This window comes from Sycon ciliatum, chromosome 12, assembly GCF_964019385.1.
Source record: "Sycon ciliatum chromosome 12, ocSycCili1.1, whole genome shotgun sequence".
NCBI classification, from domain to species: Eukaryota; Metazoa; Porifera; class Calcarea; order Leucosolenida; family Sycettidae; genus Sycon; species Sycon ciliatum.
The window spans coordinates 23,172,081-23,243,167 of record NC_088654.1 but is presented as its reverse complement, the minus strand read 5'-3'; the positions used below and the strand labels follow the sequence as shown (position 1 = coordinate 23,243,167).

Here is a 71,087-nt window from a genome sequence, read left to right as displayed (position 1 = left end):
ACGTACGTCGTATGAAACAACTTGTTTTGTAGTCAACTAGTCCATCACAATGTCATGCATGAGGAGTACTGTAGGAGTTTGGCTTTCGGCTTGTACAATTCGTTTTCGCAAAGCTTCCCCTTTCTTAACTTATCTTTGATATTTATGACCCACCCAAGTTGGGTGGTGTGCTGCTTTGCTGCTTCGAATTGTAGTTAGACCGCTTTGTCAAATTTCGTACTGGTCTCGTCATCGTCCAGTAACAATCGACATTCTTTGTTCCGTTGGGACTGTAGCTTTTGCTCGTTTTCGTTGCGCTTGCCTTCCCCTCTTTGATCTTTCCATAACCTTGAACCTTCCAAGTTGGAAGGCTGTCGGTTAGCGCTACGGAGATGTGTTGAAGCTAGGTGTCAGGACGCGAATGTCTCAGTACTCTTGTCAGTTATGTGCCTAGTTATTGCACTTTCTGACTGTATATAGTATCCAGTTACAGTGATGGAGAGTTACTCTTAACTCGTATCCTTATGTCCTTTTCCTTTCTACAATAATAATAATAATAATTCTTGTCCCTTTGGTTTTTGGCTTTTTTGTTTTTTCACTTTCTTTTTGCTGTCCTACCCATGGAAATATTTCCCGGTGGGTCTGGCTTATCGCCTTCGAAAGAAGTGAATAAAGGAGACTTAATAATAGGCTCTGGCCATAGCATCTCTAGCGATACTGAAGTAAACATTGATCCATCGATAAAATTGGACCTGGATGAAGGAGCGGCTGTAAAAAGAAAGACCTTGTTCCAAATAACTGCCTTTGCTGAGTCCAGCTCATCAGGCTCGAAAAGAACTAGAGTTTCAATTCTCATGGACGCAGTACCAAGACGATTTGAGTGCTCAGCAGCGCGTGTCTTACTTTCCTGGTGAAGCACGTACAGTTCGTCGTGGACGATTGTAATGCAAGGCCTACAGTCAAGTGCTATCAGAAAAGAAGAGTATTGTGGCCAACCATTTGTCTCCACGCAACCTCAGGAGAAGAAGACAGCGCAAGCAGAGGATGTAGAGCTGCAAAATAACTTCTGACCACGTGTTTTCAGGATTTCCGCAGATGGGAGAGATCTCGATCTGCGATCGATAGTCTCTCAGGAACTGGCCTCACGTGAGCTGTTTCAGATGAAGACCTTTTTCACAGAGTGGAAGCAGTGACAGCTTGTCTGCAGGCAGGAACATCACTTCCCATGATATGCTTCCAGCATCCAAATGATCACCAGCAATAATGGTTTCACCTCTCACTACATGGATATGCAAGGGGAAAGACTTGATACACCCGCTATTCAGCCACAACCCTGCATCAAAGTTGCAATGGAGAACAGCCAATAGAGACGCGATCATGTCTTGTAGTGCTAAGAAGTGGTGGAGCTCGTGAGAGATATTGTAGCAGCTTCAGAGGCGGATTGACTAAATGCATCCTTTCCTGGAAGCTTGACAATGTGCAGCCTTCCTTCCATTTTTGTTCCAAACCAAGAGCATTATAGCTAGCCTTGTTGAAGCAATATACAGATCAGCATTACAAGGTAGTTTTTGGATCATTATGATTAGCATTATACGAACATTTTCGGAGCATTATCCGCTGGACCCTACCGGAGACTTGACGTTGCAAATCAACCTTCTCAGTGGATTGTTTCAGACAACATGCTCACTGCTGTTTCTTCTACGCTTTGGCCTTGATCCAAGACGGCCTTCTTAAATCGACTTTTCCAATTTTCAAACTGGCATTATGGAGTAGTGTGAGCATTATAAGTGGCATTATATCCTCATATTATGAGCATTGCCTTTAGCATTATCGCAGCAAATAACTAGCATTACCCGCCCATGCCTAGGCTCTTATACACACCTGCTATTGAAGGCATAATTGAAGTCATACTCTTTGGCATAATCAGGTCTTTTTGAGAAGGAGCATAAAATGGCATCCGAAAACAAGGGCAGATGCCCAATGAGGCTCTTATACACACCTGCTATTGAAGGCATAATTGAAGGCATATGTTTTGGCATAATCAGGTCCTTTTTGAGAAGGAGCAGACAATGGCATCCGAAAAACAAGGGCAGATGCCCAATGAGGCTGTTATATACACACCTGCTATTGAAGGACCATACATAGCGCTCCTTGTCGATTTGGAATAATATTTTAAATTATTTTAGCAGCCACTAAATAGAGTCCAGCGGATAATGCTCCGAAAATGTTCGTATAATACTAATCATAATGATCCAAAAACTACCTTGTGATGCTGATTAAAATGCTTCAACAAGGGATATAATGCGCTTGGTTTGGAACAAAAATGGAAGAAAGGCTGCACATTGTCAAACCTCCAGGAAAGGATGCATTTAGTCGATCTGCCTCTGACGCTGCTACAATATCCGAGTCTCACGAGCTCTGCCACTTCTTAGCACTATAAGACATGATCGTGTCTCCATTGGCTGCACGCAGTGCGAAGTCGTTGAATGATTTTAGAAGCTGTGGACATTCACACTAAGACACCTAACTTAGGTTAGCAAAAGCAGATAAAATTCACAACTTCATGTACATGTAGGCTGTTAGGTGGGTCGTGAATAGCTCGTTAGTTGAGTCCATTTGTTGTCTAGTTTTGTGGCACCACGGACCGGAAATGTAGTGCAGCTTGAACAGGTAGCACAGTCCCGAGACTTGCCTACGCACTGAGAAGCTTGGGAGCATTGTCCCAGCGCCAATGCTATGCATACACCGGTGCTGGATGCGGTCAAGCTTTGTGAGGTTGGACCGGGCTGCGCCTTGCCAGACATGGGGAGCATATTCCATGGTTGAGCGGATGAAGCCTTTTGTATACGCTGAGGCGACCGTTGCGGTCGAGTACTGGGTACTTAGTACTCCTTTCTGAAGAAGCCAAGGCGCTGGCTGGCTCTGACTGCAACCTGGTGGAGATGGTTGCGGAACAGCAGTTTGCGGTCCAAGGTCACACCGAGAAGCTTAACATCGGTTTCCACTCTGATCGGCCTTGCTCCGAAAATTTGATGAACCCTTTAATTTTTTAAGTAACGTTTGGAGCGAAGAGGCCGTGGTAGAGTGTTTAGGTAACCTTCAGCGCATGATGCAGGTTGAACAATACATGTATGACGAGTTGGCGAACACGTGAGAAATTCATAAAATGGTTGCATCTTTCCCTCAACCCAATCAATAATTGATAAATGTTCGACTTTTACGTGTATTCACGTGTGTTTACAGCCACATTTACCGCCATATTGGGCGGAACAGTAGCATTGTGTGAAGTACCAGGCACGGGTAACTTGCATAGCTATACGGAAGAGAGGAAACAGTCGCTCCCTGGATTGTGCTGATACAGTGATACTTCGAGAAGTAGTTGTGAAGCACAGACAGGAAACACTGTGCAAGGTCAAGCTGGATTACACTGAGCGCATACTGGCGACGAGAAAACTCTGCTCTTTTGGGACAGGTGTATCGCAACGCTCCAATCTTTAGTGCCCCCCCCCCCCCTTGCTGGTGATATAGTTAGTCTATGTATGGAGTAAATGAAAAATTGTTGTCGACGACAAGGATACCAAGGTAGCGAGTTACGCTAACTCTTCTGGGGAGACTTGGTGCCACCCAGCTCAACAATAACTGGAGTTTGCACGCCAGGAACATTCGTCAGCAAGATCCTCATGACCACAGTTTTCTCAACAGGGACGCTCGTGCCCAGTGATCTTAGTTTATTGTTCAGCTTAGCGAGAGTTGAGGACAAGACATCGGCGCAAACTATCGTATCCATTGAAGAACCGTATCAAACAAACACTTTCTCTGTCCTCCTATTGTTTGAAGAACCGTATTTACATGACATTGTATATTTTCATCGGGAACATTAGAAGCGTTGCACTGCTCCATGCAGCCAGATCAGGTTAGAGTCGTACATAAAGTTAGAATGTTGCAAAGGGTGAGAGTCAGGATTTCTCCCAGCGGAACAACACCGTTTACCCAGAGAGAAAATGCTATTCCAGAAACGATACATACATGTACTTGTAAACTTCAGGGCAGAAACATGAATGCCTAAATTGTGAAAAATAAAGATGGGTACGTTCTTGGTGCACAACTCGGCATGACGTGCAGCGGAAGAAACATACAGACATGAACCCTGGTCTGGTGGGCGGTGCTGAGGCAGGAAGAGCTCCTCTATGAGCTCCGCCGACCCAGAGTCTCTGCTCAGTAGCCATGCAGACACATCCTAGAGAGACAGAGACAGAGACTGACAGAGAGAGAGACAGAGAGAGACAGAGAGAGAGAGAGAGAGAGAGAGAGAGAGAGAGAGAGAGAGAGAGAGAGAGAGAGAGAGAGAGAGAGAGAGAGAGAGAGAGAGAGACAGAGAGAGAGAGAGAACCAGAGAGAGACAGAGAGAGGGTGTGTGTCTGTGTGTGTCACTGTGTGTCACTGTGTGCGTGTATGTCACTGTGTGTGTGTGTGTGTGTGTGTGTGTGTGTGTGTGTGTGTATGTGTGTGCGTGTATGTGTGTAAACGAGAGCGAGAGAGCGAGAGAAAGAGAAATAGAGAGAGAGACACACACACAGAGACAGAGAGACAGAGAGAGACAGAGAGAGAAAGAGACAGAGAGAAACAGAGAGAGACAGAGAGAGACAGAGAGAAACAGAGAGAGACAGAGAGAGAGAGAGAGAGAGAGAGAGAGAGAGAGAGAGAGAGAGAGAGAGAGAGAGAGAGAGAGAGAGAGAGAGAGAGAGAGAGAGAGAGAGAGAGAGAGAGAGAGAGAGAGAGAGAGAGAGAGAGAGAGAGAGAGAGAGAGAGAGAGAGAGAGAGAGAGAGAGAGAGAGAGAGAGAGAGAGAGAGAGAGAGAGAGAGAGAGAGAGAGAGAGAGAGAGAGAGAGAGAGAGAGAGAGAGAGAGACAGAGAGAGACAGAGAGAGAGAGACAGAGACAGAGACAGAGACAGAGACAGAGACAGAGACAGAGACAGAGAGAGAGAGAGAGAGAGAGAGAGAGAGAGAGAGAGAGAGAGAGAGAGAGAGAGAGAGAGAGAGAGAGAGAGAGAGAGAGAGAGAGAGAGAGAGAGAGAGAGAGAGAGAGAGAGAGAGAGAGAGAGAGAGAGAGAGAGAGAGAGAGAGAGAGAGAGAGAGAGAGAGAGAGAGAGAGAGAGAGAGAGAGAGAGAGAGAGAGAGAGAGAGAGAGAGAGAGAGAGAGAGAGAGAGAGAGAGAGAGAGAGAGAGAGGAGAGAGAGAGAGAGAGGAGAGAGAGAGAGAGAGAGAGAGAGAGAGAGAGAGAGAGAGAGAGAGAGAGAGAGAGAGAGAGAGAGAGAGAGAGAGAGAGAGAGAGACAGAGAGAGAGAGAGAGAGAGAGACAGAGAGAGAGAGAGAGAGAGAGAGAGAGACAGAGAGAGAGAGAGACAGAGAGAGAGACAGAGAGAGAGACAGAGAGAGAGACAGAGAGACAGAGACAGAGAGAGAGACAGAGAGACAGAGACAGAGAGACAGAGACAGCGAGAGAGACAGAGACAGAGACAGACAGAGCCAGAGACAGAGACAGACAGAGAAAGAGACACAGACAGACACAGACACAGACACAGAGAGAGAGTGAGAGGGAGTGACACAAAGAGAGACAGAGAGATAGAGGGAGAGAGAAGGAGACAAAGGGAGCCAGAGCCAGAGAGAGTGTGTGTTACTAGTAGTTATGTTCGTGTTGTACTCGGGAGGCCACACCGTGCCAGAGCATAAAATAATGCGGTTCGATTTTTAAATTGTACTCATAGATTCGAATTGTACTGCAGATCTGGTATGTGGCCGAACGATGTAGGGCTGGCAGAGACAATGCCACTCAAACATCAAGAACGCTCGGACGGCGACAACGGACCTGGCCAAAACCCGCTGCGAGCACGCTCTTTCTTGTGTGCATAACGCATGATTGCAATACGAGTCCTCACCGCATCCAGTGTGTAAGACCTACACTGTACGTGTGCATATAGCACTAGCCTACAATCATGATAGTAACAGTATAGTCGCCATGTAATCGTTGGTTACCGATTTGCAGCATATGGCATGCATACATATATTATCTGTGTTCGATTATCCGATTCCCTCGCCTATCCGGATAATTTTGTGGAAAACAGATGTGTGTGGTCAAGCGAGGTCTGACTGTAGTCAAAGAAGTCAGACGGAATTCCAGCAGGCTCAGCTCTAGTCTAGGCCAAGTAGTCGACACGTTCTTTCGCTGCACGTTTCCTGCACCAAAGACATGGCATGTCGCAATCATAGTCGTTTAATCTACATCACGTGTTCCGCAAGATGGTCTTCACAAAATAGATGACCATGATTATTTCAGAAGTACAATGTGCAGTATAACATAAGATCAACAGTCAGGACAGTGAGGACAGAGATTTGAAGCACTGACATCCATTCCCCTGTGTGGTAGAACATGTTGCGGATGACAGAAAGCACATGGAATTTACCAATTTGGCACACGTTCAGTGTCGGCCCCCAAGGATCTCACCAGCCGCGACAATGCATGTCATTCTGTCAGGATTCGCTCGCCATAGTCGTTGACAGATTGACATGCGCTGACACTCGCTAGTCGCGTGTAACCATTGTTGTTACTCGGAGCTGCACGTTCGCAAGACTGCTTATTACTAAGGGGCAGCATAACTGCCTGCCTTTGCATACCAGATGTTATACCTGTACATGTAGGACGTGATCGTCTGATCGTGTATTGTAGAACTGAGTTTTGCCTTTTGGTAGAGTTCGTTGCCAGTGCCGCTGACGCTGTGTCACGTGCAAGTTTTTGAACCGTTACGCCGATGTTGTAGACTTCCAGCCCTGACCATGGCAAGTCTTGCTCTCCGCTCTACTAGTGCCAACTCCTTTCTTGCCCCACGTCCAAGCGTAAGGCGTGGGTTTGAAATGCAGGCCGTCTGAAGTCGCATTGTTTCGTGTTTCTTGGTACTGTGTTCAGAACGAAATCGAAGTCGGATTTTTCACGATTTCTCACAGGTATGGACACTTGAGGTTTCCAGAACAAAGGTACAAGTTAATAGGCGTCCAGAAAGGCAGAAACATAAGGTACGGAGAAGCGTTTCCCTGTTGGATAGACATGGGCGGGTAATGCTAGCATTATGGCTGGCATTATAGTCCCTTTTTTTCAGGTGGCATAATGCTGGCATTATAACACCATTTCGCATGCAAAATTGGCATTGCAAGCATAATTGCCGGTCGACAACGGTGTCATGCATGAAGCTGGCTACAGTCCATTTCAAAACTATAGACGCGTACCTAGGCAAAAACCGTTATGCCAGCATCTATACCACATAAAATCTGTGATCACTTTGTGCATAAATTTTTCCAAATTGGGCGTCGGTTATCCAATCCTTTAGAAACTATATGAGAGTAATTGTGGAGAGATCCTGAGCAATATTCCGAAAACTGTTCTCAAAAAGTTCCAGCCAAATTTGAAATATTTCAAAAACCCTACGCGTCTATAGTTTTGAAATGCACTGTAGGTCCAGTTCCGAAAATCGTGCATCTGAACCTATCAGGCTTCGTCCCGAGACTTGACGTTGCAAATCAACTTTCTCAGTGGATTGTGTCAGACAACATGCTCAGTGCTGTTTACGTTTTTTCCTCCACGCTTTGGCTTTGATCCAAGACGGCCTTCTTAAATCGACTTTTCCAACTTTCAAACTGGCATTATGGAGTAGTGTGAGCTTTATAAGTGGCATTATATCCTCATCTTATTATGAGCATTGCCTTTAGCATTATCGCAGCAAATAACTAGCATTACCCGCCCATGCTACTGTTGGATGATTTGTGTCAGTGCTTTCGTGCCTAATGACATTTTAGGTATGAGCGAGAGGCACCAAGAGCATCGAAAAAATACATATTATGCAACTTCAAGAAGTACATTGAACATTTGTGACAATGCTCGTACTCCAGCATAAAGAGTCAGACATACATGTACATGTACATGTACATGACACAACTACTGTACTCTCGGGGTTTAGCGCAACAAATCACAATATGCCATGATCAGTGCATTGTATTGTAGCACAGTTGCGAAATCTGCTCCATCACCCTGATCCCAGGCTTGGTCATGCGGCATAGGCATGATTGACGGGAAGGCGATGTGACGGCAAGTCCTCTCCCGGTCATTGCGTCTGCACTCTGCAGTCAACTACTAGCACTAGAAACGTAAATTGATACATGTCTATGTCCGAGGAAAGACTTTAAGTTGTCAGCCATCTGTCCGAATCATTGAATGCTTGCAAGACTAATATCTGTCGGTCGTGAGAAACGTGTCACTCTGCCTTCTTATGTTTATTCATATACAGGTAGCATTATCGGTCTAGGACATTGCGAGCGAGGCGATCGCCAGAAGACTTGCCACACATCCGTCAGGCGCCTGTTTGGCTCGTGGATGGACACGTAATAGCCACCAACACGGAGCATAGTGTCGACGGGAGAATGTGGCGAATGAATGGAGACTGCACAGGCTCTGTTTACGCTCCTGCCAACGGAAATTCTCCCATTGTATGCCCACCCCGGGCCCCGCATATTGCCGAATGCCTCCCTCTCCCTTTACTATGCCGTACAACTATTGAAGACTGAACTTACATTGTGCATCGCGCTGTGCTATTTCTTGTTCCGCTTTTTGCCACTATTGGACAACATGTTGGTTGGTTGGTATTATTTTATTTTACTTCGCCAGAATGAACAGGCATTGCTGCCTTCTTGCCTGGACACGTGCATTGTCCAAGTTCTCACAAAAAGACGAAGAAAGGAAAGGCATGTGGACTATCATTCGTCTGATGGTCGAGCAGCTCGTCCTCTGCGACGCTACATTGCAAATTGTATGTCCTACTATAACTACACTGTACTTGTATGAACAGTCGTGACGTACCCGAATAGTTCCTAATTTGGATGCATAAGCATTAGGGCTAAAACGGTTAGTCCGATTAACCGGTTGCAGACCGGTTACGAAGAATTAACGGTTAACCGATAAAGATAACGAACACCTTAGCTCTTGTGTGGAAGAGCCTACACGGTGAGACATCGCAGTCCGTCACAGAACTAATGACTCCACAAATGACCAGAGAAACCCGCCTTCAGCAGCAGGACGGACTCAGTCTTCCAGTTGCAAGAACAAACGCTGGCAAGTCGAGGTACGCCTTCAACGCTACAGGTAAATTACCTGGAGACGTCCGCTCCAGCACAACTCTGAAGACCTTCAAAGCTGCAGCAGTACCGTACGCAATTGCTCGTTGACTACATGGAACAGTAGCAAATGCCATGTTTGACAATGGATCCGATTTCCAGCTGACTATCATTTCCAGTGCATACACACTTTTTTCTTTCCTTTTTTATCTCTCTCTCTCTCTCTCTTTTTTTCTTCCCTCTTAAGATCTTCGCTACCTTGTCATTGGGAAGAAATTTCCGTTTGGATTTTGCGAAGTAAAACAAAGTTTAAAAAAAATAAAATAAATAACGGTTACGCAGTAACTTTTCAGTCAATTTTTCAAGTATCAGGTCGTTGCAAAGTATGCATTTTCGCAGGCTGTCGCACACGCAAGCAATTTCTGGGCTGTCAACTCGGTCATATCTGGTCTCTTGGTGTGAGAGTATGTATGAATGAGCATGCAAGAGAATATACATGTGTGCGTTGTGCTGAAAAGGGTACATTTTTTGAATGAGTATAGTCAAATATACGGTTAAAAAAGAGTCCGCAGGATTGCCGTGGCTTATAGGTTATAACCGTTAAACCGACCGTTAGCTTAGCAGTTATCCGTCAGGGGTAAAACCGTGACCGTTTGAGCCCTAATAAGCATACATGTATTGCATGTACCACAAGTAGGCAGCCAGGCATAGTGGGATGGTCTAAGACCATGATTCAGAAACAGAACATGATTGGGAAGCAGAGGGTAGCAGATGATACAAGTCCTGCTCGGATGCGGAAGGATGTTTTTTCCAGAGGTGCTGCGACCCACAGTGAATTGGGAACTCGTGGCCTCGAGGGAAACATGCATGCAGCGAATGGGATTTTTGGTCTTCGACTACTTTGCTGGTGGGCTGATCTACTCACCTCCCACCGCTTTAGGAGCTGCATCTGCACCTTTGATCTTTAAGCAGGGTGGTGGCGTTCCGACGGGTGCTGAACATTCCATCTACATGTATATGTACACAACAGAACAACAAGGACAATCAAGGCTTGTTTGCTGTATATGTACATGTATCTGAGTCTCAAGCGAACTGTGAATTCGTTTATTACCATAACTACATTTACAATACATTTACATGTACATGTACATGTACATGTACATGTACATGTACAATACATTTACATGTACATTACACATGACATTGTACAATGTAGTTCATTTTTTACACTCTTCCTAGCGTCAAAAACCTATGTACATGTACATGCACTTTATTTACGCGGCAAGGTGCCCACTGGTGCCCCCATGGCATTTCGTCATGTCCCAGCGACTTTTCAAGTAAAGCTTGCCCTACCTTGACAGTGGACTCTACATATTCCCTGCTGGATATTGGTATAAAATGGAAAATGTCGATTGGTCAGCCCATTTTATATTGTTATAGGGGTAATATCGTTAAAGCAATATTGTTATAGAGGTGAGGCATTGTATACAAACGTCAATGGAGTGATTTGGTTTGACAGAAAAATATCGTTATAAGGGTAATATCGTTTATAGAGGTTGTCGTTATAAGGGTAATATCGTTTATAGAGGTTGTCGTTATAAGGGTAGGTCGACTGTACATGTACATGTACATCATACATGTACGCGTACATGTACATGTATATGTACATGTACATGTACATGACATTGTACGTGACGTACATGTACATCCCATACTTTTGATTATGCAATGCAGTCCTGTGGGCACTTAGTTAGGTCGCCTCCCATTCATTTTGGTAGTTCTTACTAATCATTGCATTGCAACTGTAGCCTTTAGCCTCATGGTAACGTTTCATGATGACTTGCGAATTCAGCCATTCTCAGAGGAGATAGCCAGGGTACTTCTGTATTGCTGCAGTATTATGTACATGACTGTACAATCATGTAAATGGAGCCGAGCTAGCCGAGCCCATGTACATGATATTGTACAAGTACATGTACATGTAGTAGTACTGGTACCCCATAGGGCTTGAAAGTGCTACGTCACAGCATAGCAACAATTTCAAAAATTCAAAAACTGGATCCACTTGGATCCAGTTTTTGTATGGATCCAAGCACATTTCAAGCGGTCTTACCCACAGCATGGTGATGTAGCCAGTGAAACTGACCGATTTGGCTACTGGGGGCGGGGTTACAACTGGTGGCGAAATAAAAGTCACACCTGCATGCGACATGAGTGGGTTGCTATGCACCCACATACTTAGGCAATAGCAAAGTCACACCTTAGTGGATCCAAAAGTAGAAATCTGATGTCAACTTACTACTCCCTGGCCGTTTTGACGTCATCACTTTCAAGCCCTATTTCGTGGCGATGTCCTGCCTCAGTGTGCACTCGGATCGTTTCATGGCACGATATTCTAAGAGACCGTAATCACGTTCCTCTGGCTTTAATCTCCGCTCCCAAGTCGTTGCTCCTGTGCATGCCTTAGCACGGAGGTTCCTTCCGACAAACGCCAGCCCTTGACCAAATAGTTGAAGGGCGACAGGATGGTTTTGGCTTTCCTAGCCTTTAGGCTAGATCTTAGTTACCTCCTGCAGCTAGTCACGACGATGCAATGCCAATGGGGTTGGGAGGGACGCCGTGGAGTCACATGGAGGAGCGCAAGGTCTGGACTCAGAGGTCGGATAGCCGGATAGCTGCACGATTTGTCCATCAGTCATCACTTGTCACGTTCCGGAGCAACACCGTGAAGACCTGTGCACATGCATGCATTTGCCAATGGCCCAATGCTTACATCATTGGCGAGTGTCGCTGGCTTGTGAATTGTGGGAATTCGTCCAACGATTCTCAAGCAGATTGACAGCAGCATGTGTAATGCCTGTCATAGCAGCTTGTTTTCTTCTACGCAGCACACGACGCTTCAGTACCAATGAATTCTGAGAATCTGTCACAACCGCACAGTACTATTATTACCACAAATCGTATCATACTGGACCTAGACTTGACATCATCATGTACTCTTGAGCCTACTCATATGATCATCATGATGAACATTTTGGATAGAGTGTGATAGTATTATGGTCACTGGGCCACTGGCGTGCGCCGTGCAAGAGGAAGTGCGGGAGACCGCACTACTATTTGTAGACTACAGAGATTGCGAATGACAACGGCAAGACAGTTTTACTGTAATGTAGTCTGTACTGAGTCTTGAATACATGTACATGTACATTTGTACATGTATCATTTCTTCATACTTTTAAGGATTACTAGTGTTTGATTTGGACAAGGATCGGTTGTGCGCATGTTCAATAATAGTGGTTATATATAATCTGATATAAATATGGTAATAGTGAAATCCGCTCCTATTTAACCAAAGGTTGTGAGAGTGTTGCAACTATTACTAGTATTAGTTACCTGAAACCCACACGCTACTACATTACATCATGTATACTCTTGCTAGTACTAGTTCGCACGGCTGCGTCGTGGTTTTCTTCATGCAAAACATCTCAAATGATGACGTCATCCCATAAACTCTATAATTATTACCCAGGCAATAGTGTACATGACTGTATACCCCAGGGATGAAGATGAAGAATTGGTGAGAAGCGAAGGTCCCTGGTTCGAGTTCTGGTGGTGAGTCTGGTGACTGTCGTCAATGTTTTCGTCAGACTTTTCTCGTTTGCATCCTTCCCTCAAACCAATGAATTCATGAGAAGTTTATAATAATAATTATCATTATGACTTGAATAAATAAAAAAATTATCAATATGACTTGAATAGTCAACGGTCGAGGTGCACTTACTGTGTTCGGAATGCACCATCACTGTGTTTACATAACGGACGGAGCTTGTGCTTGTACTTACATGTACATGTACGTGTACGTGTACGTGTACGTGTACGTGTATTTTGCACAGTACTTGTACATGTACATGTACTTTATACGTTAGACACGGATGGTGAGCCAAGAGGAGGGATGACTTGCTTCCAGTTCCTCGCGCAAACGTTAACAACCATGACTGGCATGAGGTATTAGTAAGAGATCCGGGCCTTTGGGCATCACATTAATTATAACTAATCCGGTGCCTTCGCTTGGAGAAGTCAAGAGGAGGGATGACTTGCTTCCAGTTCCTTTGCGCAGAAGTGGACACTAAACCAAGGCCAGACCCAGGGGGGCCCCAACTAAACTTACAAACTACAATGTACATCATATCCCACTTCGTTGTGACCTCCGCCATACCAGGACTACCACGGCTCCGTGACCCGTATAACAGTTACACTCCAAGTGCAGTACTACATACTTGTAGTAGATGGAAATGTGCGTAAGCGCCTGGAATGACCGATGCCCCAGCTGAGGGGTGGCGTGGACGATCTAAATGGAGTACAAGTATTTCTATTTTGTTAGACCTTACTTACGGTCAAGGCGACGGTTCGTGCGGAGAAGCGGAGCGCGTCCAAGTCTATGGCTCACGCCCTTCGCTCGGATCACCGGGAGCTGGCCCCAGTTCTCGACCTGGCCTCAGAAAAGGGTGCATCCAGCTGGCTGGCCTGCCGCCCCCTCAGCCGCCATGGTTTCACCCTCACCAAGGGAGATTTCCGGGATGGCCTGTGCCTCCGGCGGTGGCGTGGACGATCTAAATGGAGTACAGGTATTTCTATTTTGTTAGACCTTACTTACGGTCAAGGCGACGGTTCGTGCGGAGAAGCGGAGCGCGTCCAAGTCTATGGCTCACGCCCTTCGCTCGGATCACCGGGAGCTGGCCCCAGTTCTCGACCTGGCCTCAGAAAAGGGTGCATCCAGCTGGCTGGCCTGCCGCCCCCTCAGCCGCCATGGTTTCACCCTCACCAAGGGAGATTTCCGGGATGGCCTGTGCCTCCGGTACGGTTGGACACCTCCTCGGCTCCCAAGCCTCTGCGTGCGCAGTAAGCCGCTGAATGTGAGTCACGCCCTGTCGTGCTCGTTGTGGCTTCCCGACGCTGCCACATAACGAGGCCAGGGACATCACCGCCAGAGCTCTAAGGCAGGTCGCTCACAACGTGACAGTGGAACCCCACCTCCAGCCCGTCACCGGAGAGGCCTTCCGCCATCGCACAGCTGTCACGGAGGAGCAAGCTCGGCTGGACGTTGCGGCTAGTGGTGTGTGGGGTGGCCGATTAGAGCGCATCTTTATTGATGTACGGGTGTTCAACCCTTTTGCGTCTTCGAATCGTGCCACCTCCCTCGCTGCTAGCTACAGAGGCCATGAACAGGAAAAGCGCCGGAGTACGAACAGCGAGTACGCGAAGTCGAGCGTGCCTCCTTCGTACCCGTGTGCTTTCTGCCTCTGGTGGCTATGGCAAGCATACCAATGCTCTTTTCACGCGGATCGCCTCTCTCCGGGCTGAAAAGAGCAAGGAGCCATACGCGCAGATTATCTCCTTGCTGCGCTGCCGCCTTGGGTTTGCCCTGGTGCGTTGTGGTGCTATGTGCCTGCGTGGTGCCGTGCCTGAGTCACCTGCTGTGCTAGTGGCGGCGGAGGCACGCATCCAGTGAACCTGCAGTGATCCTACTGAGTGACAGACTCTGTATAATCATTACTGTATCTGATGATTCGTTTTATGTAATTGTGTTGATTCTTCACAAAATGTGTTATTTTGCCCGTACTTTAGACTCAGTCACTCCACACGCCGTGAGGACCCCCCACCCTGAGCTCGAGCTGCAGGAGAGATGCATGCACATGTGCATGTATCAGTCTCCTTGTTTAGAATTGGTACATGTAGTAGTAAAATACGTATTTTACTACTTCCAATTCTAAACAATGATACTTGTACAATCATGTATCTCTCCCGCAGCTTGAGCTCAGGGTGGGGGGGGGGGGTTCTCACGGCGTGTGGAGTAACTGAGTCTAATATACAGTCGACCTACCCTTATACAATGTACATGTACACAGTACATCTAACGATAACCTCTATAACGATCTTACCCTTATAACGATATTTTTCTGCCAAACCAAATCACTCCATTGACTTTTGTATACAATGCCTTACCTCATGAGAATAAGTTCCGCCTCGCAAATTTCACACCTATCACATGAACTGACCAAGTACTGTACTGCACTTTGCCTGAGCACCCATTATTATAAAATAACACAATCCCTTGGCCTGTTGTTGGCGATGCCACTCTGCTCACGCCTGCCCGTCACCAAACGACTCCCTACTTGTAGTGATCTCACTGGGCCACTGCCCGCCACCCTCCTGGCACCCCCCCCCCCCCCCACACACATCTGCTGTACACTGCCTCCCCATCGCCTCTTTCCGCGCTTTCATGCTCACACCTGCCTGTTGCCCGCCACCCTCCTGGCACTTCCACGGTCGCGCCTTGGCCCACGCCAGCTTTCTCCCCATACCTCACACCAGATTTAGCGCTAAATTTGTTTATGCTTGTGGCCCTATGTGTTTATAAGCATACTGTTGGGTAGACCAGAGTATCAGTTGTCTGATGATTGCCTAGCGGCATGAAACTCAGAGTTACAACCAACCTGAACGTCCTCCGCTGAGTCTGCAATGCCTTACCTCTATAACAATATTGCTATAACGATATTACCCCTATAAGGATATAAAATGGGCTGACCAATCGACATTTTCCATTTTATAACAATATCTAGCAAGGAATATGTAGAGCCCACTATCCAGGTAGGGCAAGCTTCACTTGATAAGTTGCTGACGAAATGCAATGGGGGCACCATGTACCAGTGGGCACCTTGCTGTGTACATAATGTGCATGTGCGTCAGTTTTTTATGCTATGGAGAGTGAAAATATGAATAAAATCCATGTATTATGACGTATGTGTATGAAGTGAACCAGTTGCCCCTATAACAATATTACCCTTATAACAATATTTCTTGGTCTGACGCAAATATCGTTATAAGGGTAGGTTGACTGTACATGTACATGTAAACTTAGCCACCGTATCCATAGTGGTCATCAAGCAAATCATCATCCCAGACTTGACTCCGTCAGTGGTAGCCGTAGATCTACCAGAGAACATTCGGACTACAGCAGTACAGGCCTCGCACGACAACAATTGAAAAAGGTTTTTGTCCAAAACGTTTTTATTTCGAAAGAACACAGTGTACTACATTAACTGTCTATCCCACCATTCATACAACCAGCTGATAACAGCCAGCCGTACTAGTCTAAAAAGAATATTGCCCTTGACCGCAGAACTCCCACTGAGACACTGTACGCTTACACCAAGATCTACACACTAGAGCAACGCTTAAATTTCAAGCAATACGTCTTTGTCTTTCGCTGTCTGCATGGTTTATCCAGCCCACTTCTCAGCCTCCTATTCACTCCCCGCTGCGCTGGCCCACATACTGCTGCCACAACCCGGGGCCAAGCTACAGCTGCTCTTGTCTTGCCTTCCTGCCACTCCCGGTATGGTTTCCATTCCATTGCATATCTTGGTGCCAACAGGTGGAATGCGCTGCCTCCATCTTGTCGCCTGGCCGGGTCGCCTGCTTTGTTTCGCGCTCACACAAAGTCTCATTTAGGGATCCCAGTAAAAAGGCAACATTGCCTGTTGGGAAATCCCTAACAAAATAAGAAAAAGAAAAAATAATAATAATAATACCACAGATTTTGATAAGAGCGCATACACGAGAACCCTGAAAAACGTTACGAAAACGTTTCAAAGCGCCTTCAAAAGTGTTTTTCAATCGGCTTCGTTCCGTTTCGTTCTCGTGCAAACGGTAAAAACGTTTTCGCTACAACGGAAATGGTATGGCGGGAGAACCAAGTCGATAGTCTTGCGTACACCATGTACATAGTTCGAAACTCCCCCCTCCCCCTCCCCCCCCCCCACACACACAATGGGTGCCTCTTTGCTTTGTCATACCACAACCATTCAACGCTGAACCCCTCGATAGGCGATTTGCCTTTGGGTCATCCTAATAAAGTTATTATTATTATTACATTGTTACATTGTACATGTACAAATAGCGGAGTCCTCCGGATCGATAGAGTGCTCAATGCGGAAGCAGAGCAGTAACATACTAGTCACAGGAAAACCACGCGTCTTGATTGTCGTAACTTTTAAAAAGTTTCATGTTTAATCTGAAGATTGCTATATGGCATGAAACTTTTTAAAAGTTACGACAATCAAGACGCGTGGTTTTCCTGTGGCTTTGTACATGTACATGTACATGTACATCTGCAGTCCAAGAGGAAAGTAAGTAGTGCAGTGGTTCCTTCGCTTTGTTTCCTTGGACTAAGACTAGCACGTAAGCAACACGCACTCCTGTTGTAGGTGAGAGAACAATAATATCACCAGAGAAACTGGTGGATGTAGCGGTCATCCCCTGCTGTTTCACCAGCCTACGGTTACTAACGCTCCGCTGATTGGTTGGGCAATGGAGTGCAGTGCATTTTCAACCTTCAATGTCAAGATGCGTGAGACTTCTTGGTGGTGTGCAAGAAAAAATGGATCAAAACATGCCGTAGCCAGGCGAACAATTGCCTCTGAGTCTCTTTGCACTCATGTTCCTTATTTCAAACGCCCACACTCTTCATATCGGCCATTGTCCTCACTAGTGTTGAGACGTACAATGTACATGTACATGTACATGTACATGTAAACACACTGCATGCACTATGCCGTTGCGCGCCTGAAGAAATTATTTGAAACTCGGATGTTGAGCCATAAATAAATGTGGAAGAGAAAAGACATATGGATACGAGTTAAGAGTAACTCTCCATCACTGTAACATGATACTATATACAGTCAGAAAGTGCAATAACTAGGCACAAAACTGACAGAGTACTGAAGTTCTGTAATGAAGTACTGAAGTAGTTGCCTTCCCCTCTTTGGTCTTTCCATAACCTTGAACCTTCCAAGTTGGAAGGCTGTCGGTTAGCGCTACGGAGATGTGTTGAAGCTAGGTGTCAGGACGTCGAATGTTTCAGTACTCTGTCAGTTTTGTGCCTAGTTATTGCACTTTCTGACTGTATATAGTATCATGTTACAGTGATGGAGAGTTACTCTTAACTCGTATCCATATGTCTTTTCTCTTCCACGAAGAAATTATTATTATTATTAATCGCATTTCCGCGTCAATGTCAGCAATTTGTACATGTAAATGCCCACAGAAGAAAAAAAATTAAAAATTAAAAAATTAAAAGCATGTTGCATGCAGTGGAACACGTAAAAACGCTTATCTTTTTCTTGTAAAGAGCAAACACGTCACAGAGTCACAAGTCAGTGAAGCTAGTGAAAAATTGGTCATGCATGTTCGTGATTTTTGATGAAATAAAGCAGGCGTGTATATTTACAGTTGTAAACTCACATCGGCTCACTACAACAGGATGTTGACAGATGCAATGATCCGAAAAAGCTGAGGCTCTGTTCAACACCACCAACTACTTGGTGACCAAGTGTGTCACGTACCATTTCGCAGACCCATGAGTAATGTACTGTCGCGGATCCGTACATGGAAATCCAGTCGATTGACCGGGGCCGGCGCCCTTTAGCACCTACAGAACAGTGCACAATCATGTTGATCCGGTGCGACCAGCATAATATTAATGTCATGCATGTATGTACTGCTTACCCATGGCTGCATGACCAGCGCCCTGGGGCCGCTAGACGTGCGACCGGATTTCCATGTCGACGACGGTACTAGGTCTTTGATGCATGATACGTTACCATGGTTACTGTCTCAGCCTTCTTCCCATAGACACATGGGTTTCATCCTAACCCCATCATTTAACACATACAAAGCATTACGAATAAATTCCGTGGCCGCGTATTTCTCTTGTGCCGCATGTCAATATTCTCCCTCACGGTACAGCGAATTTACTGTATAAATGCAATGTCCGTCCATTTCTTGAATATGCTGTCCCCGACTCCCCATATGGATGTTTTCCCTTAGTGTAACAGTGTCAGGAACGCTTGGCAGGCTGTACATGTAGCTGCAAGAGCATTCCTCAAGAGTAAACGGAAGCGGCAGCCTGACTGGTCCACGCCCAAGGATACACATTGTTACTTTCTTCCTGGGAATCACTTGCATGGCGGCAGCAAATGTTAGGCCTTGCTTACTTCCACCATGTTTTTTCCCGATACATGTACCCATCATTGTTGAAACATTTCTCTTGTTCCGTGTCCCATAGTAGTCACCATCCATCTTCTATGATTCTCCCTAAATCTAGTACATACTTCACTCAATCCTCTCTATTTTGTCTTAGTGTTGCCTGGAATAAGCTGCCAGAAGAAATCCGCTGTCTGACATCCGCTAGCCGATTTTCTGTTGCTGTTCGTGGACACTATCTGCAGCACAAGTATTCTGTGCAAGGTATACAGAAATTTTTGCAAGTAGCTTCTGCTGTTCCTGTTTGCATTATTTTTATTTTTCACCTTGTCATGTCCCTTCTTCCCTCTCTCATGACAGCCACCTTCACTTCCCTTCCCCAGGAGACTCCCTTTCATTTGCCTCTGGAGAATCCTTAATTTAAAAAATATAATAAAAAATAATAACACAGATACGCGTACAACATGCACAGCCGTGCTATACAGGCACATGTTTCCGGCTGCTGTTCTCTAGCTCTGTCCAATATATGCATGTCAATATCCGGCAGTTGTGGCGACTCCTTCAGAATGATTATCTGCTGCCATCCATTGCGATCCGCAGCAAACTGTCTTAGGTCGTCCAGATGGCTTCGGCTCGAGAGGCCCGGCTTGCCTCTGCTGAAATATAAATTTAATAATGATAATAATAATACTAAATACCGGTAATACACACCTGTATCCCCGAACGGTCTCTAAACTGTACAACAAGAATAAATACTGCCAGTAGTGTGTATGTCTACCAGCTACAATTACTAGTATGCTGTCTGTTGATGGCTCTTCGGTTCGGCACGTTTTCTCAACACCGGCTGATTATACCGGTAATGATTATTGGCCAGCACGATTCTATCAATTTTGCAGTACAATGTATGCAGAGTGCCACCCTGGTTGATAATTCGTGCCTGCAATGCCGGACCATAATCAAATAATTGTACTTCAAGTACAAGTATATAAAATAAGTCACGGACTGTCACAGTAAGTAGGCAGTTATCTGATCGTGTAGAGGTGTTTCCCTTCGGCCCTCTTCTCAGTTTTCGTCAGCCTCTTTCCATCACAAGAGAACGTTTGCCATTGCATTCCATACGTGTACATGTGCTTCTGGCCATGGGTCGTGATCGTGCATGGCACCGTGTTACTATCAGCCTGGCCATTCTGCATCTGCATCTGAGCTGACATGAGAATCTGGCTCAGGTCCTTCTCGCTCCTCGACTGGTTCAAGTGCAGCACCTAAAACTCTCTCGACCTGACATTTGCGATTTTACTCCACGTTCAGTTCAATTCCAGTTACAGAAGCCTGATACGGCACGAGATCGAGAGCCTAGTGAGAGAGAGAGAGTGGGTCCTTTAGATGTACTTGGCAGAACCCATCATCGTTCATCTATCACAGCGCTGTGCATGGCCTGCCCTCGACGCGAGTCACTGGGTTCAAACGCAGCTGCTGCAGTATCGACTAACTCCGTGCTCAGTTGCTCTCAACAGATCCCAAGACGTGCCAGCGAGAACGTCTGCACGTTCTGTGAGGCGTGCAAAACAGAGACTGCCTCACAGCGCTGAAAAGTGAAAGGCGCAAGCTAGCTAGCAGTGCACGAAAACTAGGTAAACGTGTTGGTCACATCCTGAATCTTCTGAAGGCTGGTCGCTGCGCACCGGGGAAAGTTTTGGCGTGAAGCCGCCTAGATCCTGACTCGAGCTGAGGCCTGTGCAGGCCTTGGAGCATACTTGAGTACACTACCAAGACTGCAAGAGTTTGGATTTTGCTCGATCAACTGCTGTCTGACAGCGTCCGTTGGCACTCTACTCTGCCTGTTGAGCCACAATATTGACAGAACATATTTTTGTGACAGCATTGTGCTGGTCGTGCGTTATATCAGGCCGGACTGAAGACGAAGTACTAAAGTAAAAGTGTTTGCCTCCGCGCGCGCTCAGTCCCTAGCTCTTGCGAGTGTGTGACGGGTGCTGCGCGCCACGTGGAACTGCTGTCAGAGCTGCGTTTTCCGTCTCCGTTGTTCGGCACGTTTTCTAGGCGCTAGGCACTGTCGCTCGTGACACACATAGTCGTCGTATTTATGTCTACAAGATCGATATTATGGCACGTGAGCTCGGGAGAGCATACTCCAACATATGGTCGGTGCATGTGGCCGCTCTGGTCCTGAAGTCACAGTGAAGACCGCTCGTAGAGTGCGGCTATTCAACGAATCAAGTCTCCATCGCGAAACGTGAGGCACAGAAATCGTGCAGGAACCTGTATCATTCTGCCAACCGCACTCAAGCAGCTCCTCTCCATGGGATATTGGTTGTAAATATTTTTGTTTGTCAATTCGTGAGCACAGTAGCAGGATTGGCAGGAACGTGAAGGAACGTCGAATACTGTTCACAGCTCACTCCGAGTCCCAGCTAAGCAGCTTACTTCTCCGCACGATCCACATTTTTTCCACAATCGCGGGGGAGTTCAGGACGTGATGAAATTCTGAGTCGGACTGCGCTGTCGTATAAACTGCAGCTCCACATCTCTTTTGGTTTATTTGTGTAGCGTACCAACTCAGTATTATTCGAATCGTGTGCACGAAGATATAAAATATTATAATTTGACCAGAGCTGCAAGCGAAAGTAACACGTTAGTTGTTATTGTGATCAGTTTGCAGCTAAGGTGTGAGCGTGTCTCACAACGCGATTGTCACTCCGACTCGCGCACTGATCGAGTACTAGCGTGTATGGTGCGTGGCACTTCCGCTTGGACAGAAGTAACTTTGGTCTCACCGCAGCCCCGTCGCGTCGTCCTCCGACCGTTCAGAGTTGAGGCAGAGGCAGAGAGATATCTGCAAGAGGGATTTGTCGTCCCTACCTCACTGCGATTCCAGACTGACGAACAGCTTTGCCTAAGTTCAGGTGAGGTTTCGCGTTGACCAGATCTATTATACAAAGCTGTGTGAGGTTTGCAGCAGTAATAATAATAATAATACATGTAATTCGGATGACTTTGTACACCGTTCTAGTTTTGGGGTTCGCGCTAAGCGCTAGCGCTGTCCTTTCATGCCTGTAGTCGTGCCTTCACGGTGGGTTTCTGTGACTTCGTACGGTGCACTGCATGCAAACTGGGATGAGAAAGTGCTGTATCATTCACCATGTTCACGGCTCTCGTGCACCGGTATTCCTGGTGTACAGTATGCGTGTTATGCTCGCTAGCTGGTGCGTGAACACAGTCATTTGTGACGGCGTGAGGTATTTCATGTGTGTGTACGTGTGTGACTTGAGTTTATAGGATCAGGAGGTGGAGGGTGGCGAAATAGCTTCCGATCAACATACCAGTGAGCATAACCACTTCTGGAGTAACTGTTCCGAGGTTCCTCGCTGTGTGCTGTTCAAATACCGGTACATGGCTAGTACTACTGACTCTAGTAGCACCCGTCTATGTCTACACGACCTCGTTCTTGTACAGAAGAGGTGCAGTCAAAACTGTTAATTTTCGTGATAGTCATCCATTCCTCTGCCACTGACAGGGACAGTGATGCGTTACTTGCCTTTTGTCTCAATGGTTTGAGCATAATTATAATGTCGTCTCCAAAATCGGTCTATAGATACCGTGTATACGTACTGCGTACAATTATTTTTTCTGACTGCTGTCAGCTGCGCTTGGGAATGAAGCTCTACGCGACGGGTCAATACAAGGCCAGGAGGATGATTGGTCCCGCGCTGAGGCTGTAATCCCCTGTAATCTGTATGTACAGTGTGGAGATCTAGATCTACTCGCTGGCATCAAGAGTCCATGTGGGGGCTATGTGGGGGTTATGGACTCTTGCTGGCATGCAGACCACTTTTATTTGACTCGACAGTGTAAGTGAAGTAAAATTAATACTCTACTAAAAAATGTACGTGCATTATGTGTACGTGGGGAGGAGAGAGTCTACGTGGGGAGAACGGAATGCTACGCGCATACCGCACAGACTGTGTTTGTGAGGACCAGGACGAGAGAACTAGAACGGAATGCGTGTGCATGGAGTGGTTGCGCATACCAAAACAGCAAAAGTTCTTGCACGTGTAGGTGTGAGAGCTGCGCGCAGTGTGCAGTTATTCCTGCATCAAAAGGAACTCCGATAACTGTCACCACTTCCGTGGGTGAACGGTTTTTTTTGGAACGGTGCACCGGTGGTCTGTCTTCGGACGGTAAGCGTACGGTAGGTCCAAAGACAAGGTGTTGGAAAACGCGCTCTTCGCGTGGCGAATGTGACATCGGGCACATCATAGCCTACACTCTCACCATGCTCACTGGGGGGTGCATTCCTGTGAGAGTTTGGTGCCTTGATGGCGATGTTGACGATGGGGCTAATTGGGGTTTCCTAACTGCATTGCTGCTAAAATATTACAGACGGAGATCGCGTGTGAGAGTCGTGCTTTGCTTGCACTTGTAATAGTTTCACGAAGCATGATCATGCTGCAATGTCAGTAAGGCGAATGAATTCCTTTCCATAACAAGTCGACTCAGGGGCGTCGGAAGGTATTTTACTTTTTAGTGTGGTACGGTCAGCCAACTGAAGTACAATTTACTCGTGGGCCTGGGCCATGGGGGAGAGGTGGCTGAGCCGGAAATTTTGGAATTTTAGATCCCAGATCAGTGTACAATCATGTATTTTGTTGATTCACGCGTGCACGGGGGTGTGTGGGGCAAAAAGTGGTACGGTCAATACCGTAGTGACCGTACCATGTGCGACGCCCGGGAGTCGTCTACCACTCGGTGCAGCACGGACTCCGCTGCTGTAGCTCACCCTCACCGTGTCCAGTGGTCCGTGGTCCGTGGTCTCTGGATGCTGGCTTCAGAAGATAAACTCATGAAGGCAGGCAGGACGTGATTTTCTGGCCAACGGGGCACGTGTTGTGATCGATACCGTTTGGTGCAGTGCGTATGCAAGTGGTAGCTGATGGGCTCCGATCTACTTCAGTTCGTGAGTTGTGGGATGTTGGAGACTCGGAGGAGAGGTCTGAAACAAAGTATCAATGGTGAGTTGGTTGGTGCGATGTCATGTATATGTAGCCTTGTTAGTTGTATGGAGATGGAAGAATATGAGATTTTCGAACCCGGAAAAACGCACTCGCACACGTGACTTGGCTGAATAAGTCTGGCTTCTGAAATCGCAGTTTGGATGCTGTTGAACGCTGGTGAACTACCCGGCCCATCCAATAAACTAGTCAATGACAATGTCTGCCCAGGCCAAAGTACACTTGTTACTCTTACTAAGTAAGTAAGTTGACCTCGGATGGTGATTTTCTTACTGTCTCTTGGTGGCGTGGACAGTCAGACTTGGGTGAATGTTGTGTACATTCAACCTTGAAAACACTGTAATTTTCACAAATTTTCGGTGTACTTTTATTTTCGGTACTTTCGGTGCATTTTCATGCCTAAAACTTCAATACACCGAACAAACACTAACATAATACAATCCAATGGGGAACTGCTTCCATGCACCGAAAATTTCTGTTCACCTAACCTAGCCTTTTGCTCTCATACCGAAAATATTGAGCACCGAAAATTTCTGAAATTCCGGGAGTAAACGAAAGAGTCGCTAGTCGCCACTTCTCGTTATTCCCTGTCGGTTGTGAGGTTGAAAGCATGCAGTTATAATTATGGTCACTAGGTCCAAAGATTGTGTCATTACTCGCGAGTTCTTGTTACTGTGTCCAGCACCCGAAGTCTTTCTTCACCGGCTTGACTGTATTGACATAACCGCAGAGAGACAGATTATGCTTTATGTATAGCAAATGTTTGTTTTTTCACATGACCTAGCGCCCTACGATGGTGTATTGTCTAATACAAGCAATCTCGTGAATCAGTTTCTTTCGTTTCTGTGGGTAAACCCCTCGATAGGCGACAGATGGCCTCTTGGTAATCGTTGAGATATACTAATTCTTATGACTACACCAGGCGAGTAGCGGGTGGAGCATCGCCGGCCTTTAGGGAAGGTCCCTGGTAGAGTATCGCCGGCCTTTAGGGAAGGTCCCTGGTAGAGCATCGCCGGCCTTTAGGGAAGATTCCTGGTGGTGGTGAATATCAATTATTTCTTCAGACTCTTTTCCCTTTGCATTCGCTCAAACTGATCAATATAAGCAACCTTGCAGATAAGGACCCTCGATTGTGCAGAAGAAACGTGTCGTTATTCGTGATGTGTCTCGTTATTCGTGAGGTTAATAGTGTGCCATCACAATCATGGCCACTGTGTCTGGAGATTGTGTCTTTAGTGGCGAGTTGCTGGCATGCCCGAGGCCATTATTCACGAGGTGGACTGTGTGTGTGTGTGTGTGTGTGTGTGTGTGTGTGTGTGTGTGTGTGTGTGTGTGTGTGTGTGTGTGTGTGTTGTATGTTCGACAAGTAATCCAGTAAAACCTGGTTTAAGCGACCACCCCCTGGCCCACGGTGCAAGCAAAAGCGGTCGTTAGAGCCAGGTTGTATGCTGTGTGTGTTATATGTTGCGTATATAGTATAGGCATGTCAGGCTTGCTCCACTACGGAGTAGAGATAGCATATTCGTTCCCGTGACCAGAAATGGTCTTGCTCTCCTGACTGGGCATTGCAGCGCACACTATTATAGGGCTGCTGTCATGCATCGAGGCAGCGTAGTGCCAGAAGCTGTTGTAGACGGAGCATTGCTCTAGTGAATTGACTTGGCTGTTCACAAGGCAATAGCCAGTGCGGTGCAATTATCACGTTCTACTCTTTGAGCCCGTGACTTACATGGAGCCGGGGATATTGCTGGCAATGTGGTGATGGTCTGCACAAGTTGGCAACTGCTTGACAGAATTGACATTAGGTCCTCCCTGGAGATTGGTCTGATACTAGTCGGGCAGATGTTGCTGCGACTTTGGCGGCGACGGCAGCAGTGGTGGTAGTGCAGTAGTATTAGCCGATTCCCTGCTGTGCACTATAGGCCATCTGTGTACACACAGGCCTCAGCCACTGAGAATATAGGCCATCTGTGCACACACAGGCCGCAGACAATGTGATATAGGGTGGCTGCTTTAGGTGTTAATCACAACCTGTGAACTGAGCCCTTGAGTATGTTGTATTGTATTTGTATTGTAGTGTATTTGTGTTTGTATTTATTGCTTCTCCACAGGCCGTAGAGCCTAAATCAAGGGAACCTCCTTGTGTAACGTTAGTGTGTTGGTTTGGCCTCGCTGCAATCTGCCACACTGGACACAGTGACCAGTAGAGCCGACTGGCAGCTATCTATCTGGGAGGGAGAGAGAGAGAGAGAGAGAGAGAGAGAGAGAGAGTGAGTGAGAGAGAAAGAGAGTGAGAGTGAGAGAGAGAGAGAGAGTGTGTGAGAGAGAGAGAGAGAGTGTGTGAGAGAGAAAGAAAGAGAGAGAGAGAGAGAGAGAGACTGGAGAGACTGGAGAGACTGGAGAGAGTAGTGCTGGGCGCGTAGGCAGGCAGATTACTGATTGCTAGTTTAATAGAAATTACCTAGGGCTAAGGCCAGGAGGGATTGGGTGGTCTTTTGGTTCAAGGTGGCAGCTGCACTTATGATAGATGAAGTGAGTGACAGGTGAGCCATGCTCAGCCTAAGTCCATGCCCTTGGTCATATCCTGGTCATGTCATGACACTGTTGCTGGTTTGACGTCTGCACAATGTCATGCTACTCTGTCATGGGCTGAGTGTGTAACGCACTGTCCTTGCTAGCTAATGCTGATGTATGTAATTGTTGTTCCAGTGCCAGTAGTACTGCTGCGGTTGCTTGGCTAGCATGCAGGTCAACACTGGTGTATCCTGGCACTGAAAGTTGACACTGAGTGGGCCGACATGCGCATGGCGTGGGCAAGGTGATGTGGGAGAGAAGTGCGAGTCATTGAAATGTCTCTCTGTCCACCAGCCACCCAAACCTACATAGGTATACATAGTATGCATGTGGTGGTGGTGGTGGTGGTGGTGGTGGTGGTGGTGGTGGTGGTGGTGGTGGTGGTGGTGGTGGTGGTGGTGGTGGAGAGGGGGGGGGGGGGGGGGGGTGCTTCTGCAAGGCTGAATAGACAGACGTGGACACTGACGATGGCAATTTTAGGGGTTGTCGCAAAAGTTTTCTGTCATCCCTGGAACGAACATCGTTCATTTTGTACTCGGACCCCCTCCCCTCCCTCTGAAACGAACACAGCTTGCTACGCTGGACGACGAAAATCTCATGCATGTACATGTCATATGTACAGTGTCGGTCGACTTGCGATTTTGGCTTGCACCCCCCCCCCCCCCCAAACGAATCATGTTGGTTTCAGGAACGACATAAAACGTTTGCGACGACCCCTTAGCTGATGCCGAATCAGATGGAGGTGTATTCCGGACAACACTGTATTTGGGGATTCGTTGACACCAAGCCCTAGTATAACGTGGATGTATATCCGCCGCCAAGTAAACGTTTCATACTGAATTAGCTCTCACTGTACACATGGGACTGGCAATGCAACGAAACCCGAAACCTATCTAAACCAACCGCTCAAGAGTCTCGTAGATCACCGGTGCTCCTCATGTCCAAGAGGATTTCGAAATCACACCCTTTGCGTATGGTTGTAATGTAGTGTTCGTTTGTGAGGGGTGGCTAAGGCTAAAGTTCATCATACGGTACTTTGGGCCAGGTGGCAGAGTGGCGCGGCGTCAGTGGAGTCCTCTGTGACAGGTGGTCACCTTGACCAGTTCCACAGCGTGATAATGATTGTCTGGGAGCATGCTTTCAGTGACTTCAGCCATTGCCTTAGCAACTGGGTGCAAACATCCCTCAGTGCGACCATTGTGGTTCAATTGTGTTCTGTCGGTTGCTATAGGAACTAGAGGCAAACGAATGCCGTATTTAGGAAGGCATGATGCTGATGCTGATGTGTGTGTGCGTGTGTGTGCGTGTGTGGGTGCACGTTTGTGTATGTGCGTGTGGGCATGTGTGTGTATGTGTGTGTGTTTATATGTGCATGTGTGCGCGTTTGATCAGCAATTGTACGCATGTATGAGGTATGTGCTCCCCACCACGTACCCATGTAACCCGAAAACTGCTCACCCGGGTTTTATGTGAGTGTTGCGGGGCTGCCACGTACAGCACACTGAGCCCAATGGTCACGAGAGCAGAAACTAACTTCCGCAAGGATTCCTCTCCCTCTCTCTCTTAGTGGGTGTAACCGGGTCGTATTACATTGTTTACGTGTGCATTGCCCGCGCGTGTATCAGTGCTTTGTGGACGTCACCGGGTGCAGTATCGTCATGGTGATGGGCAGGAGGAGCACATGGTGTGTGTGTGTGTGTGTCTACGTGTTGTGTTTGGCCGTTTACGCTCTGCTGTGTGCTTGTGCTTGTAACTGAGCCTGCCCAGTGACTGCATGCCATGCCTGATGTACTGGTCCTGTATGTAGTGATATGTACTGCACTAGTAGCGTGGCTTTCTACTCCATGGATGCAGAGCAAGCACGGGTACTAGGTACGAGATGAAAAATGAGCAAGTACAAAGTTTGTGGTGCTGTACATACACGTATCGTTATCACCTGTTTAGCTAGACCGTGTGGACAGGCAGACACTGTGCTAGTGGTGGTCAGTTCTTCACCCTTGCAAGCCGTTGAATGGCATAATCCCAGCACAAGTTGCTATGTCTAACATAGCTTGCTGGCTATCATCGCTTTAGCATTGGGCGAGGAGTATGAGTGTGTACAGACACTGTGTGTGACGTGTGTCGTCGCTTTGGCCTGCCCTGGCTGCCTTCGCTGTCAGTGAAGTTGTAATGGTGTCCTCACTAGTCAGTTGCTCGGGAAGGCAGAACGAGTCTTTGTATCATCTCCCTGCAGTACTCATCATGTGCGAGAATATGCCATTGAGCCTATCATTGACCAGCTAGACTTTTGGAAATACTGGTAGGTGTGAGTGCTGGCCCATCTAGCGTTTTATTTTGGCTGTAAATGTGGAAAGTAAATTAGGCGGCACTTGGTGTAACGGTGACCCTGCAGAGATGGTGGGTGGTTTAGGGATGTGCTGCTCATTATTATCAGTGCATGGTGGTAACTGAGATGATTAGCTCACTAACTTGCCCAGCTAGTAATTGGATTTGATTTAGAGGAAGACGTCAGCTAGAGTTAGTCACTTTTGGTGCTAGTCAGCACACAAGGTCACATATTCTATGATGGGGGGGGGGGGTATGCCGTCACAGAGCATGCTCGGGTACAAGCACAGGACAGAGCGAAAACGGCCTAAACAGTGACACACGCGTGCCATGTGCTCCTCTTGCCCTTCACGACTGCACCTACTGCACCTACTGTGTACCGAAGAGAGCAGGGAATGTGAGTCAGGCCGTCTGCTTGTGTTGATACTGATCTAGGGTGTGTTCTTGTACCTGGCCCAGCCCTCAGTCCACTCAGTTGTGACCTGACCAGCAGCACCACTGGCACACTAGATGACTGCAAGTGATGAATATTCTAATGAACTCCATTAACCTTAAACATTGGTGATGAAGTCTTGGCCAGGCGTGCCTAATTAGATGTGGTCCACTTGAAGAGGACTTGAAGACAGAGAGAGAAAACACTTACTTCCTTCCAGCCACTGGCCCTCCAAACCACTTGAACACCGTCTGTTCACAGTGGTTGATGTCTGCATAACCAATGGGGGCAAAAATGGAGCAGTCTCTGCTGGAGCCAGGCAGTAGCAGTGACTGATGCTTCCCAGTGGATAACTTTCTGTGTACTAGTATGTCACTCAGTGATCTAGAGCCTCAGTACTGGAGGGGTTGGGCTGTTCCCGACCACCAACAGGAAACGTCAGTAGCTTTGCCAAGTATTGCTACAAAGTTAGTTTGCTCAATAATTTTAATGAAACAGGGGAATCCCCACAGGTTCACAGCCTTCTTACAGAGAAGCCCGAGTGTGAATTTTTGAGGAAGAGAGGAAAAAAGAGAAGTTTCAGGCACACTTCAGGGTCAGCCTTTCTGAAAGTAATTATTTATTCAATGTGGCCATCACGAGCATGTCTTCCACTACTTGCCCGCCTTGCATGGTTGGCTCTCGCGCCATATCTCCCATATAAGCATGGAGGTGTCTTTTATGGTAGACCCTCTCAGGTGTCTTTTATGGTAGACCCTCTCTGGTGTCTTTTATTGTAGACCCTCTCGCGCCTTATCTCCCATATAAGCATGGAGGTGTCTTTATCGTAGACCCCCCCCCCTCCATTGCAACCAGGGCCTTCCATACATGGTATGCTTTGTTCAGCCGTACGTATGAGCTGCCTAACCTGGGCACAAGTCCTTTCACAGTACCACTATACCGTATACCGCACTGTGCCTCACATGTTTTGTATTTGTATTTTGTTTATTTTGTTTTGTTTATTTTAGTTCTTTGCCTCAACAGTGCAATGCACAACTTCAAAGAAAGTCGAACAGAAAACTAAATAGCTGAGGGTCATCAGAAGGGGAGTGAGGGAGAACAAAACGCTCAGTTACAGCGGTGGATCCAGCGATCTCTGCAGTGGAGTTGCAGTTTAGTCAAAACTGAATACAGTGTACTAGTAGCTGATACATGTACACTGTACATGGACACGCATATGGTTGCCAGTAGTACATTTACGAAATTCAGGGTGTTCCGCGGAACCCCTGGAGCCCGTCTTGGATCCACCCCTGACTGTTAGTACAGTACCTTGGCTTGGGCTTAGTAGTAAGTTAGTACGCACACTGGGGTCCTTTCGCGCCATAAAAGGATCCGCTTCCTAATATAGAGTTGACACGTCACGAGTAATGTTTGTGGTGAGCATTGCGTTGCTAGCTAACGCTGATACCTTAATTTAATGCGAGTATGGGGTAGTGTTGCATGCCTGTGCATGTGGGTGTCTCCTGGCCGTGCGCAGTTTTCATGTCTGTGTACTCGTGGCGCGAGCTGGGATTCCCGTAGTACGGCTACCTGTCATTGCGTGCCAACACTGCCAAGCGCCAGGCACCCATATTAGTGCGCGCCAAGCTCCACGCGCGTGTCTTGGGCCTGTTGTATGCTGGGTTGTGAGCAATAACTACGGTTTGCCATACACAGTAAACCTACATTTTGCAGACGATGCTACCCGTCAGTCTAAGATACTGAGCCTTGCCTTGCCTTGCCTTGCCTTGCCTTGTCTTGCTGTGCCGTGCCTTGCCTTGCCTAGCCTAGCCTTGCCTTGCCTTGCCTTGCCTAGCCTTGCCTTGCCTTGCCTTGCCTTGAGCTTGTTTCAAGTTTGTCCTGTACAGAGTACTGTACAAAGGCCAGAAACAGTTTGTGCTGCCTGTACGTGAGGTTTGGCGCTTCAGGTCCTGATGTGTATTACTATTATAACTGTGTGTGTGTGTGTGTGTCTGTGTGTGTGTGTGTGTGTGTGTGTGTGTGTGTGTGTGTGTGTGTGTGTGTGTGTTTCTGTGTTTTTTCTCCTTGCAGGTAAATCAGCTGGCAAGTAACCACAGCTGAATGGTGATACGTTGAGAGCGGACCACGGTAGCCACACACTGTCAGCAGCAGAACTAGCCAGTCAGCCTTGCAGCAGACTGCATGTGAAGCAGCAACAGTGCCAGTTCACAGTGTACACTGCGAGAGGGTTCACAGCTCTCCGGATCTCAGCACATCACACGAGCTGTACAGTGTAGAGAGCAATCTGTGAAAAGCTTTACATCGTGCATTCAGAAGGTGACAGCCATGTTTATCACACTGTGTGGAGTGTTGTCCATAGCCTGGGTACTCTACAGGCTCTATAACCATGTGTCCATCGGCGTACGGAACTTTATCCTGACAAACAATGTGGACTTCTCCGCTTTCGGCCAGTGGGCGGTTGTGACGGGTGCGACCGGAGGCATGGGGAAGGCGTTTGTCAGCGCGTTTGCCTCGCGCGGCCTCAACGTCTACCTGCTGGGACGGTCTGAGGACAGCCTCGCCGCACTGCACAAGGAGATGAGTGAGCGTTATCCGCAGCGCCAGTTCAAGACTCTGTGCATAGATTTCAGCAAGGACGATGCTCTCGACTACTACGGCAAGATGCGCTCGGCGCTGGCAAGCCTGGACATTGGCGTGCTGGTGAACAACGCCGGTCGGTGCGACGACCTGCCAGGTTTGATGCACGAGATGCCGGTGGAGCTGGGTGTGGAGATGCTGCAGACCAACACGATGTCCCTGTACCTGCTAGCACACTGCGTGCTGGAGGGCATGCAGCGCCGGCGTCGCGGGGCCGTCATCACCGTCTCCTCCTTTGCCAGCATGAACGTGTGCCCGCGCATGTCCACGTACGGCGCCACCAAGGCCTTCGCCACCTACCTGACGCGCAGCCTGGAGTCGGAGTACGCCCAGCACGGCGTACGCTTCGAGTGCCTGCTGCCGTCGTTCGTGCAGACTAAGATGGCCGGTGGTCTCCGCGACGCCAGCAAGCCCGATCTACTCATGCCTTCGGCGGAAGCGTACGTTGCGTCGGCACTGAACACGTTTGGCGTTTCCGTCACCAGCTCTGGATACTGGTTTCACGGCCTCTTTGCCACCATCATCTCCCTACTGCCGTGTGGCGTGTCTAGAGACCTCGGCGATAAAAACATGGACGAGATGGTGACACACGCCAAGAACTTGCAGAAGGAGAGAGCAGCGTTCAAGGACAGCCCTGGCAATCACACAACAGCAACGGACGCTTCTAGCTGCAATGGTGCTAACGGCAGCAGCAACGGGAGAAATGGTCAAGTGCCGACGGCAGCTGACAGCAACGGTCGGCCGAAGGCTGAGTGATGCTTTCTGTTCTTGTAGCGGCTTCTCCCACCATCACGTACCTTGGCAACACACTTGTAAATGTCATCCCTCATTTACCCTCTATGATGCGTGTACTTTGAAAGCACCTGATTACGTAAATTCATGTTCGCCAAGCTATAATATGTGTGTATGTGTTGAGATCATAAGTATATCAATAGGGGTTCCCCATTATGCGAGTGTATTTGTCAGAGATTGAGATGAAAAGTGCTTGCAACATTTTGATTCATTTTTGAATGTATTGTTTTTGAAAACAATGGTCACACCACAAACATTTGAAAAACCCAAGAGGCGAAAATATGTCCTCAGTTTCCTGATGGAAATGGCAGGTTCCAGCTGTCTGGAGTATATGCCAAAAATGTGTTTTTGCCATATTTGGGTCCGAAATTACGTTTAAAGCCGTGAACATCAACAAAGGTGTGAAATTTTGGTTCTGGATAAGTTTTTACCATCCAATATGTGGAGTTTTGTGCCAAACATATGGTAAACTGCTGGCATTCACGTAATTAGCAGCGTGCATGTATCACCATCAATATGACATCACTTTATCACTATGACATCACTTTATCACTATTTCCCCACAGGATGACACCATTACATTAATCACCCCCTTGAGGCCCGGCATTGCAGGAATCCGCCTTTACGCTTTCTGACGGAGGCTTGCCACCATTTTGTTCTCACTTCCGCTACTGCACTAGCCTTCGCACACGCAATTTTCACTTCTAAATATTTCGTCGCTGACGGATTGATTTTGGGCACTCAGTGCTCTGCATCGTAATTCACTTGGTTTCCGGTTGATATTTCCCATACGGTTGACTCCGATATCACTATTTATATCATGGCAAATTTAAGCACCGCACACCCATGCATGTGTTGATTATTTCCAGCTGTGTCAGCTGTGTCGTACTTGAAGTACATGTAACATGCTGCGATTGTTCTCTCCGATGGGCTTTCTTGACTGTTGGCTTTCGGTATTCCTGCATGATCACTGGTCAACGGAATTTACCACAGCGGACTGTGGGCCAGGATACAAATTTTTTAAAGGATGTGTGGCTTTGAGTGTGTTGTGTGCTGCTCAGAGTCTGATAGAACACTGTACTAGTAGTAGTACATGCTGGATGTCTCTGGACATTGTAAATACTACGGTAGTACTAATAGTAGTCGTATACCCTAGTGTACTTTGTATGCACACCGTTGGCCTCACCAACCTCAGACCCAGTTCAAACAGAAGTAAGTCCACACGTTCGTGTCCACGTTCTATCTGTATATAGGTTATGCAAAAGAAGACATAACGAGTCAGCGCAATTCTGGAACTGTTTATGGGCACTTATGGGCGATTATAGACGATAATGGACGATTATAGCCGCTTAATGGGCGCTTATGGATGCTATGTATACTAGTTACAGTTGTGTTGTATACCACTGATACATGGTACATGTATACAGAGTGAGTCACTAGTCCATTACTGTGCATCACTGTGCCACGACTTTGGCAAAGTATCTCAACTGATGATGTCATCACATAATCTCTAACCAAATGTGTCCATAAAACACAATGAGCTCAGGAAGATTCACTTGTGCCAGGCCACCTCCATGCCTGATATACCAAAGACAAGTGGCAGATGCAGCGCCTACCGGCGTGGTGGAGGTTCATATACACATTCATGATCTCAAGCAACTCGACATCATTACCAGTCGTGTGCATGACTGCTGCGTGCAATGCTGAGCTGTAGAACTGTAGCATGGATCACAGTACAAGCCTGCAGCTTGTGCAAGACAGTGACCGAGTGGTAGACAAAAAAATCACGGTCCGCATCAGACTCGGCTACGGGCCGAGTTTTCCACATCCGTATGAACACCACCACCCTTAAAGGATGAAGGCAACAGTTAAATAATTTAAAATTATTTACACCACAGTTCCTCCCAGTCGCACCAGCATGATGCTGTCAAAACCTGAGCCAGCAGACGTGTTGACAGCCAGTTGATACGTACATTGTAGTTTTACTCCAGAAATGTGTCGACAAAGGCTGTTCCTTTGGGGCATTTGGGAGACCCCAAAACAGTACATCCTATGTAGGATCTATGTTTTACCCAAGTCCACCATAACAGTTTACAATTGAATACACACCCAAAGAGGGAAATCGGAGCCAGGAATTTTGCTTTTAGCTCCAATGGCTGCATGACTAGTGCAGAAGGCTGGAGTAGTCAGCTCTGACGTTACAATTACAATTGCTATTCCGGATGGCCTGTGCTGTTTGCAGCAGAGCACCAGCCTGGTACGATGATGTAGGACACACTCGTTCAGCTGGTTGCTTGAGTACAATGCTGGTATACCAGACTCAGGACATAATTTCTCAAAGCACGAAGACTCCACTGTAGCTATCCACTACACCCATACATCTTCACCACACTCTCCAAACAGTCTGGACATGATGATAACTTAATTTTTCTGCAAATTATTAGCACGTTGTGAAGTGTCAATACTCAAATAATGTTATTCTCTGCACAAGACACAGCCTGGACGCGACATGACAAACCTACAAGTAGAAAATGATTTCTTGGGACAGTCTTGGCATGGAGTGTGTTACGGCCATGCCTCATTCACACGCTAAGTTAGTATAGCACAAAGGAACATAGTCTACTTCTCAACGTAGCAGGAGCAGGCAGTGCTTGTCGCCCACTGCTGCATGATGGAGTCGAGTAATACTCAAACATGCCACACACCATGTGAAGTCAAGCACGGTGAACTAAAGTACACGACCCGTTGTCAGGCGCGGTGGAACTCCCACAGGCCTGGCAACTGAGCACCGAGTAATGATGATAGATCATCACATCATTACTGGTAAGCGGCTACAGCGCCAAGCCAGGCGTCGGAATACCATTGACTCACCGGACCAACGCTTGCACAGCTGGTGCTATGACCCACCCTGATCATTTGCCAAGAAAGCATTGAAGTGCTGCCATTATGATGGCACAATGACTTCACTGTGACGCCCCTAGAGTGGGTTCCTCCATAACAGAAAGCCTGGTGGCCAATTGCCAGTACACGCCACAATGACGTCACCATTACATCATAATGATGCCACCATTACATCATTATGACGTCACTTTACCATGATGACTAGCCAGCAGAAGAGTGTTTTAAGGCTGTGATGTAACCATCTGGAGAGCTCCAAGGGCATCGATCTCTCGCTGATACCCATTGTCTCGCAACCACTCCTGGAGGAGAGCGAAAGAGTGGGTGTGTGTGGAGAGAGATAGATGTCCAAAAGATAGATAAAGAGAGGGAGAGAGGGAGAGAGAGAGACATGATGATGAAGTCAATTTATGCAGGATAAGAATCATTACAAAAAGTGTTCCTGGGCAACTGCCCACTCTGTGAGAGGAATGGAAACGCATCGCCGCAGCTACCCACAAAGGCTATGCATATACACCTCCCCCCCCCCCCCCCCCTCTCTCTCACACATACACACATTGACCTTTGACGCCGATCGCCGGAGGCGATGATAGCAATGCTACAGCAGAAGCCATAGCAATTTGTGCTGGGATTGCACCATTCAACAGCTTGCAAGGCTGAAGAATTGACCGTCACTATTCAGCCTGATCTACACCATACAGCTATTTTTGAAGTGACTTTTTCTGGCCAGTGAATCCCTATAAAGACACACACACACACACACACACACACACACACACACACACACACACACACACACACACACACACACACACTCACACATACATGTACATACACACTTTCGAAAATCAGATGTTGCTCAGTGTATGAAATCAAAGGGTCTAGGGGCACCACCAGGCAAAATTTCACTTTCGAAATCTGACTACTTATAGCCAGTTAAAAAATAGAACACAAATATGGATTTAATTATTTATTTATTTTTATTTATTTCACTCAACTCGTGGTTCATGACCAATTGGCACGCAAAGTGCGAGAGAGGGGTGATAGCCAACCACGGCGTGGAGGGGTGATAGCCAACCATTTACAATTTTATGTGCAAACTGCCCATGAAAATGCATCTATTTTTGGCCATTTATAATATCCGAAAAGTGATGAAATGGATTTAGCGGGGTTTGCATTCCACCTCTTCGGATGTAGACAGTAGAGGTTTTAAAGGATGCACATTATTTCTGACGTGAGCCAAATAACGCGAGCTGAACTTTCGCGTCACGTCAGAAATAACGTGCATCTTAACCTCTCTAGTCACTAGTTAACCTTCACTTACCGTGAAGATTTCTTTAGATGCCTGTACATAAGCGGTACTCCTTTCTTGTGATACACCTTCCAGACCACGGCGAATACTCTTCGTGGCTTCCAAGATGGACCTGCATGCCAGGCACAGAATGAGATGTGGATGATCAGAGTGAGGGGTGCAAAGTGATACGGTACTATATAATCGTGAAGACTTGGGAATGGAAACAAAACATGTCATGATATGAGAAAACCAAGGAAGAAGCACATTCCACTAATCCGTGTGCGACTGTGCATGCATGCAATACAAATATGACGTAATGAATATAGATACACATCACAAAGAGATCTGTGTACATGTGACACTGAATTATTTAAATATTCATTGATTGGTTTGAGGGAAATATGCAAAACGGAAAAATCAGAAGAATAAAACTGACTGTCACCACCAGGGACCCTCGCATGCGGCCAGCGATGCTCTAACCGCTGAGCTATGGTGTAGCTGTCATCCTAGCAGAGACCGATCAACATTTTCTTCAGACTTCGAAACTCACAAACTAAATGAGCCTAGAAACACACACAAGGAGACTTAGCAAACTGCCATACGACCGCATGGAGTGATAACAATACAACTAAACCACAGACCTCTGCCTTGCAGCCTTTGCCTGCTTGAATGCCATAGGCAATGGAATGGGATACTGTAGCCCCGGTCTTAGCTGAAAACAGACACATACACCGGGCACAGACACACACGCACGTACGCAACAGACACACACACACACACACACACACAAGTTCGTACAACTTAACCCAAATGTAAGCGGTGGCAAGCGAAACCCAGATCGGAATGAAATGGACATCACATGTTCCCTGCAACCAGGTTTGCTGTAGACAAGTGAAGAGCAATTTCTATTTACTTCTGATCGGGGTTTTTCCGGAAACAAACCCCTGAGTAACGGCAAGGAAGGACGTGATTGCACTGTTGCAGTTTATGAATAGTCTATCTACTGTCGTGGACATGAAAAAACCAGGTGATTAAAAAATCGACCCGAGAGCCGAAAGCAGCAAGACAGCTCCTGCAACCATCCAATGAGTTTTCGGACCGTGCATGATGTAATAGAAACGGAAACACGAACTGCTCTTGAATCGTGGGTCAGGTTTCTTTGACCAGCCATGACTGTATATACATACAGGGCTTGATCACATACCTTTCCTCTTGTCAGTTCACCGGCCTGTTCAAATGGTATTGAAAAGTCAAAGTATTCGGCCGGATCCATCAGTCTGTAGCACTTCGGCTGGCTTGGAGACGGCGACCGGGTGGCCTCTTCTCAACAGAAATAGAGAGAAATTAGAATACCACACATGCATGCATGCACAAGCAAACACACACGTGCGTGCACACCACACTACACACATACACACACACACACACACACACACACACACACACACACACACACACACACACACAATGTGCCTATACGCCCGTCAAAAATCCACTCCTGGCAACCCAACAGCAGCATTTCCAATTACGTCAAGACCTAAGGATAGAAAACGGTGGCCGTTCATAACATCTCAGGACATGATGATAGTTGATATGGAAAGAGAAAAGGACCTATAAGTTACTAGTTATGATTAACAGTCCACCAAGGTAACAAGATAATAATTATACAGTCAGATAGTGCGACAACAAGGCACAAAACTGACAAGGATATTGGTGGACTGTTAGTCATAACTAGTAACTTATAGGTCCTTTTCTCTTTACATAATACTATTGGCTCAACATTCGAGTTTTATAGTTGGTATGGTCTGACATAAACCCAAAATAATCACAATGTAGGACATATGCGGCATAGGCAGTAAGAAAAAGTCCATTTTCAAGTAGTTGCTACTCCGAAATTCTACTGAAAGCCATCTAACGAATGATCACACACCATCTGGTGATTGAAGTTACATGGCTCACCAGTCGAGGTGAAATGGCGAGTGCATCTTTTCAACATTGCTTCCGAGCAAGCCTCGTCACTGATAAGCGAGCACTTGGCTACTGGAAAATGAAAGCTAGCATCAAGAATGCACGCTACTTCTCCCATGACCTGCCAGTTCTCAATCATATCCAATATCCGATGTACAGTCAACTTTGCGTATAACGACACTCGGCGGGGCATCAGAAAAGTGTCCTTATTCGCGAAGTGTCCTTATACCCGAAGTCTCCGATGATTATATGTACTACAGTTAGATGGGACTTTGCTCTGGGCATGGAAATTCTGTCGTTATTCGCGAATAGTCGTTATATGCCCGAAGTCGTTATACGTGAAGTTGACTGTACCATATTTTATGGAGTACGAGACCCAGCACTGGAATCCAAGCCGCATCCAGATTGTTTGGCACAAAATACAGGCATGTGCCCTGTATTTCACGGTTCATTCGACCATCGTAGTAAAAGCCGCACAGACTTTTGTTGGATGAATAACGAGTGTGAAAAGTGCGGCTTATCTTCATGTACTCCAGAAAATACAGTACTTGGTAGACACTCCACCGGACTACCTGGGATCCCGGTGCTACGGCCTCAATATCTAATCTCTCAACACGAGTGCAGTATGAGTACGTACCGTTTCCACTTGATGATGAACTGCTGCGTTTGACTGCAGCAGTCGCAGCCGTCGTGCCCGTGCACAGCGGCTGGTCCCAGACGTTGGGAGTGACACGCAGACCCGTCGTGGTCATGTCAGCAGTCAAGTTGTCGTAGGCTGTCCCGTACGGTGCCAGCGTAAGGTTGCTGTTGCCGTAGAGCAGCAGTGGACGGTTGGATGTGCACGCGTATATGGTGGTGTCTGAGCAGTCACTGTGCAACACAAACACATGTATATGGGAGTGTCTGAGCAGTCACTGTGCAACACAAACACATGTATATGGTGGTGTCTGAGCAGTCACTGTGCAACAGAAACACATGTATACGGTGGTGTGTGAGCAGTAATTGTGCAGCAGAAACACGATGACCAGTTACAATGCTGATGCTGTGGGTAGTGTCGCTTGAAAAGTCTGAAACATATTGGTTATAATACCGTTCCGTGAACACTCATCACATGCAGGCTACTTTGAATGCATGATGCCCAAACACACACACCCGACCTTTGACGCCCATCGCCGGAGGCGATGATAGCAATGCTACGGCAGAAGCCATAGCAACTTGTGCTGGGATTGCACCATTCAACAGCTTGCAAGGCTGAAGAATTGACCGTCACTATTCAGCCTGGTCTACACCATACAGCTATTTTGAAGTGACTTTTTCTGGCCAGTGAATCCCTATTTTTGGTCTTTTTCATTTTTTTCCCGCACACACATCACACCACATACTCCGGCATGCACTGGCTGTTGGTAACCACCCAGGAGAATGAAAGAAAAGTCAGGAAGAGTCTAAGGCTGTGTTTACATGAGAAATTTCAACCCGGGTCGAGTTCAGCCCGGGTTGAAAGTCTGTACGATAGACAAAAGAGGTGAGCGTTTACATGAAGACAGTTGACCCGGGTCAAATACTGATATGCCGCCAAAAGTCCACTTCTACACGAATCTACAGTTCCGTATAGTCACGTGAATCTGTTCGCGCGAAATTTGCATGTGCAGTGCCGTTCAAACCTGGCGCGAGATACGCACAGAAGTACGTTTGTACGATTTTCTTGACCCGGGTTGATTTCAACCCTCCCCTTGGGGGGGGGGGAGGGTTGAAATCAACCCGGGGCGAAATTTCAACCCGGGTCAAGCGCAATGCGTCCTGTAAACGCGCCATTCATTTTGTGCACAAGGCGGGTTGAAATCTGACCCGGGTCGAACTCAACCCGGGTTGAAACGCTTCATGTAAACACAGTCTGAGAAAGAGAAGAAAGACGTGTGTGACCATAATCGTCGGGAATCGAACCCACACACATTACACAGCATACCTGACATGTAGCTGCCGTGTAACGGTGTACACTCGAACGTTTCGGCAGTGGCACAGCTTAACAAACTGCTGTACCGCACCCAGAACTAAGACCGTGTTGTTACACCGCTCCACACGGACAAACCTACAAACAAAACAACAGAAATAGACGCAGCGGCAGACAAACTCATATGAAAACTCACAACAGTTTAATTATGGCAATGAAAAGGGTAAACTGCCGACTCATATTCTATACACACATGAAGGCAACGAAGGTGGGTAAGTGTTGCAAGAACGCACTCCTTGACGTGTGTGTAGGATAGGAGTGTGCAGTTTACCCTTTGCATTGCTATAAGTGAATTGTTATCTTCACATACATACCGTAGTCTACTATGTTATTCGTAATCACAACAGTATCACTCCAAGTTACTCTCTTTTTGCTAGCAAACACAGCCCTAGCTAGGCCCTGCTAACAACCACTCAGGGAAAGAGGACAAGAGCCTTGCCAAAATAACAAAATGCCATTCAGTATAATTCACAACCTGGACTGGCCATCATCATCCTGACTGATGGGGGTGGGGGGGGGGGGGTGGGAAGGTGGACCAGTCCGGCACTACTCTACACAAGGTGAATAGCACTGCACTGGAATAAGAGAAGATCATGACTTCTGTATGGGGAGAAGGGAGTAAGGGGAGGGGGAGGGCGAGGGGCAAGGGGGGGGGGGTGAGGGAGGGAGGTGATGAGCACACAAAGCTGGTGGGGTAATATAAAGTATTAACAATGTAGTCATCGTACCGTATTGGTGCCAGTAAGTATATGGTGGAGTTATGACATCGCTTGATGAGAATACCGCTGCCACCAATGTCGCCAGCGTCCCGAACCAATGTCTGCCCGGTGACTTGACTGAATAGAACCAAACTACGACTGTGGTGTATACGTACACGGGTAGGCAAGTATACACATGCACACACACACACACACACACACACACACACACACACACACACACACACACACATGCACATACATTCAGACACACACACACACACACACACACACACACACACACACACAATATGTCACTGATGTAATGGTATTCATTCGACAAGGCACAATGAGTCAGAGCGTCAAACGTAACATTGGATCAGCTCAGAGCGGCAAAACACCGCGGTTCGCGTTGAGACGCGGTAACACCGAGTTTTCTGCATCCGTAGGAACACCACGAGGATCAAGCCGCCCAGATGCAACTCCTAAAGCGGTGGGGGGGGGGGGGGCAGATCAGAACCACCACCACCCCCGGCGATCAAGCTGCGCAGATGCAGCGCCTAAAGAGGTGTGTGGGGGGGGGGGGGAGGAGGGGGTGAGCAGATCAGAGCCACCAGCACAGCGGAGTCAAAGACCGAAAATCCCATTCGCTGCATCCACGCGCGTCAGAGAAATGATCTACAAGTATGTCGTTTCCGGGTGTACTGTATTTCCGGAGAATATGCGGCACTTTCAACATTCGAAACTCACCCAAAAGAATGGGGTACTGCCTACACTCCGATGATCAAATTAACGATGATAAAAAGGGTAGATGTCTGTATTTCGTGGCAAACAATGGGGGGGGGGGGGAGTGCGGCTTATCCTCCAGTGCGGCTTGTACTCCAGTGTGGCTTGTGCTCCAGTGCGACTTATACTCCAGTGTGGCTTATACTCCAGTGTGGCTTATACTCCAGTGTGGCTTATACTCCAGTGTGGCTTATACTCCAGTGTGGCTTATACTCCAGTGTGGCTTATACTCCAGTGTGGCTTATACTCCAGTGTGGCTTATACTCCAGTGTGGCTTATACTCCAGTGTGGCTTATACTCCAGTGTGGCTTATACTCCAGTGTGGCTTATACTCCAGTGTGGCTTATACTCCAGTGTGGCTTATACTCCAGTGTGGCTTATACTCCAGTGTGGCTTATACTCCAGTGTGGCTTATACTCCAGTGTGGCTTATACTCCAGTGTGGCTTATACTCCAGTGTGGCTTATACTCCAGTGTGGCTTATACTCCAGTGTGGCTTATACTCCAGTGTGGCTTATACTCCAGTGTGGCTTATACTCCAGTGTGGCTTATACTCCAGTGTGGCTTATACTCCAGTGTGGCTTATACTCCAGTGTGGCTTATACTCCAGTGTGGCTTATACTCCAGTGTGGCTTATACTCCAGTGTGGCTTATACTCCAGTGTGGCTTATACTCCAGTGTGGCTTATACTCCAGTGTGGCTTATACTCCAGTGTGGCTTAAACTGTGTAAAACACAGTTCATATTACTACATGTACATACCTCTCCGGTGCATACACCCGGTTGGATGCAGTCTTGCCGATCAACAGAGGCTGGACATGCACTGGAGGCAGGGTTGGCGCGACGACGGATGGAGTGTGACGCCGCTTAGCGATGCACATGTCCACGCCAAACGGATTTGTGCTGAGCAGAGAGAAGATCCACGCTTGCAGCTTGGCCAGCGAGAATGTGCGAGTTATCTAAACAATGTCACAAGCCACATAGCAACACAAAATGGATGTGTTGGACAATGCAGGAAAAGCTGAAATGCTTGAGCCAGTTGTCCCGCAAACCAGGCCTGGTTGTGATCCAGAGACCTAATACTATCCATGGAAAGAGAGGCTAAATGTCAATGGGGAGAGGCCAACACTGTACCCCAAGGGCAAGGTCTAAGTACCCCCAAAAGACCGGATCTAAGTACCCTAATGATCCCGGTCTCAGTACCCTAATGACCAGGTCATAAAAACCACGGAAACAAAGACTCAATAACCATCGCAACCATAACGTATTACCCAGGAAAAGACGGAATAGAGAAGAGAAAGAGAGATGCACATATCGAGGAAGGCTCTCACTACCCCCAGGGATGGGTGCCACTACCCCAAAAAAAGAGAGGACCCGCCAGGAATGGGTACCACTACCCAAGAAGGGAGGGGTGTGCCCCAAGCTGGGAAGGGTCTCAGTACCCCTGGGGGTGGGGGGAGGGGGGTTCTCACTATCCCATGACACAGATTACAGCATGCCCAGGAAGAAAACACTGTAAGTAACTGGGAACTCAATGTGATCACAAGCATGTGAGTGATGTACAGAACTGAGAGCAAAATTGGCCAGTAGCGTGTTGTGTATGCAGAGTATAGTATAATGCAGGTACAGTAAGATCGGGCGCCGAAGAACGCAGGGGCTCGAGCGCAGCCTAGGAAAGTTCTTAAATTTTTGATTCTAGCCAGACCGTTCTTATCAGGGAGTCGTAAAATCCGACTCCCTGGTTCTTATTCTTATTCACACGCGCGCGGCGAGTCGAGTGACGTCATGACGTTTGTCATGTACATGTACATGATTGTGTAGTGCAATGTAGTACATTGGTCCCTCTATAATCCGGCACCATTTGTGCCACGAAAATCTGCTGGATTAGGGAGGGTGCTGGATTAACAAATCTGATTTACTGCTGCAATGTACATGAAGAGGACATTTTGGCTACTGAAAATTGTGCTGGTTTATCGAGGGTGCTGGATTATAAAGTGCTGGATTAGAGAGGGACGACTGTACTTATTACTAGTGCCGTAGTGGGTGTCGTAAATGGGAATGACTGTACATGTAGCAGTTACTGTTTACACGTGTACATGACATGTACTCACCTCCCATACATATTCAATGTAGATCTACGTACAATGTAGATCTAGTGTTCTTAAATCCGATAATTCTAGCCTGGACTGTTCTTAAATTTTGCCGGTTTTCCAGCCTGGGCGTTCTTCGGCGAGGTGTTCTTCGGCGCCCGATCTTACTGTACACTGCAGTATAATGTAGGGACTGTGCTGTGTAATGTAGGCAGTGTGCAGTATCCATACTGACCTTGGAGTAGCCACTCTCGGTTGTTTGTGTCTGCAGACGTGCTAGATCTGCAACAGGCAGGATTCGTCTGAACAGACACACACACACACACACACACACACACACACACACACACACACACACACATACACCGGGTCGAAAGGTGCATCATGTAACACAGATACGTCAGCAATCAGTCAACAATCAGCCATGCTCATGCACATGCACGCACGCACCCACCCACGCACACCATGTGCCATGTACACACTCATCGAAACGTCAGGCGAATTAGCACGTCATAGTACATTCGAGATCAGCGGGAAGAAGATGACGACGTCCACTAATTTAGTATCTGTGCACACGAATCTGCTGTGTGTGTTACTCTATGTGTCAGCTATGGCATCATCGCCTGTGGTTCCATGCCTAGCATGTACGTCTGAACCATCCTGCAAAGTTTGAATGACGTAGGTTGAGCGATCGCTCCGCGAAACATACTTTTTGAAATTCTCTTCATAGTGTATCTTCCACCATTGAAATTTCGAATTTCTTCGAATTTTTTGCTGAGAGGGGTGGCTTGCAACCTCGATATGGCTTGTTCCAGGCCTGCTTTGGAGCCATCGCCTGTTGAAGTAGTGGCGGGGATCTGCCCTGCAACTGCTACAACAAAAAATGATTCGATCTGAGAAAGGGTGAGACCGCGAATCTCGGTTGAATATTGAGTATTTCAAGCCTTTTCACGACGAAGATGGAGTTCTTTTTGGAGATGGACAACGCGGCAAAGGACATGGTATCCGACTTCTGGCGTCTGGTGAAGCCAGGGATCATTTGTCCAGTCAGGTCGGTAGCCTAACCGTCGGTAAGCTTGTGTTCGGATCCCGGTCTGCTCGATGTGGTAGACCACAAACAATTTGATATCGCACAAATTGATCTCAGCATCGTGCGTACGGTATTTTATATTCAGAAAATCCCAAAGTGTCTCTGTGTGGCCGTCCTATGCCACGAGAAACTCCAATCAGGCTCCTATGTCCTCTGCCTTCATGATTGAATGCCCACTTCGTTTGAACAACGAACACAACAATCGAGGACGGCTTTGCAATGAAAAATACAGCTATACTGGAGCTGAAAAAAAGAAGAAAAAAACGTGCTCAGGATGAGACTCGAGTACACGCATACTCTCCCAGCAGGTGAAACGCAAATTTTTGTGAAAAATTCGTGTCGCCGACTGACCAGTAATTTCGCCTGACGAGGCACCCCCCCCCCCCCCCCCCCCTCCAACACGCACACACATACCCTGCTGCGAACATACCTGTCATCTGACGTGCCCTCCATCAGAAAGCTCATAGCCTCCACGGATGTCTCGGGAACAACGGAGTCGACAAGAGTAGCTGCTCCGCCAGACATGGCCTCTGACAGAGTCGTCCGAACGTCAACAAATCACGGTCACGGAAAGGACACACATTTACACACACACACACACACACACACACACACATACACACTCACACACACACACACACACACACACGGCATAAAACACAAACAAACACAATCATACACACACACCGATAGTATTATACACAGACAAACACGCAGGAACACACACACACACACACACACACACACATGCACATGCACTTGCACGCATGGCAAACAATCATGGACATGTGATCATGGACAAGCACATAGTACACACATGGATGTCACGGCAAGTGAGAAGAACAGAGTGAATGAGCAATGACGACCATGTTCCTGGGTCTAGATTAGCTGCAGGGACGGACAGGGTGAGAGAGAAAGAGAGAAGACAGAGAGAAAGAGGGGGAAAGAGAAAGAAGGAGAAATAGACAGAAACGAGAAAAGAGCAAGAGAAGGAAAGAGTGAGAACTGGCGGAGTGGGGGGGGGGGAAGAGACAGATAGGGAGAAAGAGACAGAGAGACCGATGGAAAGATAAATACAGGCAGAAAGAGAAAGAGAGGGAGGCAGAGAAAGAGAGGGAAGGAGGGGGGGGGGGGGGGGACAGGCACAGATAAGTAGGTGGAGTAGGTGGAGGGAGAGAGACAGATAGGTGGAAGGAACAGAAAACTGAATACAACCTACCTGGTGCTAACAACAGAGAAAGCAGCTGTGGCAACTCCTTCTTGATGAACTGGGTGTGCAGATATTCCTCCGTAACCTGAACATTACACATCGCACGTGCGCATCCATTAGCAACTGCAGGAACTCACCGTGCATGCATGGACCACTGGACATTTTCAGGTGTGCAAAAAGACAAGCATATCGCCCTGGATGTGCGCGCACACACACACACCATCTACATTTTACCCAGGGCTCGTAGTCTCACACAGCTTCCTGAACAGGAATACTTGATAGAGTGCTGACTACAAGCAACATATAAACTTACTTTAGGAACAGCTGATGGTACTGGTGGTCCACGACTTCCTCTGCACAACGCAACGGTCGTCAAATAGCGTGCAGTCAAGGAAAAGAGATTTACAGTACAGTAGCGCGACAGCGTCAATTTTTTCCACATCCGGTTTGCTTGATCTTTTCACTCGGACTGGGGTCAAGAGTATTTTTTACACCTGGGAACCACACATAGAATACTGACAACACGGCACTAACTCAGTATACTGCGTGTGACGGAGACTGTCTGCAGTTGGTGCAACAATCCACTGAGATCAGGGGAGTATGAATAGAGGGAGTTCCAGGGTGCATTATTGCCGCTCTGGCCCGGAAATCTGCAAACATAATCAGAGCTTTGTATGGATACAAGGCCACACATCCTGCGCTGACAATGACCGTAGCGATGACATGTGAGCTGATGTTTGGAGTACCAAGAAAAGGACAAACTTTGGCAGGAACACCTTGGTCTGCCGTCGAAGTGCCTCTGCACACACCAACCAGGAATATCGACATGGCAAGACGGCGCACATCCGCACACGCATGCAGGAACGCACACGCATGAGCAAACATGCACAAATAGATGCACACGTACACATGCACACACACACACACGTATACACAAACATGTACCCGCACACGCGCGAGCACATACACACACATAAACAAGGAAAGGATATGCATAAAAACATGAGAAGACTGAAAATGAGATTCCAAATATTTCCCTTTTTGGTACAGAAACATGTCGTATGTCGTATTTCGTATCCCAGTTACCTGTTCTTTCAAGCATCACATGTATGACTGTATTGATGAAAGCATGATACCACTTGCGTCTTGAATGGAAACGGTACAGGTAGCTGTGTAGCAACCTCACACCCTACCTGACTATTATCGTACACCGAATAGTGTACTGATCTTGTATATACATGACCAACAAGAGATTTCTGTTTGTCACAACTCTTCTAACTGGCTGGTTCGTCATTTAACGTACTACAACAATTGCAGCCATGGTGATAGTCGACATAAAAACGACCACAGCTTCAACGCCACAGTCAACCAGTCAAAAACAGTCACGGTTCATGTGAGACTCGGTTAGACTGAGTTTCCGCATCCGTAGAAACACCACCACCCTCAAGGTTCAAGGCACAGATGCAGGTGGCACACCAGTCAACTAAGATAACGTGTATTTAAGGACTGCAGGAGGACGTAACATACCCTTTTCATCTTCACTCTTGCACTCCGCAAACTGGTCCGTCAGCTTTGCAAGGCCAGCGCTGTGTGCTTCCGTCAGTGTGTGGAATGATTCAAAGTACCTGGAGTGCAGCCAAAACACACAGAAATACATGTGACATCATCATCATGCCATGAATGATAAGTGTGACATCATGAACGAGAACAATTTCATCACAAGTGATTGGAGTGATATCATCAGTAACAACAGTCGCATCACGAGTAATTAGTGCGACATCATCAACACGTGATCAGTGTGACATCATCAAGACTATCAACCGTATGAATATACGTTGTGGAATCGGGGTGTTAACTAAAGAAGATTGAACACGAGTCAAACACAAGTTTCTTGTTAATCTCACACCGGCTATGTCAGATGGACGTTCTGGTGCACACAGTAGGGAGGATGCGGCATTCACAGATAATTTTAAACATATTATAGTAGTCACTGTGGCCGAACGAAACGTTCTGGTCGCTGAGCAATGTATGGTCTAGCGAAGGTGTTGTCCTGTAATCTATCAAGTCAAGTGCTGGACGAACACGAGATGATTGTGTACCGAATCACACTGTGCCTCTTGTCCTGTCGTATTCTACTGAGCCACCAGAAATCAGTCTCTACCTACATCTTCAAGCAGGCCATATCAGAGGTGCTGACCTTGTTCAGTAAGCCGGGGCACCGGTGTTGCACACGTACCATCGACAACCAATAACTCGTGAATGATAAAATATAGGTCAATCTTTACTGACAAAAACGTACGCCCAAGCCAATTCTTCGGCAACTTGCAACTTGTTAATGACGAAACTTCTCCACAGCGGGAAACTACAAACAGAGGACATACACACACACTCACACAGACACAGACACACACACACACACACACACACACACATACACACACACACACACAGGTCAACAGCCCCGCTGAAGTCAGCCTGGGAGGACACAAAATGCAGAAACATTTCAGCAGCATGCTTCATTGCTGGAGTGATCAATTCTTGATTCATGTTTGGTTAGCTAGACCTGCGGTACACTGAATGGTATGCACCATATGCCTTCGTTTTCTCTATGCACTCTACATTGCTGCAAACCAAGTACTTTAGACCAGTCATGATATCTTTGATGGCAAAAGGCAATAAGTACTCAGATGGTGAGCCAAGGAAAATGCTAAATTGAAACAAGGAAAACGCAAAAGGCAATGTGCGCTGTTCTTCCGTTGTGCCAGTGCACAAGTTGGCACCAGCATTTCTAAGAACGTCTCAGTATTGCCAGTGAGTTCAAATCCAGGGTGTTCGGACGTCTTGAGCAGCACGCGATTGCAGAGGAGCTACGCAGCTAGAGGACTAACATCGAGTCATTTGTACAGTCCATTTCAAAACTATAGACGCGTGGGTTTTTTGAAATATTTCAAATTTGGCTGGAGCTTTTTGAGAATAGTTTTCGGAATATTGCTCAGGTCCGCTCCACAATTACTCTCATAATAGTTTCTAAACGATTGGATAACAGACGCCCAATTTGGAAAAATTGTATGCACAAAGTGATCACAGATTGTATGTGGTATAGATGCTGGCAGAACAGTTTTTGCCTAGGTACGCGTCTGTAGTTTTGAAATGGACTGTAGACTCATTATAAGCAGGGCAGCTGGTAAGTCAGGCATTCTGCTGCTAATGCTGAAGCATGATCCTGGGCAGATGCTTGTCAGCCTGCATCAGTGCATGATTCGCCAATCAGATGTTGCTGGAATGCAGGTATAATTATGTGCCATAGGCATACATCATAATTATACAGTGCCTCTGCTATCGGCTCCAGCAACAGGAGTGATGACGGTTTGCTTACATACAAAACAAGCTTCGCTTGTTGGTTCACGAAATGCATCGGTGATGGAATGGAAGTCATCGGCCACCTTACGGAGAAGGTAACACGAGAGTTAACTCTGCGCTAAAAGAAAAGAAAGTCTCCAGATTTTGTAACTAAATGTTTCAATCTCCTATCGTACACTGTTATGATGTAGTGCATTGAGTTTACCAGGCAATTTTTAAAAGGTTTCCCCGGCAAAAACAGTTTATTCTCTCACCCCACGTTCGAGCTATGGAATCCATGAGTTGTCATGGACTCCACAGATGGTCTAATCATACATGGCCCAAGACACCTGGAATCTAATTACAGTACAAACCTTAGCCAATCCGACTGGGATTCGTGGGACTTGGTACGCACTGCTACACACAGTTTGCGTATAGCCTGCATGATCAGTGCACAGCGACAGTCATCAGACCAAGAGAATGTACGCACACACATGCACAAGCGCACGCACACATACACACACAAACACAAGTATACAAACGCGCGCGCGCACACACACACACACACACACACCCGCACACACGCACACACGCACACACACACATACACACATACATACACACACACACACAAGTATACAAACACACATGCACACACAATCATACCTACCGTTAAACACATGTAGCCCCGGCTTGCCGTGGCCGAGTCATGGTGCACCGTGTATGCTAGTAACATTGGGTGACTTTTAAAAGAGTGAAGTTATGACATGAACAAAAGAATTGCTACAGTAGTACTAGTAAGCCAATATGTGTACAGCGGATATGCCAAGAAATGGCTGCCGTCTTGTTCCGGAGTGTAAGCCGCACTTTGAAAACTAAAAATTCACCCCCGTGGAGTGATGCGGCATACTCGTAGAACGGTGATGCACAAACGCTCTCAGCCACTCATCATTTTAAAATCTCAAGCTGGCTGAAACCCTGACAGGTGGGCGTGAATGCACTTTTTTTTGTGGCACGCACACGGTCGAGCTCATGCGGTTTGACTATTTTTCTAAATCAAAATATTATTATTTTTATGAGAAGTAATTCCCTCAAAACAACATAGCCATTACAATGTACACGATGATTTGTTGAATTATTTCAGCACACTCACAATCGTCACATGGGATCTCAAAATAAACTGTTCATGCGTTTGCGTACCTGATACGTGAGCCGTTGTGGCGGTGGACTCTGAACCACTGCGAAGTCGAACGGCTCGGCTCGTACCCACAGTTTAGCTTTCTCAGCCACCAACGTGCCACCTTCAGTTTGCAGGGCTCCTCCTGTCCGAGGCTGCTGCAGGTGTTGCGGTAGCTGTGCCCTTTGACTCGAAGGACTTGTCCCACTGCTAGTAGATCTACTAGCGCGACGTAGCGGCACAGCCTGCATTCTTAGCGGTGATCCACGAGCGATCCTTGTTCACAGCCAATCCCACTGTCTCGTGTCAGGGCAGAATTCCAAACCCGACAACACTGGCCATGGCACTCATGATTGTGAAGGGGGAAGGACACTGTACTGGCGAGCACGAAAGATACCATGTACCGGGGAAAAATAAATTTACAAAAATGTACCAAGCGCTTCAACAGAGCTAGAGAGCAACCTACCAAACGTGGCCACCGCTACTCCGCTAGGACAAGCATAAAGTCAGCAGTCGAGTCGGGCTCCAAGCTCAGTAACGGCAATGATAACAGTCGGGTAGGCAGTCTGTGGTGATTTTCATTCTGAAAGCCAAGCGGGGGAGTTATGATTACTACCGAGTATTGGAAAGCTGTCAAAACCAGGGAGCCCTACACACATGTGTAACTGTAAGGGCTCCCTGGTCAAAACAAGAGTGATGGGCTGCTTGCCCTCTCGACATGTACGACTGCGAGTACGAGATCTCGAGAGCGCTATGCAAGGCGTTTATCCGGACAAATACACTACAATCAGGTAGTAGACAAATATCTACTCTCGTGCACCGGTGGACACCGGTTTCGCTTTTCTGGTTCAAACTGGTTAGGTTGCACTTCGCGCCCCTGCTCCTCTGAGCTAGCTGAGGAGTGAAAGTCGAGTCACAATCATCACTAAGTCTTTTACTTCTTCAGCCAGACGACCAAGGTAACGTTGAGAAGTAGCAAGAGAGAGAAGGTCAACTCAACGAACAAGTCCTCAAGTGATTTTTTCTGCGATGACTGTCTGCACGCCAAGTACAAGCACAAGCGCAGAGGTGAGATGAGTAGGTCTACTCGTACTATAGATCTACCGGTATCAGAGTTGGAAGTAGATCAAGTCTAGCGAGCGTACATAATCCGTATCAGTTCAGTCTGGTCGCGCACCACGATACAGACGCTAGACTGCAGTGACCTGGTGAGTGGTGACTGCTTGCGGTGTGCACGATCCACACGCTCTGTTTGTGAGTGCTCGCGTCACGACCACCACCACATACTCGTGTATCGCGCCATTTTTCGCGGGTGCATGTTGTTTTTTGTTTTTCTCTTTCAAAAAAATATCGATCCTCTTTCAGCTCTTTCAATCGAGTGTGGTGAGCCTTTCGAGAGAGCGAGGGGTTTCCACTCGTTTGCTGTAGTTCTCCAGAAATAAGCTGTTGATATCTGGTGCATTCGCACGACATAAGAGAGCCTTGAATCAGGAACAACGATGAGCGCTGCGGAAGGAGTGAGTTCGCTGCCTTTCTCTTTGCCAATACATTACTCTCCAATTTTATTGTTCTTGTGAAGCCCTATGACTACGAACCTTGTCGCACTGCAAGGTATACCCTTATGGAAGTAGCAGAAATGTGTTTCCGGAAGCTCAGTTTTGCGCTTCAGTATTTTACCCTTCGGATAAGGAAAAGAAACTGTTACTTGAAGGACTAGTAGGAGTCTCTGTAGTCGTCATTTCTAGATTCTCAGTGCAAACTTTTTTTGCCCATCGTGTATTGATTTTTTGTTCGTCTGATCTTGTACTTTTGTACGTTCGTCCCTGTGGATTCGTGCACTGTATAGGAGGATCAAGTGGCGGAAAGTCCCAATGTGGATTTCACACCCGTAGTCCGCTTGCCGGAGGTCGAGGTGAAAACTCTGGAGGAGGATGAAGAGGAACTATTCAAAATGTAAGAATCCTTTTCCTATGTATTTTCGGTGGATTTTTTGTATTGCGCTTTGTACGGTGTAGATTTAATATTGCTTTGCAATGACCATTTTCATCGTGTGTCCTTAGTTTTTAAAGTTGCAACGAGAGAGCTTGGAAGCTCAGGGCCCTACGCTATGCTTTTTTGCCTTGATGACCAAGACAAAAAAGCAAAGGGATGTTATAAATTCTTATAAGTTTCTACTTTTTGTTTTTGGACATAACCTGGGATTCAAACCCGCACTATCGCCCTGCATGCATCCCCCCATACATTTCGCATACATACTAATTCTACCAAGTTGCTTCATGTTATGATATTGTATTTGAAAGCCCTATTAATTTTGAATATGCATTGTGGCCAGTCTTTGATTGTATGGAACGGTACGGGATAGGTACGGTCGAGGGTAATACGACACCGTCTACCGCCTTGATGACGGCAAAAAAAGAAAAGGAATGTTATAAATGTTTCAATTCTCCTATTTTTTTCAGGCATTACCTGGGATTCGAACCCGAACTATTGCCCTACATGCATTCCCCCATACACTTCGCATTCATACTCATTCTTCTAAGTTGCTTCACGTTATGATCTTGCGTTTGAAAGCCCTATTTGAATATTGCGGCCAGCTGTATGTGGCCAGCTGTGTTTGACGGTACGGTACGGGACAGATATGGGATAGCGCCAGGCGTGACACAAACACACAAACAAACACCAAATTAAAGCTGTGTGGACCCTGGCTAGCGCCAGACGTTACTGAAGTAACGTCTTCTGCATAGCTACGGGAATGAATAAAATAAAGTGGGCACCTTGATGATATCCAATACCTTGATGATGTTTGTACTAGTAGATGCAGGACTGCACACTTTATCTTATTCATTGCAATTTTTTGTCTACTCGTCGACTCTTTACTTTTTCCTGTTTTATTCTTTTTATTGGAGTGCAATGAGGGAGCATCTAGGGAGCTCCGGAGATGATACAAGACCATGGGGTCTGAAATGATGTGCGTTTCGAACCCAGATGTGGTAGTTCTACGAGACTGTGGCCTTGACTTGCTGTTCCTGAACGCGACCCAGTCCAGCAATGCCATGTGCGAGTGTGTATTAATCGGCCCGGCCCCAAAGGCGACTGGTACGGGTGCGTTTCTTTTTAGCCGAAGTTCTTTGTACCCGAACTGCACTCGCACCATACAAGCATCACGTCATGCCTGGCATGTGGCTCGTGACAGTATGATTGCACTTGGTTTACATGCGAACCTACAAGATATGGTTTGTTCTAAACGAGAACTGTTCGCTACGAAGGGACGGTTTTGTATGGGTTCAAACAGGGACATGGACCATGGTTCGCTATATTACGGAATTCGCTGTGTGGGAGTTAGCTATAAATGGAGTCGACTGCACTTTCCGAGTACAGTGACACCTGGTGTAAGCGACCTCTGGGTTTAGCGACCACCTGCTCTTAACCCTTTATTACCGGCCTGCAGACTTTCGATCATATATGATCGAAACTCTATAGGCCAGTAATACCTTCGTAACTCCATCATTTCTTGTGCGAATTCAACAATCGAAAGGTCTATTTGGTAGCAGAAACTCCAAGCTATCCAATGTAACAATCGCCGAAGAGTTACGATGTCGGACCCCAGAGATATCGCGTGCCGTATTCTCATCTCGGCAAATTCAAATTTTTGATCGATCACTTCGCCATTTTGGGGGGAAATCCCTTTCCGTGTGCTCTTTGAGCGACTAAGCACATGATAATGACGTAGTCGGCTGAAGTTTGAATCGTCTCAAACAAATTTGAGCGTTCTGCGATGAAGTAGAGTGGAATGGCATTGATGGGACGAATTTGCTTGCATATCAGGCTTGGAGACGACTTTGCTGTGTTACCGCGCCGGATTTGTGGCGACTGGATGATGGAGCTTGGTACCCTGGCGTTGCTCTCGCCAAGAGCTTTCCAACGAGCCCTAGATTGTGAAAATCAAGTGAAGTAGACAAAAGTTATGACCTGGTGAAGTTGGAAATTGTGCTGAAATTCGTAATTTTGGTGCATGCTGTGCAAGTAATCCGGTAATAAAGGGTTAACGACCGTTTTTCCATGCACCGACAGTTCTACACGGACACTGTGGGACCTGGTTCTAAAGACCACCTGGCTTTAACGACCGCTTTTGCTTGCACCGTGGTCCGTGGGGGTCGCTTAAACCAGGTTATAATGTATGTAGTCAAGCTCACTTTTGTTGCGCTTAAACTAATGCCACGTGGACTACAAGCACTGCGTTGTCATATTGCACAATCCACTTTTCACAGTTGGCTTCTCAAGCTCGGAGAGGTTCTTTTCCCAAGGAGGAGAGCGCCATTATCGTCAATCCTTCTCCTTGTCGACGACGCCATTGCTGAATTCAGTCCGACTGTTTGGCCGGTCCAGTAAAAATATTGCCGGATTCATTCAAGTCGAATCTGATCGAAGAGTGTCCAATATCTGACTGTTATCGTGTTCATTGCAAGTCTGGTTGCAGAGGCATTCACAAGGGGAATAGTTTGGAGTCACGTTATTCTCTTCTCTTTTTTTTCTGGCACCTTTTTAAATGTCTGCTCTTTTTCCATGTGTGTGTGTGTGCGTGTAGCCGAGCACGGTTGTTCCGCTATGCCGTGGAGTGCGACCCACCGGAGTGGAAGGAAAGAGGAACGGGTGATGTCCGGCTTCTGAAGAAGGAAGGCCGTCTCGTTCGTCTTGTCATGCGAAGAGACAAGACGCTCAAGATCTGCGCCAACCACTACGGTAAGTACTTCAGTGCTACTGTTTTGTTGATGCTTGGAATGCAGGTGGTGGTGGTGTGTGGGGTGGGTGGGTGTGTGGTGGTGGTGCTTCTGCTGGTAGTGTTGACGGTGGCTGTGGCGCTTCTGCTGTAATGCATGCACGTTAGGACCGAGTTCTCTTTATCTCTCTCAAACTCCACCGACGCCCACACGCTATCTCTCCTTCTCTGTGTTTCGTACGGAATGGCAGCATGTTGAGATACTGAACACGGCTGTGTAGCTCAATTCTCGACACGTTGGCTTCGGGTTCATGATGATGAGCACACCTCAATTAATTGCATTGCTTTGTAGCTAGATCAGATCAAACACCGAAAATCCCATTCACTGCATCCATGTTTCCGCTTCAGGAGCTGCATATGCACCTTGATCCTTAGGGTAGTGTCGTTCCTACAGCTGCAAGATACATAGGGGGACAAAGAAAAACTACATAGAATCCTGGTGGTGACAGTCAACTTGTTGTCTTCAGACTTTTCCCGTTTACAACTTTCCCTCAAACTGTAATGGATACACATACATCCTGTCGAAAATGCGGTGCTGATGCGGTGGCCAGAGTATCTAGCGTTCCTGCTGCAAATAGTCCTCTATATACAAGCAAGGGTAGAGCATAGCACACACAAGGCCAAACAACAGGGACAAAAAATCTTGCCACAGCTCGAGTTTTGTATCTTGCTTTCTGATGAGTTGTTGCACTAACCTCAGAGTAAAGTTACGGAATTTCTTTTTTGGTCTCTGTTGTTCAGCCTTTGTGTAGTTGGTACTGTGTGTAGATGCATTTTGTAATGTTGAAACGATCTCACCGGGTACTCGTTAGCTCGCTCGCCAGAAACTCGGCTCGTTTGTGCGGCCAGCTCGTTTGCACTAACGAACACCGTACTCCGTACACATGGCAGTACATGTTGACCGGGGAGTCGTAGAATATTTTACGACTCCCTGGTCGATCGAGAGTGCAGTCCCGCGCAAAGTGAAAATCACTCGCAGTTACAGTGACTGTATACCTGCACGACACTGAGTTGTTTCAGTTGTCGTTGCAGCTTTGGTGGACTCTACTGATGTCTTGTTCCGCATCTGCTGACCTGTCGCAGGATATGCTTCGGTCACCTCTCCATTCGAGTGAAAGTGACGCTGAGTCGTTTGGAAGTTTTCTCCCGCGATGCAGCGAAGAACAGGGCTACTTGCAATCTTTCCAAAAGGGTCTATTCTCACAAAGGCTGCTCAACGACGACGCTGAAAAGACATCTTGACACGAAACAGCAATTCGAAGTGAAGCAGCAGCAACGCCAAATGCCGGCGGTGATATTTGAATCAGCTGAAAAAAAATTCAAAAAATCATATTTGCCACATCAATGAAACTCGTTAGCTCGCTCGATAGCTTGCTCGTTAGTGGAACTGATCGCTCGTTTGTTATAGATACGCTCGTTTCAACACTAGCATTTTGGCCTGCTAGAGAATTTATTGTAGCACTGTCAAGTTTGTTCTCTGACCTTCACCTCCTCTATTGAAATCTGTTTGTTGTTGTTGTTGTTGTTGTTGTTGTTGTTGTTGTTGTTGGTTGTTGTGGCATGATTCTGGCGTGTGCAGTCACAGCAAAGATGGAGCTTCGGCCAAACAGAGGATCAGACCGGGCATGGCTCTACACCACCATGTGTGACTTTGCCGATGAGGAGAGCAAGTCTGAGACGCTGGCCATTCGATTTGCGAACAGCACCAGTGAGTTCTCTGTCTCTCTGTGTTTGTCTGTCTCTCTCTATCTCTCCCTCTCTATCTCTCTGTCGGTCTTTCTTTCTTGGCCGCATACGCACAATGCACTACTAAACTGCATTTGTCGGACTACATTTGCCTAATTATGATTGGACATTCTCTCTCTCTCTCTCTCTCTCTCTCTCTCTCTCTCTCTCTCTCTCTCTCTCTCTCTCTCTCTCTCTCTCTCTCTCTCTCTCTCTCTCTCTCTCTCTTCCCTGGCTTCTCATCCTCGTGGGTTTTTTTTCATTCCAAGAACATATGTGGGGGCGTGTATGAAAAATTGGTAGTGTGTACCATATCACCGATTTCGCTCACATCTTGCCTTTAGGTTTCCTTTGGTGTTTACAAGCATGGGAAAGGATTCGTTGTGCTTCGTTGCACAACTAACGGACACCTTGGTACTAAACATCACTTCGCCACATTGCAGAGCATTGCAGCTGGTGAAATTCGAGTCGTTCAGGGAAGGAAATGCTTGTTGTTAGGAGTTCAAAATTCTTGTCAGATTGCGTATGGTGCCCACGCTGCAGGAGTGTTTGGCGTTCTGGTGCCTGGAACAGTGCCTGGTGTTGGAGCTTGAGGCGCTTTCCGTTGTAGGGTAGGAACTTGGCCAAGTCGCAATGTGGTGGAGTGAAAAATCATTCAAATCTCTCTATTTCTGTCTATTTCCAAAAGACGTGGAGAACTTTTCGATAAGAGATGTTGTGTCCTGGGTGGTAGTGGATATGATCCACTGTCGTGCGGTGCATAGGTCATTAAGATAGACGCCGTAACTCGTGCCGGTTACATAACCCTTGAAAGTTGGCTATTTTCGCGATGCAATTTAGTGATTTCTGGAGATAATAAAGAAATAAAGAAATAGAGAGATTTGAATGATTTTTCACTCCGCCACATTGCGACTTGGCCAAGTTCCTACCCTACAACGGAAAGCGCCTCAAGCTTCAACACCAGGCACTGTTCCAGGCACCAGAACGCCAAACACTCCTGCAGCGTGGTCACCATACGCAGTCTGACAAGAATTTTGAACTCCTAACAACAAGCATTTCCTTCCCTGAACGACTCGAATTTCACCAGCTGCAATGCTCTGCAATGTGGCGAAGTGATGTTTACAGTCCGTTTCAAAAAGATTTACAACCCTGGCGATCGCCCGCGGAGTTTGGCGTCTTACCGTATGAGCACTCGAGCGCTGCCTGGAAAAACTCACTGTGAACTCGAAGAAATATTCCGCGCGAAAGCAGGAAAAATGACAACTCACTCACGTTGATACAGTCATGTACGCACATGTACGTCTGGTTTGCAACAAACGAGTTCTTCCTCGTATCGATAATGGAGTCAGAGAGGACATGTCGAAACGAAAGTGTTGACGAGCGGCATGTGTCCCAATCCGTTTTGTGACCAAAATAGTTTCTTTGAACTGCGATGCAATTTACTCACCGTGTGACGAAAACGACATCGACACAGACTCATTCCCAAGGCCATGACTTGGCAAAGCTATCCGTGTGACTTCGACGACATTTTGAGAAAAACAGACGCTTGTGAACGCTGATAGAAGACGGCGTTGACTGCTAAATTCAAATAAATTGGCGATCTTGAAATACTAAAAATAAATCTCAAAAAGCTACAGCGCGATGACTTCCATATTCACTCACACCATTGCAGTGTTGTGGGTGTGTTCACATGGCGTGAGCCAGTCAAGTGTCAGTCAGTTCGGCAGGAAGCGCGACCTCCAACAACAAGTCGTTTGGTGCAGACATCTTCTTTGTCTTGTACCAGCTTGATCACCAAAACAATGAAAAAAAGTTTGACTTGAGGATAGATTGGGATTTGAACTCACAACTTCATGGTCAGCAGACAGCATTCATAACCACAAGGCCAAAAAGGAAATGATAAATCGTGGGTTTTGATAAAAAATCGATACTGGCTTCCTGGGCAAATTGTAAACCATGGGAAAAGGCCGGAAACCTGGCCGAAATTCTAACTCCTTAACGGTTGGTCCAATTGTTCCGAAACCTTCACAGAACAATTTGCCGTGTCCTAACAAGCCATTCTATGTACTTTGTTGTCCAAATTTCCCTTATCTTCATACTTTTTAAGACCCAAACCTGATTGTAAATCTTTTTGAAACAGACTATAGTACCAAGGTGTCCGTTAGTTGTGCAACGAAGCACAACGAATCCTTTCCCATGCTTGTAAACACCAAAGGAAACCTAAAGGCAAGATGTGAGCGAAATCGGTGATATGGTACACATCCACTGTCGTGCAGTGCATAGGTCATTAACCCTTTCACTGCCACTGTCGACGAAAGTCGACAGCGCATTCATGCACTCTGAATGCCACTGTCGACGAAAGTCGACAAGCAAACATGCAGTCCCCAGTGCCACCGTCGACTTTTGTCGACAGGCAGACTTCACCCAGTTTGGGCCGCTATTTTTGACTATTGGAGATGTTTAGCCGTGGTAGAGGGCCACTAGGCCCTAGAAGAGGTCCATACCCATCGAAATACGCTGCCAGAAGCATGGGTTGCCATTTGAAGAAAATCGAACCAGCGTCGTTGAAAATGCGCATCCGATTTTTAGCCGAGGGGCGCGGAAGAAATCGGTTCTCACGCACTTCCACCTTCCTGAGTCGGTGCCAGTTTTTTTCTCTTTCCCGTAAACTTTCATTGCAAGGAGCATGACATTTGGTTCAGACTTGATGCCTAGCCATTACCCAAGACTCCAGGCGGCTATCCATTGCGATAGGCGGTTGGAGTCACGGGTAGAGACAACCACACGACGGATTCCTCACGGACGCATTCACTGCAAACTTGGCGGAAACAGCGCTGGCGGCGCTCACCGAGTCCAGAACTAAACTTTTCTAAGAACTACCACGTTACAATGGCGACCAGCACAGTCAAGAGACACTACAGGTATGTCAGCTACAACATAATTATATTCTTTCTACAACGACACCTACCTCAAGCTCAATACCTGACGATCTACTGCAAGCTGATGCGAAAGTGCATTACACCCGCGAACGCCGCGCTTGTCAACGGAACAGGGAAGCGCTTCACTCTCCGAAGTCGAAATGTATTCGGACTGCTGCTAGTCAGGAGAACAAACGACCACCATGGCGGCAGAACATTCCGCAGCTGTTCACCGACACGATCTGCTTCACCAAACGACTTACGATCGTTTCGTTCTCCGAGTTTTCTGGTGGCAGCAACTAGAATTTCGTCCGCAACAACAGGACGAAAGTCTCTCGCAACTGAAGTCCTGTTGCCACGAAGACAGAGAACATTCCGCACGCCATCTCTTCTGCTTCCAGTCTTGTAGCTCTCCGGTCCACTGGCAGATCTTTCAATCCCAGCTAACAAAAAAAGGATCTGCTTCTCTCTCCAAAACAACAACTAATTTTACTTCGCGAGTGTCCGGGCCGATCGTGTACATAGTGTATGTAGCGCATGCGGCGCACGGCGCACTTTCGCATGACATGACATGCATTTTTGCACAGCGGCTGGCGCTAGAGCGCCCAGCACGGTTGTACTTCGGATTTTGCGATTTTTTCGACGGCAATGGCTTCCTTTATGAGTTGTCTACCTACGATGTATACTTTGGAAAGCGATATTCCGTACAGAAAGTACCAAAAAATCCATGATAAGTTGGCCTTTCGATTTTTCGAGCTGGAGGCAAAAAGTGCCTGGCAGGGAGGGGGTATACAGCTCAGCTGACAGCCTGGCAGGGAGCGCCTTGTCACCTTAAGTGGTCAGCTGGCAGTGAAAGGGTTAAGATAGACGCCGTAACTCGTGCCGGTTACATAACCCTTGAAAGTTGGCTATTTTCGCGATGCAATTTAGTGATTTCTGGAGATAATGGCCACGGCTTTCCTTGATGTAGGCATGGCTCCGTGTGGTAATAATGTGAACGCTACTCAGGTGTACAGCGCTCGCTTTGGTCCCAAAATTCAGTCGTTTTGGGCCCATTTCAAGGTTTCATATTAACAAAGAGGACCACAAGTTTACACGTTATCCGTTTTGTCCAACACTAACGGTTATAAGCAGAATACTGTTGAGTCAAAAATGTGCAACAATTCTGCTGTATTCTGCTTATAACCGTTAGTGTTGGACAAAACGGATAACTTGTAAACTTGTGGTCCTCTTTTTTAATTTTAATCCTAGGCTCTCCATCCGAGTTGAATCCATTTCAAGGTGTTCCCAAGTTCCAAGGTGTCCGCAAGTTGCGCAATGAATGGCCTAGCCTGCCTTTCCTGGGGGGTTTCAGACATGTTCTCTGAAATGTCAAACAGGAAGTGCATACAGACATCTTTTCACCACGTCACATCCTGTTGCCAATCCGCCGCTAATTGTGTATGCGTGCAATTGTTCTTCTTCCTTTTGCAGATGCCAATGCGTTCAAGACTGCGTTTGAGTCAGCGCAAGAGATTGCCCGTCAGGTTGACCCGAATGGTGAGGACGATGGCGAGGTAGGAAACGATAGCGAGCATACTGACGACGAGAAGGACGAGAGCAATGTCTCGGAGAAGACCGAAGAGGTAGCAGCGAGTAAGGAAGCAGAATCTGCTGCGGCGACCGCAACGTCCGAAGAGAAGGCAGAAGAATGCCAAAAGTCTGCTGAAGCCACCGAGGAAGTCACCGAGAAGCTAAAGGAGATGGCAGTTGCTGACGGAGAAGGAAAGACTGAATCCGAGAGCCAGGAGGGATCGTAAACTGATCTTGGAGACCTGTTGTTGGCTTGCTCTTTTCTCTTCGTTATTGTCCTGTTCGTTGTTGTCGTGGTTACTCGATGAGAAGCGTGTATGTAGGCGAATGATAATGTGTCCGACTAACAGTGATGGAACCTCTCTAATCCGTCTCTAGTCAGAGGAGCAGTGATAAAGCCGGGTTTGCACCTGCCTTGTCCCACTAGTGTCGGCATCACGGCCTCCCTGATCCTGCCAGCGTCCGTGTTGGCGTCGATGCGACTTGGCTACGACTGGCTTCGTGTTCTGGCTGGAACAGCAGGCTGATATGTGCGCGGCTCATTCATGTCCTCTCAACCTAGTAGCTTACAGCTCATGTTAGTTGGTGTGATGGCGGTGGCGGCGGCAGCAGCGTGTTTTGGCTGTATTCCATTGTCGTCCATTGCTAGTTTTCCTGCCGTGCGTGTGCAGCTGTGCGTCGTGTTAAGCCACCAGTTATACGCATTGTTCAGATGCATACCTTCAGAATCACTGCACCGCACCACACCGCACTGTATTGCCAGAGCTTGTTTTTGCAGCTCTGTACTTTTGTCACTTTTCGTACCAACAGTAACCTGGCGTCCTGCATTTTTCTGTTAGCAGGGTGGTTCTTTCTCTAACACACCAACCATTCTGCTCTCTCTATCTATCTCTCTCTCTTTCTTTCTCTCCTTGGCTCAGTCTTTGCTCTCTGCTACTGGTGCGTGATGACGGCGTGCATCTTGATTTCTTCAGTACGCTGTGCTGCCTGGTCGCAGTCTGTTTGACCTCTCTATCTCTCTCTCCCTCTCCTTCTGTTCCCCCTCTTTCTTTACATCTCTGATGAAGTGACGCTTGTAACATTTCGCTGCAGGATTACCGCACGTGACCTGACCAACGCATTAGAAAGGCATTAGTTTGAATGGTGTAACTAAACTATGGAATCAGTATCTATGCCGCCAGCCGTGTTCTACTGTCCTGTGGGCATACTGCTGTAGCCAGTGTAGGGCACACTGCTTGGTCTATGAGTATGAGTCTGACTATCGTACTCTTGGTATGGGGGGGGGGGGGGGGGGGGGGTATTGTACGGTCAGGCGAAGAGCGTGGATCTACAATACAGGCTGACCAGTGAGTAGTTCATGTAGTCTGCTTGTGTGCAGCTAACTAACTTTGAAGAGGATTTCCTGAACCTACGCGCAAAGTGTTTGCTGTGTTTTTGGCAATTGAGTGACAACGTTTATGTGGGTGGTGGTTTCTTGGATAACTGAACACACATACTGTATTATGCATGTGGCATGTCGAAAGCAGTGGCATCGTACATACATGTAGACGGGTCCTATGCAGTACAACTAGCGTGCACAGTAGGTAAAACAAGCGAGAAAAATGACAAGTGCATGCAACTGAGTGCTGTCCACGTGCACCCAGTAGGTCAAGGACCTCATTTGCCTGCACAACTCCCTGATTCTAGCTTCTGCAAGCCACATGCAACCGGATACGACGAAGCTTTTTGTACACATTTTAACCAGTTTGTACACAAAATCATGCACCGGTATATGCGGATCGCGAAGTCCGGTTATGTTGTATGCATAACATATGCTGCACATCGGTAACCAGCGATTTTCTTCCGGATGGCGAGGGTTCCGGATAAACGAGGACCGGATAAGTGAGGTCTGACTGTATTTGATTATAGAGTGGACCGTTAGTCCGCTCACTGGAATCCGGCTTCCTGACTTTCTGTTATTTTGACATCTTGGTTGTGTACTCGTACTTTGATCCTTGAGGGTTGGTGACGTTCCTACGCATGCGGAAAGCAACTGTATATTCTTGTTAGAACCAGTCTCCTTTAAAAATGATTGCCTAGAGCAAGAAACACGGGGTAGAGACCAACTCCACTGGATTTTTCGTGGGGAGGGGATCTGGAGCGCTGATTTAGATCTGTCAGCACTCTCACTATGCACTCTGACCTGCCGTCAAGGATCGTCCTGTACACTACATCGGAAATATCCAAATAGCACACTAACAAAATTTCACTTTGTTCCAAGTCACAAGAAAAACAGATGCTAAATCCAGTCCATTGCAGATCACAGTAGACATAACTGGCATGAATAGCTCAAAACAAACACCACCATGTTCACTTGTGTTAGCAATCACATTGAGTAAAATTATAGTAATCAAATTTCTAAGACTCGCCCTTATAGGCACATCCAGCAAGAGCCGTCAAGTGTAGTGTCCATGTGTGTGTGTGTGTGCGTGTGTGTGCGTGTGTGTGTGTGTGTGTTCGTGTTCGTGTCTGTGTGTGCGCGTTTATGAGCATGACGGGTGGTTGTGCTGCATGTCAAGCTGTAGCATACACCGCAAACAGGTCATAGAGTTATTTATCCAGTACACTGGTATATTTGGTGATCACTTGTCAGATATTTATCCTATACTAGAATAGTATCTTTGGCTTTCACTTGTCACATATTACATACTGCTGGTGTTAAGTACTGCTGGGGCTGGCTGTAGAGGGTCCAGCACTAGCCAATGCACAGAATGAACCTCTCCATGGCCAGACACTCAGTATGAAACTCACTGCTCCGGTGTACGTCGGAGACACGGCAAGCCGAGACAACTCACTAACAGTTACACGCCTGCCCAGCACAGCATGCTCTATTCGTCACCTACAGCAGCGGCAGAAGTCAGTCGGGTGCTGGAAAGTAGGCATGCTGCCATCCGTAGCAAGATGATAGCCTACTCTGCATCGATAGCGACAGGGCACGGCAGCATGTGCACAACATCCAGATTTCTCTCACCATAGCCGGAGTAGAATGAGCCAAAGGTGCGCGAGTCGGGCACCATGAAGAACGTGTAGCCCTCCCAGAGCAGGCTACGTAGAGTCACGACCGTCGAGCCCCGATAACCCCGTACCAACCACCAGGGCTTGGAGTGGGCGTCCTCGATCGACTCCAGGAAGTCGATGGCGGGTACGTTGCGCGGCGGCACCATGGCGGTCAGCTTGCGCATCCTCTTGGGGTTGGCGTGATAGTAGTTGCTGCGCAGCAGCGCTTCCTCCAAGCTCAGGCCCTGCCACATGGGATTAGGCTTGACCTCGTCCTTTGCAGACTTTCTCAGGTAGCCCCGCGGCATCACCTCCACTTCATGGTTGATCAGTTCAACGGTGGCCGCTAATCGTTCCTCCTCCTTCAGGGAGGTACGCTCGGTCAGAACATCGTTGCCGTGTTCATCTTCATCGTTTGCTTTGAAGTTTGGTTTTCTGTAGCAGTATTCAAAGTCAAACGACGGATCCCCGGTGAAGCGCCCACGCACATGCCTCGTCTTTCTCCTCATCTCGTCCGTGACGCTTGGCAACCGCGCCCAATGGGCGTAGTCTTTGCTGCAGGTGTGTATGTATGCGGGTGTGATTCGGAGAGAGAGAGAGAGAGAGAGAGAGAGAGAGAGAGAGAGAGAGAGAGAGAGACAGGAAGAGAGAGAGATAGAGAGAGAGACAGACAGACAGACAGACAGACAGACAGACAGACAGACAGAGAAAGAGATAGACGGAGAGATAGAAAGAGGAGAGAGAAAGAGAGTGAGAGTAAATAAGAGTGACACACACACACACACACACACACACACACACACACACACACACACACAAACTGACAGAAAATAAACTACATATTTAAAATAAATAAAAAGCTAAACTGTAAGACATGTACTAATGAGGTCACTGAGTAAATCTAACGTTTTCACGGATGACATTTCTTTGTTATATTAAGATCCATTGAGGCCGTACTGCCTCATATACATGTGTGTTGTGCGTGGATATGCCAGAATACTGCAAGATCGTTAACATTTCTTCTCGTTGACATAATGAATTTTGGACGATCATTAAATTTGCGACTCGTTATAATAACATGTCTTACAGTAATTGCCTAATTTCGCGAATGAGTAGACATGTTGACAGTACTCAATGTAGCAGTACTGTTGACCTCCCCCCCCCCCCCCCCACCCCTTGTCGAATTTCTACCTGTGAAGCGACTTCAGCATGGAAATACAAGTAATACCAATACCATGTGTAACAGTTAAACTGCAGTGCCGAAAACATGCATGTACATGTACCTCTACCCGGCCAGTGCAGGTATTCTGGTGGATGCACCTGTGCACAATTCAGCATGGTAAGTCTCATTGTTGTTGTTGTTGTTGTATCTTGTGTGTACGTGCAGTGTGTGTGTGTGTGTGTGTGTGTGTGTGTGTGTGTGTGTGTGTGTGTGTGTGTGTGTGTGTGCGTGCGAGTTTGCTGAATTCGACGTAATTTTTTGTTCGACACTAGAGCAATACTCTTGCTGTGTCGCCCTACCCCCTTCTCTCAACTCAGCTGCTCTGTATACAGGGGTGTGTATTCTACATTGGTGCGGCTATGAATAGGGAGGGGGGGGGAGGGTCTCAGTGCCCTCCCGTTTCCAAAATCACATTAAAATTTTTTTGGGGCAACTCTGGCCACACCTGCAGCACCAGTTCCAACACCCCTGATATAGTGGAGTTCATGTCATCAGTGCAGTGTGCAAGACTGCAACTTGAGGTGTGTGAGTGCACATGTGTCACACCACTCACGGGCCAGAACCATGCAGTGTGCTGTGTGGCGCAACACCCAGTTGAATGGCACGTATTCACTGAAGGCGCACGTGACTAGCGCTGCGGGGAAACAAGTAGGTTTTCTCATTTGCGTACCTAGTAAATTCGCACTTTACTCTTGACTTGTTGAGCCGTCTCGAACGTTGTATTCCGCAAATTCCACTTCGTTGGGTCACTACTATTGTATACCTTGAAGACCAGTAGTCTATATCGAAAGAAACTCACAAGTTCCAGCGATTAGAGAAACTTCTTTTCCATGCATTTGTATACATTTGTATGCGGAATCGAACAAGTGTCCCCCCAGCATGGCTCACGTGCGCCCATACCATGTATGCAGCGTGGGCGTCCGCCATTTTAGATGAATACGTGCCATTATCAATGCTTAATTCCTCAGCAGTGCATGCTAGTGAATGGTGCAAAACAAGTCCATGGTTTCAGATCATCCGACGGACTCAGCATTTTCTGTGCAGTGCACATGGTACACACCACCAATTTCTCAAAAATTTGAATAAGATCAGTGTGTATGTGTGTGTGTGTGTGTGTGGTGTGTGTGTGCGTGTATGTGTGTGTATGTGTGTGTGTGTGTGTTTGTTTGTTTGTGCATGTTTGTGCCTCAGCGGCATGTGCGTGCTTCATGTAGCATATGAATTATGATATGCCCGTACCTGTATAGTGTAATCCGGGGCTTCAATGGGTCCTCCTGGAGTCCCTGCACAATGTAATACTTGGCGTTGATACCGTGTATGATGCCCCAGAACTTCAGCGTGTGGAACCCCTCCTTGAAGCGACACGCGTCGAAGCCGGCCTGCAGACAAGTGCGCTCCTCTGCGCTCAGTGCGATGCCGGCGTGATTCAGGTAGCCTATGTTCACGGGCAACTGACGGACGTCCATCGCTGCTCAGCTAAACAGCGTGTTTCTTTTCGTCGACTACAAAGCTGGTGATATACGGAGCAGCTGGTGATTCGAGAGGTAACGGCGATCAAATCAGCTCGGTCTCTCCACTCCTGTCTGAACTGTTCTCTTCTTCACAATTATTGGAAAATTCACTGACGATGGGGAAGCAGGAAATCTCTTCGTTGTTCTGAGTATCCTCTGCCAATGGAGGGCCTTCCAAATTTGCAACACAAACAAAACAATTTTGAAAAGCATTTCATACTCTCACTTGCACTCTCGATCTCACACTTGATCATTCTCACCCGCACTACACCGGTTTGCACCCGCGCGGTCAGATCAGTCTTGGCTCGGGTTAGCCTGACACGTACATGTAGATCTACTCGCGTGCATGTATGCAGCAGAGTGCCACCGGCCGTCCAGACGCTCCGAACTGTTGCTAGGAGATCGTTGCTAGTGACACCATGGATGTTGTCATGTACAAGTCAGGATGATGCAGTCACGTCAGATCATGTCAGCGGACACCGTTTAGGGATTTCACAAAAAATTCTGAATATTTTCTGAATTTTGGCTTTTTTTGATTTTTTGATTTTTTTATGAATTTTTAGTCCCTTTTGTTGAATTTTGCCATACATTACCCACTCGCATGGTTGGTTTTGGGTTTCCAGTAAGCTGTTGGATGCCATCGTCCCATCGACCTGTGTGGAGAAACCTTGGATCAAAAAAAATAATAATAATAAATCACCAGAACTGGAAAGCAGATTGACAGAAGATTGACCACAACCATTTTTCTTCGGCCACCATTTTGCGTTACCATGGTGTTGCCATGGTGATATCCAGAAGTTTCGGCGCAACCAGAGTGATTGGCTGAATTTTTTTTAAATTTTGCGATTTTTTTGAATTTTATCATTGAAATTTGCCTAATATTTTTTGAATTTTGAATTTGAATTTTGAGATTTTTTTCTTGAATTTTGTGGAAACCCTCACCGTTCCGCGGTACCGACAGCGCGGCGAATTCACGCATCGATAAAAATAATTATACGAAATAGAGGTTGCGACTTCGGCGATGATTTTGTTTAGGAATGGGTTTGCTCAGATTGCTCCCGGACTGGAGCTCGCGCTATTCCGCCGACTTGACTTGACTTGTTTGTCGCGCTGGAAACGGAGTGTCTCTGTAAATTTGTATCCCTGGTGATGTTTGTGCCTGGACAGCACGTCTATAGTATACAATTGTAAGTGGTGCTCTTCAGCCAGGCACAATCTTCCTCAGCCTAGCCTACTCAAGCTCAACTGATGAGGGGTGAATTCCCCGAAACACTGTGTATTGAGCAGGGAGTGGTGCTTTCTTTCAGGTTTGCCGAGTCGAAGGTTCGATGGACTTCTCGTGTTCTCTGGATGGCAGTCGTGAGTCAGTCAAGTGTCAACTCAAGTCGGCGGAATAGCGCGAGCTCCAATGTGGGAGCAAGCCCATTCCTAGATAAAAATTATGACTTTGTTATGAACTACATCAGTACATGATTGTAAACCTGTCTAAGACGACCGCTCAAGGCACCTTCAAAAGTGGTCTTTGTAACCAGGTGGCCTCCTTATCCAGGGTTATTTGACTGAGAATAACATCCCTTGGTCCCGGTTGTAGTGGTCCTCTTGGACAGGTGGTCGCCTTATCCGAGTGGTCGCCTTGACAGGTTTTCCTATACATGTATGTGCATGTGGTCCATACCACCACTCGATGTTTAGAGAAAGCTTTTAAAAAGGTCCCTGTGAAAGACTTTAAGTCATTGTACCATTAATTAAATTAATGGTACAATGTTATTTTATCTACCTGTACCTGCGGAAGCACAGAGCAAGTGTCAGGGAGTACATGCATGTATGTCTACTGGAGTGGGTGAACCAGTTTGTGGATCACGACAATTCCACACAAACAGTCACCAGGCGTCAGGTCTAATACATGTACACTGCTACAGAGACATTGTATTGGAAACGAGAGAAAGGGGGACTTCCTGATTCATCTTGGGGGCCTTTCTGGCTTTCTCTGAAATGGAAATCATGATGATTCTTTAAAAGCCGAGGAGTGAGCAAGACAGGTACAATGGTGTATGTATAAGTATGTACATGTACAATCATGTACCATGTGTCAACAACACTAAGTCTAAGTCTTACACGTAATCGTGTCGCTCTTCTAAAATGCCATTGTTATCTCGAGCAGGATTGCTCCCTGCTAGTTCTAAACTCTCTCGCCGAGGAAATTGCTTGTTCTGTTGTTCGCCATCCCTGAGGCATTGGTAGTGTGACCCCCGGGGCGATATTACCACCTCCAACAGTCACCAACACTGTATCACACCATATTGCAAGTGATCCACATGCACATGCACACAAGCATACTGCATAGCGCGACATTCGCATACGCATCATCAGGATTGGCTTGCTAGTCATTGTAGACCATACCACAGTATTGCACCTTGGCATTTTCCTTCAGGTAGCCCAAGTTGTCCTTCAGTCATGCCGAAGACGACAGGCTTGGGGGCCTTATTTTGAAATCGTTGGAATTTCTGAGAGGATTGTCCGCCCCCGGGAGACCCATCATGATCCCTGCCTTTGGGAGCTGAAGCCGAGGCGACGAGAGACAGGTGGAGGAGATGAGTGCAACTTTCACACCGTCGGGCCTATGAAATAGCAGTTCTGTACTGCCTGATGCCCTTAGGGCGAGTTGCACTGACTCAATCATGTGTGCCTTGAGGCTCTGCACCATACCCTCTGAACTACAAGACCATGCTTTCAACTCTCAATACATGCGCACATATCCTACACATACAAGTAATCGTCTGCTAAACAACGTCGCACATTCAC

The 71,087-nt window shown here is 47.1% G+C and overlaps 4 protein-coding genes across 10 annotated transcripts; 2 read left to right on the top strand and 2 right to left on the bottom strand.

Annotated features, from left to right (window-relative positions):
- The first annotated feature begins 21,113 nt into the window (after window positions 1-21,113).
- Window positions 21,114-33,996, top strand: LOC135828964 (very-long-chain 3-oxoacyl-CoA reductase-like). Of its 5 annotated transcripts, none has more exons than XM_065341398.1 (2): window positions 21,114-22,101; window positions 31,610-33,996. In XM_065341398.1, the coding sequence occupies exon 2, from the start codon at window positions 31,865-31,867 to the stop codon at window positions 32,930-32,932; it is 1,068 nt and encodes a 355-aa protein (XP_065197470.1). In that variant the 5' UTR covers window positions 21,114-22,101; window positions 31,610-31,864; the 3' UTR covers window positions 32,933-33,996. The 5 variants fall into 5 exon arrangements, with proteins under 5 accessions (XP_065197470.1, XP_065197471.1, XP_065197474.1 ...); XM_065341399.1 differs by lacking the exon at window positions 21,114-22,101 and adding an exon at window positions 23,760-24,207; XM_065341402.1 differs by lacking the exon at window positions 21,114-22,101 and adding an exon at window positions 24,258-24,445.
- Window positions 33,997-35,377: 1,381 nt separating this feature from the next.
- On the bottom strand, window positions 35,378-52,324 carry LOC135828963 (TBCC domain-containing protein 1-like). 2 transcript variants are annotated; one of them, XM_065341396.1, is made up of 17 exons: window positions 51,991-52,324; window positions 51,548-51,901; window positions 50,722-50,786; window positions 49,308-49,370; window positions 48,536-48,633; window positions 47,322-47,807; window positions 47,018-47,093; window positions 46,229-46,328; window positions 44,944-45,010; window positions 43,381-43,577; window positions 41,865-41,993; window positions 41,092-41,214; window positions 39,766-39,998; window positions 38,365-38,480; window positions 37,802-37,872; window positions 37,191-37,290; window positions 35,378-36,168 (listed from the first exon to the last, which is right to left on the bottom strand). In XM_065341396.1, exons 6-17 carry the CDS (start codon window positions 47,448-47,450, stop codon window positions 36,091-36,093), a joined length of 1,419 nt encoding a protein of 472 aa, XP_065197468.1. In that variant the 5' UTR covers window positions 47,451-47,807; window positions 48,536-48,633; window positions 49,308-49,370; window positions 50,722-50,786; window positions 51,548-51,901; window positions 51,991-52,324; the 3' UTR covers window positions 35,378-36,090. The 2 variants fall into 2 exon arrangements, with proteins under 2 accessions (XP_065197468.1, XP_065197469.1); XM_065341397.1 differs by having other exon boundaries at window positions 51,548-51,896.
- Window positions 52,325-52,445: 121 nt separating this feature from the next.
- LOC135828965 (ran-specific GTPase-activating protein-like) lies at window positions 52,446-63,684 on the top strand. 2 transcript variants are annotated; one of them, XM_065341403.1, is made up of 5 exons: window positions 52,446-52,592; window positions 53,371-53,477; window positions 56,110-56,264; window positions 57,881-58,009; window positions 62,418-63,684. In XM_065341403.1, the coding sequence occupies exons 1-5, from the start codon at window positions 52,554-52,556 to the stop codon at window positions 62,741-62,743; spliced, it is 756 nt and encodes a 251-aa protein (XP_065197475.1). In that variant the 5' UTR covers window positions 52,446-52,553; the 3' UTR covers window positions 62,744-63,684. The 2 variants fall into 2 exon arrangements, with proteins under 2 accessions (XP_065197475.1, XP_065197476.1); XM_065341404.1 differs by lacking the exon at window positions 52,446-52,592 and adding an exon at window positions 52,856-53,041.
- Window positions 63,685-64,719: 1,035 nt separating this feature from the next.
- Window positions 64,720-68,517, bottom strand: LOC135828130 (radial spoke head protein 9 homolog). The gene is made up of 2 exons (XM_065340563.1): window positions 68,014-68,517; window positions 64,720-66,107 (listed from the first exon to the last, which is right to left on the bottom strand). Exons 1-2 carry the CDS (start codon window positions 68,238-68,240, stop codon window positions 65,465-65,467), a joined length of 870 nt encoding a protein of 289 aa, XP_065196635.1. The 5' UTR covers window positions 68,241-68,517; the 3' UTR covers window positions 64,720-65,464.
- Between the last annotated feature and the right edge of the window lie 2,570 nt (window positions 68,518-71,087).

Excerpts from the sequence above, each read along its gene's own strand:
- LOC135828964 (XM_065341398.1), top strand. The coding sequence starts at position 31,865 with ATGTTTATCACACTGTGTGGAGTGTTGTCCATAGCCTGGGTACTCTAC.
- LOC135828963 (XM_065341396.1), bottom strand. The coding sequence starts at position 47,450 with ATGTGGAAAAAATTGACGCTGTCGCGCTACTGTACTGTAAATCTCTTT. Across the intron at positions 46,329-47,017 it reads TTCTCTGTTGTTAGCACCAG|AGGCCATGTCTGGCGGAGCA; the intron begins GTAGGTTGTATT and ends CGACTCTGTCAG. Across the intron at positions 37,291-37,801 it reads GCAAAGGCTGCAAGGCAGAG|GTCCATCTTGGAAGCCACGA; the intron begins GTCTGTGGTTTA and ends CCTGGCATGCAG.
- LOC135828965 (XM_065341403.1), top strand. The coding sequence starts at position 52,554 with ATGACTGTCTGCACGCCAAGTACAAGCACAAGCGCAGAG. Across the intron at positions 52,593-53,370 it reads GTACAAGCACAAGCGCAGAG|GAGGATCAAGTGGCGGAAAG; the intron begins GTGAGATGAGTA and ends TGCACTGTATAG. Across the intron at positions 58,010-62,417 it reads TCGATTTGCGAACAGCACCA|ATGCCAATGCGTTCAAGACT; the intron begins GTGAGTTCTCTG and ends TTCCTTTTGCAG.
- LOC135828130 (XM_065340563.1), bottom strand. The coding sequence starts at position 68,240 with ATGGACGTCCGTCAGTTGCCCGTGAACATAGGCTACCTGAATCACGCC. Across the intron at positions 66,108-68,013 it reads CCCCGGATTACACTATACAG|CAAAGACTACGCCCATTGGG; the intron begins GTACGGGCATAT and ends ACACACCTGCAG.